Here is a 71,585-nt window from a genome sequence, read left to right as displayed (position 1 = left end):
TGGGACAGTACATTCTCCACATTGGAAGCAGACTCTTACCTTAACAAAGAGTTTAAAACTCAAGTAATTGGCCGGGATCATGAGTAAGCAGCACAAAAAGAGTCAGACTATATTATCTTACTTTGGTGACAGAGAAGATCAAAACATGCAACCAGAAGAAGACAACAAAGTCAAACCTCCTACATCCAAAGCCTCCAAGAAAAATATGCATCAGTCCCAGGCCTTAGAAGAGCTCAAAAGGGATTTTGAGAAGCAAGTAAGAGAAGTAGAGGAAAAACTGGGAAGAGAAATGAGAGTAATGCAAGAAAATCATGAAAAACAAGTTAACAGCTTGCTAAAGGAGACCCAAAAAAATTCTGAAGAAAATAACACCTTAAAAAATAGCCTAACCCAAATGGCAAAAGAGGTCCAAAAAGCCAATAAGGAGAAGAATGCCCTAAAAAGCAAAATTGGTCAAATGGAAAAGGAAGTCCAAAAGTTTACTGAAGAAAATACTTCCTTAAAAATTAGAAAGGAGCAATTGGAAGCTAGTGACTTTATGAGAAATCAAGATACTGTAAAACAAATCCAAAAGAATGAAAAAATAGAAGAGAATATGAAAAGTCTAATTGGAAAAACAACTGACCTGGAAAATAGATCCAGGAGAGAGAATTTAAACATTATTGGACTATCTGAAAGCCATAATCAAAAAAAGAGCCTAGACATTATTTTTCAAGAAATTATCAAGGAAAACTGCCCTGATATTTTAGAACCAGAGGGCAAAACAGAAATTGAAAGAATCCACCAATCACCTCCTGAAAGAGATCCCCAAAGGAAAACTCCTAGGAATATTGTAGCCAAATTCCAGAGTTCCCAGGTCAAGGAGAAAATATTGCAAGCAGCCAGAAAGAAACAATTCTCAAGAGAGAAAAGTGTTTTCTAAAAGCCTTAATATTGTTGTTGTTCAATCATTTCAGTTGTGTCCAGCTCTTCATGACCTCATTTGATGCTTTCTTGGCAAAGATACTGAAGTGGTTTGCCATTTCCTTCTCCAGCTCATTTTAAAGATGAGGAAACTAAGGCAAACAGGATGAAGTGACTTGCCCAGAATCACACCGCTAAGTAAGTATCTGAGGCTGGATCTGAACTCAGGTCTTTCTGACCAGAGGCCCAGAACTGTATCCACTGCACCACCTAGCTGCCCAATTGCATATAAGAAATGACAAATAGGAATTCAAAGAAATGTGGAACAATTTGTATAAACTGATATATAGTGAAGTAAGCAGAACCATGAAAACAGTATTATATACAATGACTACAGTAAATTAAAAGAACAATAAAACAAAGCCAAACACTATGTAACTACAGCTCTTGGATATCTTGAACTGGATGTCCAGTAGGCATGTTAAACTTAGGTCCAAAACTGAATTCATTATCTTTCTCCCAAATCCTCCCCATTCCTACCTTCCCTATTACTATAGAAGGAAATACTATTTTCCCAGTCCCTTAGGCTCACATCCTAGGAGTCATCCTGAACTCCTCTCTGTCTCTTATACCTCACACATCCAATATGGTGCCAAATCCTGTTGATTTCTTTTTCATCATCCCTTGAGTATGCCCCCCTTCTTTCCTCTGACATCGATACCATCTGGTGTAGACCCTCATCACCTCACACCTGGATTATTTTAATAGCTGCTGGTGGGTCTGCCTCCCTTACGTCTCTCCAACCCATCCTCCATTCAGCCACCAAACTGATTCTCCCACTCAATAAACTCCAGTGGTTCCCTATTATTTCCACTCCATTGTATTATTGGATCATAGTAGGCATTTAATAAATGCTCATTGAATAGAATGGAATAGAATTGGACTAGACGGTGACCTCATTGAGAGCAGGCAGACACAGCAGACTTCTTAGTCCCTCCATGCCTCGTGTGCCTAGCCTAGTTAGTGCTAAACATAAAAGTAATGTGCAATAAACAACTTGCTAATTGATTGCTAACTGCTGGGGAAACCTTGTCACCAGCCCATGGAGATGGACACATTATAAGTGTTTAATTCATTAGTTCAGTCAGCAAGTCAGAAGATCTGGGTTCAAATCCCATCTCTTTTATCTTACTACTTGTGTGACCTTGGATAATTTTATTTTACATTGAATTTTTTATTTAATTTAATTTTCTTGATTACATGGAAACAAAAAACTTTAACACTTTAAAAAAAAATTTTGAGATACATATCCTCTCCCTTCCTCCCCTAAGTATTGCTTTGGATGCATCTCATGAATTTTGCTATGTTGTCTCATTGTTGTCATTCTCTTTAAGGAAATTATTTATTGTTTCTATGATTTGTTCTTTGACCCACTCATTCTTTAGGATTAGATTATTTAGTTTCTAATTAATTTTTAATCTATATTTCCACTGACCTTTCTTGAATATAATTTTTATTGCATTATGGTCTGAAAAGGACACATCTAATATTTCTGCTTTTCTGCATTTGGTTGTAACATTTTTATACCCTACTACACGATCCATTTTTGTGAAGATGCCATTTACGGCTGAGAAAAAAATGTATATTCCTTTTTATTCCCATTTAATTTTCTCCAGAGGTCAGCCTTGGATAAATTGATTAACTTCTCTGGGCCCCAGGTTAGATAAGATGACTTCCAAAGTCCTCTAATTTTTTTTTCTTTTTTTTTGTGAATTTAGCAAACCTTAACAAACAAGAACATTTTAATATACAAAGAGCAAAAAATGATTGTATATAAAACAGAGAACTTCTATTGGGGATGGTTGATTTCTAAGGCCCTTCTTAGCTCTAAATCTATGATTCTAGGACTTTATAAGTTTTTATTAAGCACTCAATTAAGCAATGCCCTGTGCTAGATACAAAGACAAAACAACATAGTCCCTGCCTCTCAGGGAGCATATATTCTATTAGAATGTGCCTAAACAATAATAATAATTGACATTTATTTACATAGCATTTTAGACAGCATCTCATTTGGTCCTCACAATAACCTTTTAAAATAGGTAGAGTAAATATTATTATATTCATTTTATAGATGAGAAAACTAGGGCTCAGAGGACTTGTTTAGGGTCATGTAACTGAACTCTAATTCAAGACCTAAGTCCAAATGCAGTGTTCTTTCTGCTCCTTAATTTCCTCCGTGTCTTGTCCCAATCCACTATTGCATGCTGATTGTTTGGAGAAGCTTTATGTTCCCCAAGACATGGTTAGCTCCTCAACACCTTAGTCCCCCAGGGCAATATTTGTGAGAACTGATGCTCCAAGGAGAGTGGAGCACATATTCTGTGCTCCCCCTACCACTGTCCATATCTTTACTGAAAAATGCCCGGGGGACCAACCCACCCTAGACACAGGCCACAGTCAGAACATGGAAAAGGGCCAGGCTGGCCTTGGGGTGTGTTCTCTCTCTGCCTGCAACCACCGTCTGCATGGCGAGAACGTCTGTACTGAGAGAACTCTCCATGTGAGAACTTTGCTTTGGCTGTTTGGGGGATACTAAGTCACACTGCCCCCGTTTTACAGATGGGAAAGCAGGCCCTGAGGGGTGGCTCTCTCCCCACCTTGTCCTGCTTTTCCATCTAACTGTCTGATACTGACACCATTAATCTCTCAAACTCAACAGGCCCCAAACTGGACTTACCATCTTCCCTTCCAAACAATCCCTCTTCCCAAATCTACCATTTCTTTTCTTTAACTGTTTTTAACTTTGAACTTAAAAGCCAAAAAAGAGCACTTCTAAATACATAGCAGAACACAAAAAGAAGATTATGCACAAAACCATGAAATTCTATCTCATACTGTCTGTCTTCTTTTTCAAAAGTATATAGAGTACTCCCCTAAGCCTTCGAATGGTTTTAGGCTATTAAAGATGTGTACACCCGATATAATACATTTCACACACAATCTTTAAAACTATCTTGCTTTATTTGTTTTCACATTTTTTGCTTTTCTTTCTTTTTGGCTACATGGCTGATATGGAAACACGTTTGCATGACTTCACATATGTAATGAATATAATATTGCTTGCCTTCTCAATGGGTAGGAGAGGAGATGGAGGGAGGGAGAAAACTGGGAACTGAATATATTTTAAATGAATGTTAAAAAAATAAATAAACATAATTATCTAAACATTATCTTGACCCTTCAAAAAGATTTTTGTTGACTTTTTGGGTTTTTATATCACCTACCTTTCCCACTATATTGCTCCCCCCATAACCTTTCAAAGAGCTATTTCTTATGATAAAGAAGAAAAAGTTCAACAAAACTAACCAACATATTGAAAAAGACAGCTGTGATATGCAGTGCTTCATACCCACGGTCATCTGCCTCTGCCTTGGAGCAGAGTAGGTGTTTCCTCATATCTTTTCTTTGGATCCAAGCTTAGTTATTATAATTTTACAGTATTTAGCTTTGATCACTTTGTTATTGGTCTATTTTCCGTTTACACTGCTGTACTTATTGTATATGTTGTTCTCCTGGTTCTACTTAGCTTCCATTTGCATCAGTTTATATAAGTCTTCTGATTCTTCTCTGAATTTATCATATTCATCATTCCCTAAAGCACAGAACGTTTTAAAACTTTCCATTACATTTACATACCACAATTTGTTTAGCCATTCCCCAGTCAACGAACTACCCAGTTTCTAAGGATGGCACCACCTAAGTATCCCAGATTTGAAATATCAACAACATCTTTGAAACTTCCCTCTCCCTTGAGCCTTACATTCAACCAGTTGCCAAGACTTGGCTAGTCTACGTCTTACGTTTGTCCTTTTCTCTCCCCACACATTGCTAGGCTCTCATCCCCTTTTGTCTGGGCTATTGAGGCTAATTGGCCTCCTTGCCCCTAGACTTCCCCCCCTACAATCCATCCTTCATAGAGAATTATAAAGTCACCATAGGTTATATGTCTACAGCTGAAAGGGACCTCAGACTCCTTCTGATTCAAACCCTACCTCTCCCCAACTCCATAGCTATACTACTCCTTTACTCAAAAAAGAAAAAATCAGTGTCTGGGGCAGCTAGGTGGTACAGTAGTCAGGAGGACCTGAGTTCAAATCCGGCCTCAGATCAAAATACTTGACACTTACTAGCTGTGTGACCCTGGGCAAGTCACTTAACCCCAATTGCCTGAAAAAAACCATCAGTGGCTGCTGATTGACCAAAACATCAACTAAAAACTCCCTAAACTTGGCATTCTGAACCCAGCCTACCTTTCCTCTCTTTAGTCCAACCAGCTTTACTCACTGTTCCCTCCTTTCTTCCTGCCCTCTCTTTCGTTCTTGTCCTACAGGCTAGTCTCCCATGGCTGGATCAGTCTCTCCCATACCCCTACTAGCTGAAATCTTTCCCTTCCTTCAAGGCCCAGCTCAGGTACTTCAATTAATCAGTCAATCAATTACTCAACCAATAAGCATTTGCTGAGCACCTACTGTGTGCCAGGTACTGGGAATACAAAGGAAAAAAAATAAAAGTTCCTGCCCTTGAGGAGCAGGAGAGACTGTGCATAAATATTATTCATAAATACTATATGAACAATAAAAACAAGCATCAGGTAAATATTTATTTGGGCGGGGGCACTAGCAGCTGGGGAGATCAAAAGAGGATTTCATATGAGAAAGAGTCACGTGAGCACAATTTTGAAGAAAAACAAAGGATTATAAGAGACAGAAGTAAGGAGTGAGTGCATCCCAGGCATGTGGACTAGCCAACGCAAAGGAATGGATGGGAGATGGAGGGCGGTGCATGAGAAATCGTAATAACAGCTCCTTTATGACACTATCCTTGTCACGCATCTCTGTATCCATATTCCCCAGCACAAGTCTTGATACTTACGCTTTCATACTTAGTGGAGTAGTTAACTGCTTCATCAACGTGAGTATTCCTTCTCTTCGCAAAGGCCGTCACAATCCATCTGGGCCTCCTGGTTCTGCGTGATTCTTGTCCACATTCTCCCATGGACCCTCCAAAGACAGCTTTACCTGATGTACCAGAGGTCTTCCTCTAAACTGTTTGACATTTTGAAAGTCCTAGGGAAACAGCTGGGATGCCCATCTATTATTTTTAAAGATAGCTAGCATTTACACAGCTCTTTAAGGTTTGTAAAACACTTTACAAATATTATTTCTTTTGATCCTCACAACAACCCTGGGAGATAAATGCTATTATTATCCCCATTTTGCAGATAAGGAAACTGAGGAAAGTAGAGATTAAGTGACTCCTCTAGGGTCACACAGTTAGTAAATATCTGAGCCTGAATTTGAACTCAGGTCTTCTTGACTTCAGAGGCAGTGCTATATCTAATGGGCCACCAATGCTGCCTCATTTTTGAGGCGTGATTGGCTCACCTCCTTCTCCAGTCATCCACGTCCTGGGATGTGCCCTCTCCCCTCCCTCCTCTCTCCCCCTCACCCTTCCCTCTCTCTCTCTCTCTCTCCCTCCTTCCCTCTCCCTCTTCTTCTCCCTCTCTCCCTCTTTCTCTCTTTCTCTCTCTCTCTCTCTGTCTCTCCCCCCTCTCTCTCTTTCTCTGTGTGTCTCTCTGTCTGTCTCTCCCTCCCCCTGTGTCCCTCTGTCTCTCTCTCTGTTTCTCTTTCTCTGTCTCTCTCTCTGTCTCTGTGTGTGTGTCCCTCTTTCTCCCTCTCTGTCTGTCTCTCTGCCTGTCTCTTTCTGTCTGTCTGTCTCTCTTGTCTCTCTCCCTCTCTTTCTCCCTCCTCATTCCTGTAGGTCATTGCTGGCAATACACTGTAGCCTTACATCTACATCTTTGGTTGCCAAGAAGATAGTGGGTACTTAATAAGCATTTGTGAAGTTGAGCTGAATTTGATCCTGCTTGAAGGCTCCCTTATCTGACCTGTTCTCATCCCAAAGATCACTGGGAAGGGAGGACCAGCCTCCCCGTCCCAGGACTACTCGAACTTTGGGCCCCCGGGGGTCTCACTGGACAAAGAAAGTGCTTGATGTTATGGAAAGAGATCTGAGCTTGAAGTCAGGAGAGGTCTGCGTTCAGTTCGTGCCTCTGACATTCGCCATCTATGGGAGCACAGGAAAGTCATTGAACCCTCTCAGAACCTTGGTTTCCTCATCTATAAAATGGATAGAGTAAAACCTTCAGTACCTCTCTCTCAAGGTTATAGGAGAACTAAACAAGATGATGTTTGTAAAGTGCTTTGTCCACCATGAAGTGATATAGAAATTTCAAGCACTGTGCTAGAGAAAGACTTCACTTTTCTGGGAAAGGAATTTCTGGCATTGGGGGAAGTGTAGTATAGTGGGAAAAGACCTGGATTTGAACCTGAACTCTGCTCTTCTCTCACTCTCTGGGTGACCCCGAACAAGGTGCTTAACCTCCCTGGGTCTTGGTTTCCCCATCTATAAAATGAGACGTTTGGACCAAATGATCTCTAAGGTCCCTTCGAACTCTGAGTCCCAGGGTTTGTTAATGTTGTGGGGTGATGGGAGGGGAGTGCAGAGTGACTGATGAGCTCATCGTCCCCCATGCAGAGCTGCCTTGTCCTGGGGGACAAAGTCCTTCCAACCAATCAGCACAATTTAGTGCAGAAAGGGAGGAACAAAAAAAACCCTGAGTTTGGAGACAAGGCCTGAGTCCCAGCTTTGCCACTAATTAACCAATAGGATCTTGGTCAAATCTTTTTAACCTCTCTGGGACTCAGTTTCCCCAAGTAGAAAGAGTCTTGACCAATGATTTCTAAGACCCCCTGGTAACCTCTGATTCTTTCTCCTCATCCTTGAGCCACAACAGAGCAAGACAACCGCGCATTCTTCCTAGTGGAAAGAGCACTGGATTTGGTATCAGAAGACCTGGGTTCGACACTCACCTCTGCTGCTGGGTCATCTTGGTGACCATAGGCTCTCAGTTCTTTCTCTTTTAAGTTGAAAGAATTGGTTCTCAAATATCCTTTCCCGGGTCTAAATTCTATAGGTAAGGTCAGCTTTGCCCACCGGCCAGGGGAATGTTCTAGGATGGGCATCCAGCATCCTTGGAGCCTTAGAGCTGGTTGCTGAGTCTAGTGGGCCGGGAGGGTGTATCAGGCTCAGAGCCCCTAACGGCTAAGTTCTTGTGTGCTCTCCACCCTTGGCCCGCTGGCCTCTCCCCTATATCCCCTCCGGTGCTGGACAAGCCCCTGGGAGACCTCTAATGGAATGAATCATCCCTGTGCCCATCCTGCCCGGTGCCTCCCCCCTACACTGTCTCTCTGCTTCATTTCACACATCCCTGAGGCTCCCCTGGGCAGCTGAACCTCTCCTCCGCCCCATCTCTCTAAAAGAGGGAGGGGTCAGAGCTCTCCTGCCAGCTGGACTCTCTGCCGGCCAGCCCACTCAGCGGCGTCCTACCGCCCGCCGGCTTTGGGGGAGCTGCCGATCCTATCCCTCTGAGGCTCAGGGAGAGTCTGCACCCTGTGCCTGGGTAGCCACCCCAGCTCCAGCAGCCTGTCTCAGGGAGAAGCCTCTCCTCTCCTGCTCCCCCTGCCATGAGGAAGGCACCCACGCCCCTCCTCCTCCTCCTCCTCCTCACTGTGGTTTCCCTCTTCTGCAACGGTGAGTCGCCTTAGGGGGAACTGGTCTGACCTGAAGAGAGGGGAACCTCAGGGAGTGGGGTTCCAGCTAGTTGGTACTAACTTCCAAATTCCAGGTGCCAGCTCCCTCTGGGGGCTGTGGCTCTCTGGGAGCCAGGGTGGGCTGGAGACAAGGTGAATGACAGCTGGGAATCTTCCAGCGTTCATTGGGGCAGTTATCTAGAACCTGAAAGGGAGAGGGTGGGGAGCAGGGTAGGGAAAGGAGCAGAAGGTGGGGGGGACAGTAGGGGGAAGGAAGAGACACTGAATGGCCAGGAGTGAATCACCCAAGAAAGGGCATGCCCACTAGACCAGAAACAAAGCTTGGAAGAAATCCCAGGAGAGACTAGCTCCAGAGATTTGGGGGCACATGCTGTCTCCGAAGTGGTCTTTCAGCCTTGGATAATAGTAATAATTAAAATAACATTAATAATAACTATAATAATATAATATTATATAATATACCAATAAAATAATGTTAATAATAATAACAATAATAGTTCACATTTATATAGCACTTTAAGGTTTATAAAGCACTTTACAAACATTATCTTGTTTCATCTTCCCAGCAGTCCTTTGAGTTGGATGCTGTTATCATTCCTATTTTATAGATGAGAAAACTGAGGCTGAAACAGGTGAAGTAATTTGCTTAGAGTTTACATGCCTACTAAGTGCCTGAGGCAGAATTAGAATCCAGGTCTTCCTGATTTCAGGCTCAGCACTTTTTCCACTAAGTCACCTGATATTGTGGGTAATGACAACAGGAACTCATACTCCTACAACCTAGTGTTTATAAGTCACTTTTCTTACATTGACCCTATGAGATCATTATCTTATGTGGTGGGAGTGGTGGGGGGAGAAGAGAGAGTGAGACAGAGAGAGAGAGAGAGACAGAGAGAGAAGGAGTAAGAGAGGAGGGAGAGAGGGAGACAGGAAGAGAGAGGAGAGGGGAGGGAGAGGGAGGAAGGGAGAGAAGAGAAAAGGAACAGGAGAGAGACAGAGACAGAGAGAGATCTGATTTCTGATTTATTGGTTGCTTACTATATGCTAGGCATTGTGAAACTTGGAGGTGAGGGGACTTGCCCAGGGTCACACAACTAGTAAATCTTAGAGCTGGCTTTTGGAGGCTAATAACTTCTATTTCTAAAGTGTTTCAAGGTTTACAAAGGATTTTCTTCACAATAACTCTGTGAGGTAAATAGAAATTGTTATTTTCTCTATTGGACAGAAGAGGAAATGCAGGTGAAACGACTCTCTCACAGTCCTTCAGCTGTAAGTGTGAGATCCAGGAATTGCGCCCAGGTTTCATGATGCCCGGGGTGAGAGCCCTTGCCCCACTGTCTCTTCAGAATCTACACTAGTGAGCTGAACTGACAGCCTTCTGTAATGGGAGATTATCTCTTCCCACACCCACACTCCCTCTCTCCCTCCTTCCCTGTGAGTGAGAGTGTTTTAGATATTGGGGGAGGGTGTCCCTTGTCAAACCTTTCTGGTCAGAGCTTGATTCATTTAGTTTTCCTTTTTCAAGTACTGGGTCAAGCACAGACAGCATCCTGAAGCAGGCATTGGTCAAAGAAAAAAGGAAATTGACCCTTTATCCTAGAGTTGTAAAGCTCTGGTTTCCCATGAACCGTCCCTAGGCGAGATGACAAAACCACTTAATGAAAAACCTTTGGGGAAAGCCCCACCATTCCAAAGTTGAAACGTGGAGGTGATGGGCCCTCAGAACAGAGAATGTCAAAGCTGGGAGGGTGGTCCTCAGACAGGAGAGCTTCTCTTCTATCCTCCCTCAGGATCAGCTCAAAAGTCATGGAGAAATCTGCTAAATTGAGGATCGTTTGTCTGCATCTGCCTCTGTGGCCCTTGGGGAATGGAGGGATGCGAAGGGGTGGAGTGGAGAGGATTCAGAATTCTGTGAAGACCCGATCAGAACTTCCACAGCCTTGATCTGAACATGTAACTGGCTATGAGAACACAGCCCTGGGCATCTGCTTCCTTCTCCATCACACAAGGGGCACAGGCTAGGTAACCTCCAATGTCTCTCCAGTTCAGACATTTTCTATTCTATATTCTAATGCCCTTCTCCAATTTCTGATTCCCTGTTCTGTGTTCTAAGCTCCCTTCCAGCTCTGACACACTGTGTCCTGTGTTCTAATGTCCTCTCCAGCTCAGACATTCTGCCCTGTGTTCTAAGCTCCCTTCTGCCTTGTGTTCTAAGCTCCCTTCCAGCTCTGACACACTGTATCAGTGCTCCCATGTCCTTTCCAGCTCAGACATTCTGCCCTGTGTTCTAAGGTTGCTTCTGGTCCTGACATTCTCTCTTCTAGACAGTTTAATGGCCTTCCTATCTCTGTGGGATTTGGGGGAGTTCCCTTCACCTTTCTCTCTGACTCAGTTTCCTTTCCCTGTAAAAGGGGGATGATAACGTCAACACTTCCTACCTCACCCCGTCAGCCTTAAAGTACTGTTATTATTACCTTCCAAAACAGGTTATCACTTCTTTTTGCAGAGAGGAATTTATGCAGTGCTAAATCCAAGCTCTGGAATGAGACAAGTGGGGGGGGGGGGTAGAGAAAGTTGGTCTGCATTTAAAGGCCCCCACCTGAATGCACAGGTGGAGGACGGGAGGAAAAGGGGTACAGAGGGCTCTGGACCTGTGGCCTCCAGGACCAGAGAGAGTCAAGCAGGTCCAGAAAGAAGAGTACTGATACTGGAGTCACAGGCCTGGGTTCAAATCCTGCCTCTCTGTTGACCTGGGAAAAATGACTTAGCCTCCTTGGGCCTCAGTTTTCTCATCTGTAAAATGGTGTGGGGCCTCTGAGCTCTCTTTTATCTCTAAAGGCAGGATGGCCTTGGATCCAATATCTTCTGACCTGAGTGAAGAAAGACAGCTGGCTCTCTGAGGGCCTCTGAGGAGGCCTCCTGATCAGTCGTGGGAGGGTATGATGAGGCCACGGTCATTTAGAGCGGCCACAAAATGAAAGGGGAAACCGAGATTAATCAATGATTAACATCAAAGATGTCCTTCCAGGTACTTTAAACCACAACTCCCAAGTTCTTTTTAGTTACTACTGACATCTAGTGGTGTCCTTTGTATGGATCAGACCAGCAAGGGGCAGACTATTCCTTTTGGGGTTCAGGGGTCCCCTCCATCCCTCTCAGAAGACTCAGTCTGGCTGGTTCTGCCAACAGTCCCCTAAACCTAGCAACGAAATTGTTGTGAGGATCAAAGGAGATGATGTATGTAAAACCTGGAAGTGTTATATAAATGTTAGTCATTATGATCATAATAATTATAATTGTTTTTATTATCCAAGCCCAGAATACCTAGAAGACAGCACTGGGCTTACAGTCAGAGAACCTGGGCTCAGATTCCAGCTCTGTTACTGTATATAGCCTTGGATAAATCACTTCCTCTCTTTGAGGCTCAGTTTCCTCACCTGAAAAATGAGGGAGCTGGAGGTGATAGCGTCTTCCAGCTCCATGTCTTTGAGAGTGTGTTTCTTCACCTCAAAGACTTAGGGTGCCACCCAACAGTAAGCATTCATTCCAATTCAATTCAACAAACCTTCCTTAAGCACCTACTATGTGCCAAGCTCTGCTCTAGGTGCTATAGGAACCTATGAGCTCTTCCTCCCCCTATTCAGAGGCTCTCATTTTCCAAATTTCCCTCTAGGAAACCTGGGGAGAAGAGAACTGCCTACCTCCCTTAAAGTGCTGTCCCTACAGGATTCTGCTAAGGTATTGCAAAGACCATGGGGCTGCCACACATGGAAAGGTGCCTTCAGATTAGAAATTAGACCTACATGAGCTTGGAGTGTAGACAATAATAATCTCTGGCATTTACATAGAGCTTTGAGGTCTACAAAGCACTTTACACACATTAATAAGAGCTGACATTTATACAGAGATTTAACATTGACAAAATGCTTTATTACGCCTTTTCTCATTTGAATTTCATGACAACCCAGCAAAGGAGGCATTTTATGGTTATTATTGGCCCCATTTTACAGATGAGGAAACTGAGGCTCCAAGAGGTTCCATGAGTCATAGTCACAGAGCAGAGCCAGGACTCCAACCTACATCTCTTTTGACCCCAAGGACAGCAGTGATGCAGCAGAGTTGGCTGCTCACCCCTATTTGGGCAATGCTCCTTCTGAGTCTTCTGGTGGGCTCTACCACCTGGGTTAGAGCCACAGAACCAATAGGAACATTACACAAGTCACAACAACCAAAAGAGAGATCAGTCAGAGGAGTGAAAGGCTATTGGAGAGGAGACCAACTCTTCTCTACGGCTGGTACGGAGAGGACCAAGCTGTGTTCTTAGGGAGGATCCTTTGTGGCAAAGCTACCTGTTCTAGTTAGGTCAGCCCAAGTGGAGTCTCTGCCATAGTCCTAGGCAATGGGGGAGCCTGCCTCTGTGTCCTGGAGAGGGAAGAAAAGGTGAGGCCGGGTGATGGTCACTGTGGCTAAGTGCTGGTCAAAGGGAGCCCAGGAAGGCCAGAGAGAGGTCAGAAAGCAGACAGTGATGAGGCATCCACAGCACAGGACCCTGAGGAACATCCTTTCACTCTATCCCCCTTTGGTCACAGGATCACAGAATTTTGGAGTTAGAAGGGACCACAACGGCCATCCAGTCCAACTCATCACTTTTGGGCTGCCAACAGTTACATGCAAGACCCTGTTCAGGGGACTAGGGGATCCCTGCCCTCTAGGAGTTTATGGTGCCACCCTGTGGCCCTCTCCTCTGAGGTGAGTCCTTGGCTGGGACTACCATTTCATGAAGAACTCCTGAGATGCTCACTTCTTCCCTGGCCCCACTCCTCACTCTCCTGGCTTTTCCACCTCCTCCCAGCAGCCTTACTCGCATATGGGGACTCTCCCCATACCTTTCCAATTTCCTTGTAGATGCTGTCTTCCCCAATTAAAATGTAAGCTCCCTTAAGGATAGGCTCCTTTTTCAGCTTGTATTGTATTTGCCAGCACTTGGCATAGTGCCTGGCACAAAGGAATAACTTAATAAATTGTCCATCTATCCATCTATCATCTATCTATCTATCCATTTATCTATCATCTTTCTATCATCTATCTATCCATCTATCATCTATCTATCTATCCATCTATCTATCCATCTATCATCTATCAATTATCTATCCATCTATTCATAGATTTATCATCTATCTATCTTCTGATGAATACAAAAGCATTTTTAAGTGCTTATTGTGTGCCAAGCACTTTGAGAAGCACTGAGGATACAAATAGTAAAAACAAGCCAGTCCCTGCTCTTATAGAGCTCAAATGGGAGCATAATAAGATGTAGGAGAGTCCACATGCAGGGCAAATGGAAAGGCTCAGAGATCTGAGTGGTTCAGTAGATGACAAGACTCAGGGGCCATCAGGATGCCTCAATAGATCAGATGGCAGTGCTCGAGGGTCTGAAGGGCACATCAGCAGGGCAAATGGTAAGTAAGGTTTGGAGGTCTGGAGAACCTTCAAGGCCTGTGGTAGAGTTCATGGCAAGCCTTGGTAGTCCTCCATCTTACCAGAAGAATTGCAGTTGAATATCTTTCCTAGCTAGTGACCTCTGAATGGTGGGAAAGGTGGCCTCCAAGAATCTCAGAAAGGATTTTTAGCATCAAAAGTCCTAGAGCTGAAAAAGCTCTTAAAGATCTTCTAGTCCAAACTCCTGCATTTTATAGATGAGAAAATTGAGTTTCAGAGAGGTAGAGTGATTTACCCAAGGTCACACAGGTAGGATGGGGTAGACTCATGATGGGACAGGCCTACTTATTCCAAATCCGTTGTTTTTCCTACTTTGTGTTGTCTGTCCACCCAAGGGGAAGTCCCACCCACTTCATCCCCAACAGAGCCTTGGCCTTCCCAAGGCAAACTGGGCCTGGTACTCTGCACAAAGTCAGTAGAACCTCCAGGCAGTCTGGCTGCCTCAAGGACTCCTCTATTCAGGTCAGTTGATCAGGGATGGAGACATCAAGTGTAAGGAAATACTTGGAAGATTTCTTCAAGAGTTGATAAATATTATATCTGTTCTAAATAAGCAGTGAGTTGGAAAACGGATGGGAAAGGATGAGAATTCTCCCTGAGCCAGCTTGTTTTGGTCACCCATCCAGCCCTACTAATCTAGTGCCCATTTTTAAGGGTGCCCACCAAGGGACAGGGCCATAACTAGGGCAAGCCAACTGGGGCTTTACCCTAGGGCACTGAAATTTAGAATGTGCAGCAGATGAAAACTACTGAGCTTAGCAAGAATAATTAGTCAAAATAGGAAACTAATGGATGGCAGCTTCCTTCCTATTTCTACTCATTCCCTGTGGGTAGATTTCCTCAGAAGTGGTGTCTCAAATCCATGATCTTTCCTTCCATAAGGCCAGAGGTCTCTCCTCAAGGTCTGTTCTCCCAGCCCTCACCATTGCCATAACGAATAAATTTGATTTGAGGAAGCCCTTCTTGGTGTTTGCCCCGAGGGATGGAATTGTCAGTTAACAGTCCTGAAGGTGACTCTGCCTCAGCCTCTCCACTCAGCCTGATTCATCTCCTATTGATTGTGAGCACCTCTTGGGGACTGGGGGATGCAGTTCAAAAGTAGATCATGCCTTCCAGAAGCTTGCTGAGTATAGGGGAAATCCTGGACTTCACAGAAAAGGAGAACACTTGGAGTTATGGCTCTACCATTGACCAGGACTTTCTGAGACTCTGTTTTCTCTTCTATAAAATGGGAGTTAGAGTTGTACCTACTTCACAGGAGCACCATGAGAATGACCTGAGAGTATAAATTTTGCAATCTTTAAAGCTCTCTAGAAATGTAAGCTATTTTGATTGCATGCCCAATCGACCGTGCTTTTGGATTTGGAATATGTACACCTGTAACTGTGTACCATTTTCCAGGGAACTGCAAAATGGCTAATGCGGAAGAGAAATTAATGGACTTTCTTCTGAACAAGACTAGGTACAATAACTTAATTCGCCCGGCTGCCAACTTTTCCCAGTTGGTGTCTATCAAGCTGCAGGTGACCTTGGCCCAGCTCATAAGTGTGGTAAGTCTCTGGAGGACACTCAGATCATTGGGTCTCTTGTCTGTATTTAAGGCTAGCAGGCATTTGGTAGCCAGGGACGAAGGTTGGCAGAGGCGAGTTTTGATAGCCTTCTAAAACACGTCATGAATCCAACTGAAGGAGGTTCTTCTTAGGAGTTTCCCTAAAGCTTCTATGCCTGGGAAATGTTGAGTAGGGAGCATGTACTGGGGATTCTAGTCCAAGATCTGGTACTAATTAGCTGTGTGACCTTGGGAAAAATCATTCCAACTGTCTGGACTTTGGCTTCCTTTTCTATCTGCAAAATGAGAAATGAGCAGTCACTGGGTGTACCCTGGGGTTAAAGTAATGATCTCAGAAATGTTAACTCAGACGTGAAGCAAATGGAACCTGGGGTACTGGGTTCTCAAAGACCAGAGTCTCCTTCCTGGGACCCTTGGCAACTCTCCTACCTAGAGAAGGCATCACAAGATATACCCAGGGGATACACACAAGACATGACTTACTGGTTGCTCTGGCTAAAGAGGAGGTTTTCCCAACCAACTCAAAAGGGAAGATCCCTGAGAATCCAGATGCCGCCATATGCACCAAGTGGCCTTTACTTGCCTTATCTCACATGAACATTCTTGTTCTCTGTTTAGCACTTAGCACAGTGCCTGGCACATAATAGGTACTTTATAAATGCTCATTGACTATCTGGCTGACAATGAGGTTATGGTTGATCTAATAATAACATTCACTTGTGTAGTTCTTTTCCCCTTTTTAAAATTTTCAATAGATTTTACTGATATCTTACATTTTTACGTTGCCTACATTTCCCCAGGTATCTATTCTCTTCCCCTCTCCCAGAAAGCCATCTCTTGTAACAAATTTTTTGCTTAAAAAGAGAAAGAAGGAAAAATAAATTCTGCAAAACCAATCAACCCATAGAAAAAAGCTGACATTATAAACAATTTCCACACCTGCTGACCCCCTCCCTTTTACAAAGGAATAAAGGAGGAGAGATGTCTTCTTTTAAAAAAAATTATTTCATTTAAAATTTTTATTTTCAGTTTCAAATTCTTTCCCTCCTTCCACCCACTCCCCCACCATAAGAAATCCAATACTCATTCTATATATGAAGTTGTGCAAAACATTTTCACGGTTAGCAATGTTGCCAAAAAAAAAAAAGGCAAGAAAAATAAAGTGAAAAAACATGCTTTGATGTTCAGTCAGAGTTCACCAGTTCTCTCTCTGGAAGTGGAGAGTATTTTTCATCATGAGTCCTTTGTAATTGTCAGGGATCATTGAATTGATCAGAGTAGTCAAGTCGTTTGCAGCTGATTCTCATTACGGTATTGCTGTTTCTCGTCCAATGTTCTCTTACAGAGGCGTCCTCTCCTATCTCTTCGTTCAAGTCTCGTTTATCTTCATAATTCCATTACATTCACTTTTAATTTTGTATGTGTGTTTGTTCTTTCCATTTCCATTGTGTATATTGTTTTCTTGGTTCTGCCTTCTTCACTCTGCATCAGTTCATATAGATCTTTCCATGCTTCTCTGTAGCTATCACATACATCATTTGTTATAGTGCAGTAATATTCCATTACATCTGTGGCCACAATTTGTTTAGCCATTCCCCAACTGATGGACATCTACTTTGCTCCCAGTTCTTTGCTACCTCAAAAAATAGCGCTATAAATATTTTGGTGTCTATGATACATTTCTCGTCAATGACCTCCTTGAGTATATGTCTAGTGGTGGAATCTCTGGGTTAAAGGGGATGGACATTTTAGTCACTTTCTTTGCATCATCTCAAATTGCTTTCTGGAATAATTGTACCAATTTACACAGCACTACCAGCAATACAGCAATGTCCTTGTCTTTCCCCAACTCTTTCAATATTGACTTTTTAACTGTATTCCATTTTCCATTGTCAAAAAGTCCATTGACTTTTTCCAATGTAAAGTATTGCTTTAAGATTTGCTAAATATTTCCTTCATAAAAAACCTTGTAAAGAAAGTATGTTATTATTATTTCCATTTTATAGATGAGGAAACAGGCTCTTAAAGGTTAATGGGTTTGCTCATGATCACAGAGATAATTAAATTTTTGAAGGGGAATGTGGGCCTAGGTCTCCAGACTTCCAGACCAGTGTTTTATCCATTATGCCAAACTGCTTCTATTCCAAAGTTCCTTCACCTTTCTTATGTCCTGGACCCTTTGGGCAATCTGGTGAAACCTCTGGACTCCAACTCTGATACTTCGCTGTATGACAAGGTGTGACCCTAGTCAAGTTACTTAATGCAAATATATATAAGGTGCCAACTTTGTGCCAGGTACCTGGTAGGTGCTACAGATACATAACCAAAATGAAAGATGGTCTTTGGCTTTGAGGAAATAGAGAGATTAGGAAGAGTTTCTGCTTCACTTGAGGCAGTTAGGTGGTATGTGTAGTGGATAGAATGATGGACTTGCAGTCAGGATGACCTGAGTTCAAAATGGTGCCTCTGCCAAACTCAGTTGTGTGGTCTCAGCCTCAGTTTCCTCCTCTGTAAAATGGGAATAATCATAGCACCTATGCTGTTGTAAGGACCAAATGAGATAATTACGTAAAATACTTTGCAAAACTTAAAGCCCTGTGCATATGGTAGCTCTTATTGTTATTGTTGAAAGGATCGAGTGAGATAATAGAGAGAAAGGTGTTTTCTAAAAGCCTTAATATTGTTGTTGTTAAATCATTTCAGTTGTGTCCCACTCTTTCTGACCCCTTTTGGGGCTTTGTTGGCAAAGATACTGGAGTGGTTTGCCATTTCCTTCTCTAACTCATTTTACACATGAGGAAACTGAGGCAAACAGGGGGAAGTGATTCCCCAGGGTCACACAGCTAGTAAGTACCTGAGGCTGGATTTGAAACCAGGTCTTCCTGACTTTAAGCCCAGGACTCTGTCTGTTTCACCACCTAGCTGCTCTGCAAGCCTTAAAGGGCTTTTTAAAATGTTAGATAGTATTACTGAATGCTGATTTTATGCTCCTTTTGTATTTCCCCATCAGAAAATAAAAGGGATGAGCTAGATGAAGGCTAAAATCCTTGCCAGCATGCTCCTTGCTCCAGTTTGGGGCAGCCCCACACACAGGGTCTGGAGCAGGCTGCCACAGCCTGGGGCCAGCCGTGGGCAGGTAGCTGGTTGACGACAGATCATGTCTCCTGCCTCTGCTTCTGCCAGTGAATCCCAGAAAGCTCAGGGACACATCACAGATCACCAAAGAGGCAGTGAATTGATTGAATCCTGGAGAAAAACAGCAAGCATTTGACTTCCCTCTCAGTCAATTCCTAGTTTGTCGAACCAATTAAATCTTATCAGGGATGAGGCGAGGGTTTGACCAGTCAGGGCTGGTGCTTGGGCTCCCTGCATCTCTACTAGGGGCTTCAGCTTAAGGCTTGTTTGGCTCAGGGGCAGAAGGCTGCAGAGCTGCCCTGACATGATCTGATTGGCTAAGGGAGGCAGCCACAGCAGGAGCAAAGCAGCGCCCGAGGCCTTTGGCCATCATCTCGGGTAAGCTGCAGTCAGCTGGGTTTCTAGAAGAGTTCAAGGGCAGAAAAAGCTGCCTCCAAATTCATTTTCTCCGGCTGGACCTCAGCATGTTGCTGAATCCTTGTGTGTGAAGTGAATAGCTAGAGATTGAGTCACACTTTCTCTTTGAGTTCCATTATAGTTTTGGAGATGTGTTCCCAAAGAAATCACTTTGATGCAAGGAAGGGAGGTTGCATGGAAGAGGCAGAGGACATGAGTTCAAATCCCATCTTACTCCCTGGGTGAACTCAGACAAGTCACTTACTAACACTCAGCCTCACTTTCCTTATCTGGGAAGTGAGGATGTTGTACTAGATAGCTTTTAAGGTCCTAAGTAATAAAGATCATGCTTAAGAATGGAAACATTTAGAGTACAGAGGAAATGAACCCTGGCCTTGGGACCATGAATCCTGGTTCTGCCTCTGGCTCTGCCCCTGGTTGTTGGTGTGACCCTGGGCAAGTCACTGATACATTCGTATTTATACACCAGCTATTCATAACACTATCCGTTTTAGACTTTAAACATGACCATTGATACTTAACAACAAAGCAAAAGAAATAATAACAATAATTAATAATAATGATAATATAACAAGTACTCATCTATTAAAGCAAATCATGGATAATAAACACATTACACTCCACACATAAACCTCAGTTATACTCGCACTGATTCACTCAGGAATTGTTTTGGAGAGTAGGTGCTAGGAGACACGTGTACTCAGGGCAGTTCACAATTTGGTTTCCTTCTTTCTCAGGAACTGTCAATAAAAAAAATAAAAACTGTAATTCTTTAATGATGTAGCTTCTGTGGTAAATTGAGTATTCCATGGCTAAGCTGAATTCATCCAAGTTTTGCTTGACTAATACTTTACTAGGCATGATATCTCAGCCAAACTAATTTATCCACGGAGTGGCTTCCCTCATTCTCTGCTTCTAATCTGTTCCCCTACTCAACTACACTATTCTTTAATAGCAACTGTAATGTCTATCACTTCCAGCTTCAAACTTACAGGATTTACTTCTGAAATCAGTCTTTTCCCTTCTCTCTACTTTCATCTTTCTAGGCTCAGACTTTTGATCCTCTCTTCAAATGACTCCACCTTAGTTTATGGTTATTAATCAAATTCTCATCTTCTATCTATGCTCAGATAAATTATATTTGTCTTAAAATTCTACAATAGTTCTGGTATGGATACCAGATATGGATACTCACTAGTTCATAATGGTTTGTCACATTCAAAATTCAGCAAGAGGAATTGTCTCAGAGAAGCAAAGTGGCTTAAATGACGTTATCAGGATTAAAAAAATCCAGCCAGCCCTCTTCCTTCTGTGTCATATTGAAGGGCATCCTACCCTGGCAGTTGACTTGAAGCCAACTTTTTTAAAAAATAATTTATTTGTTTTTAGTTTTCAATATTCACTTCCATAAGATTTTGAGTTTTAAATCTTCTCCCCTTCCCTCTTCTCTTCTCTCCCCCTAAGATGGCATGCAATCTGATATAAGCTCTACTTATACATTCATATTAAATATATTTTCCCATTAGTCATGATGTAAAGAACAATCAGAACTAATGGGAGGGACCATGAGAATGAAGCAATAAAACAAAACAACAGAGGAAAAGGAGAGCAAATAGTCTGCTTCCATCTGCGTTCAAACTCCATAGTTCTTTCTCTGTATGTAAATAGCATTTTTCAAGAAGAGCCAAGTCTATCAAAGTCAGTTATCTCACAGTGTGGCTGTTACTGTGTACAATGTTCTCCTGGTTCTGCTCACTTCATTCAGTATCAGTTCATATAAGTTTTTCCAGGTTTTTCTGAAGTCTGCCTGTTCATCATTTCTTATAGCACAATAGTATTCCATTACATTCATATACCACAACTTCTTCAGTCATTCCCCAATTGATGGGCATGCCCTCAATTTCCAATTATTTGCCACCACAATAAGAGCTTCTATAAATATTTTTGTACATGTGGGTCCTTTTCCCACTTTTATGCTCTTTTTGGGATACCTACTTAGAAGTGGTATTGTTGGATCAAAGGGTATGCACAATTTTATAGCCCTTTGGGCATAGTTCCAAATTGCTCTCCAGAATCATTGGATCAGTTCACAACTCTACCAACAATGCATTAGTGTTCCAATTTTCCCACATCTTCTCCAAAATTTATCATTGTCCTGTTTTATCACTTAACCAATCTGGTGTGATGTGGTACCTCAGAGTCGTTTTGATTTGAATTTCTCCAGTCAATAGTGATTTAGAACATTTTTTCATATGTCTATAGATAGCTTTAATTTCCTCCTCTGAAAACTGCCTGTTAATATCCTTTGACCATTTATCAATTGGGGAATGACTTGTATTCTTACAAATTCAACTCATTTCTCTATATATTTTAGAAATGAGGCTTTTATCAGAGACACTGGTTGTAAAAATTCTTTCCCAGTTTTCTGCGAGCCAACTTCTTTCCCTGTAACCACAAAGAAGGAATCCTTGATGTTCCCAAGAAAAATAGGATCATATAATCATAGACAGAACTAGAAAGAATCTTAGAGAGACCATCTAGTCCAATAGCTCCATTTTACATATGAGGAAACAAAGTGAGCAAGGTCAAGTGATTTATCCAAGGTCACCCAAAGTGTTAAAGTGAAGCCAAGATTTTGCCACAGGTCCTTTGACTCCAAACCCAGAGTTCTTAGTAGTATGCCCTGCTAAATCCTAGCCAATGCATCCAATTCAAGTCAATTTAATTCAACAAACACTTATTAAAAGCATTGTATATGCCAGCCCCTGTCTTCTGTGCTTGGGCCACAAAGATGGAAAAATGAAAGTTCATGGAGTTTATGCCCTTAAGAGGGAAGACGTCACATGTACACAAACTTGATACAGGGCAGAATATAATGCACAAAGCATAGATCCAGATAAAGCAACTAAGGCAGTTTGAGGAAGGAGTGTTCACTTTGAGCCAAGGAGATCATAACTGCTCTATTCCTTCTTTAGAATGAACGGGAACAGATCATGACCACCAATGTCTGGCTGAAACAGGTAAGTAGAGCCAGGGCTTTTGGATACCAAAGTGTCCTCGAGCAAGCAGAAGCTATGGCCAGTGGGCTGCCAGGAGGATTGAAGCCTAAAAGATTCCATTTGCACCTTCCCCCAACTTTGAACCTTTTTGCTCCTGACTCAGTGCCTGACTCCCTAGGGACCTAAGTCTCTAAGCCCAGTTTTGAACTTGGGCCCAACCATCTGTTTAGTTCTTTGGACCATGACCTTTCTCCTTTATCCCATTGCCCAGGCTTGCTTTCTCTCCCAAGTCTGTTAATTACTGCTGTCTCTAGCATAACTCAATTTCCATTGTTCTGCTTCTCCACCTAGGGAGCAAAGACTGGACAGGTGGGTGTTCCACAGCTTTCTCTCTCTGAGCCTTAGGTTCCTGTCCTGTAATCCAACCAGGACATTGATTGACCATGTTTTCCTCCGAGTCTAAAAGAGTTTGTTTATTTGTAAAAGAGATGAGGATGGGGCTAGTGTTGGTTAAGCTGGGGTCCATAAACTTATTTTTCCAAAAAATTTATTCTAGTAACTGTATTTCACTAATCCTCAGTATTTCATTTGATGCATTTAAAAACATGATTCTGAGAAGGGGTCCATAGGCTTCACCAGACTGCCCCAGAACACCACAAAACCAAAGAATCCCTAGACTAGCTGACACTAAGGTCCCTTTCAGCTCTGCCATTTTGTAATTCTGGTACCCACTGTAAACGTTCATTTCATATCTCTCCCCACCCCACCCCATCCCCCAGGAGTGGACAGACTACCGCTTGGCTTGGAACTCCTCCCAATATGAAGGCGTGAAGATTCTCAGGATCCCTTCAAAGCGCATCTGGCTCCCAGACATTGTGCTTTATAACAAGTGAGTGAGAGAGCCAGAGCAGGGACCCAAGGCAAGAGTAGGAAGGGGAGTCACTGTTTGGCCAGAGCCCATGAGAGCAGTTCTGTGCCAAGGGTCTCATCTGTGCTAAAGCCGACTGGCATCACTACCTCCCAGACTGCCCAAGTCCCTGCCAGCTCAGAGAATTCTCAATTCTAAGACCCCACACATCTCTGACTTCAATGGCCTAAGGTCTCTCTTAGCTGTGGCATTTTATGGCTCCAATCTCACTTTCTAATCCCTGACATTCCCATTAAGTGCCAGTTTGCCAGATATTGTTGGTAAAGTGGCCCTTATAAAGGCATCTTGGGGGTCATTAAATCCATCTCCTTAATTTGAGAAAACAGGCCAGGAGGGGAATGGGTTGGAGAGGGAAGAGTCTGGATGAAGTGCAACTAATTTGGAGACCATTCCAATAGTCCAGGCAAGAGGTGATGGGGGTCTGAATTAGGGTGGCAGCTGTGTGGGCATAAGAAGGGGAGAGAATCAAGAGAAGTGGTGGAATTGGCAGGAGCTGGCAACTGATTGGATGTGGGCAGTGGGGACTTGAAGCATGGGCATGAGTGGACTGCTAGCTCATCTTTTATGCATACCAATGACTTTAAGTTTACAAAATCGGATAACCTGAATGGGGGCTACCTAGACAGAAGTGTTGAGATTATTAGTGCATTTCTATTACATCACACAAATTAACACACTAATTAGTGGCAGATAGAGAGAGAAGACTGGAACCCAGACCTCCTGGTTCTAGATCTCCTACTTAAGTTCTCCTTCCTGAAAACCCTCCTTGGTCATTAAACAAATAGCAATCAATCAACTGGCAGGTATCAGTGTCTGCTGCATGCCAGGTGTTGTAAAGAAGGGGTGGGAGATTGAATGAGTTGGGTTTGGGACAGGTTGAGCTCCTTCCTCCTGCTCACCCATCCTTCCTTCTCTTGCTGCTCCCCTGTCTTCTTCTCAGTGCTGATGGCACCTACGAAGTTTCTGTGTACACCAACGCTGTGGTGTCCTCGAATGGCAGCATTTTCTGGTTGCCCCCAGCCATCTACAAGAGTGCCTGCAAGATTGAAGTGAAGCACTTTCCCTTTGACCAACAGAACTGCACCCTCAAATTCCGATCCTGGACCTATGACCACACCGAAATCGACATGGTCCTCAAGACGCCCACAGCCACCATGGACGACTTCACCCCCAGTGGAGAATGGGACATTATCGAACTCCCCGGACGGAGGACGGTCAACCCCTTGGACCCCAGCTATGTGGATGTGACTTATGATTTTATCATCAAGAGGAAGCCCCTTTTTTATACTATCAATCTCATCATTCCTTGCGTGCTGATCACTTCCCTGGCTATTCTGGTATTCTACCTGCCCTCAGACTGTGGTGAGAAGATGACACTGTGCATCTCAGTCCTGCTAGCCCTAACTGTCTTTCTCTTACTGATTTCCAAAATCGTCCCCCCGACCTCTCTGGATGTCCCCCTCATTGGCAAGTACCTCATGTTCACTATGGTGTTAGTGACATTCTCCATCGTCACCAGCGTATGTGTCCTCAACGTGCACCACCGCTCCCCCAGCACCCACACGATGGCCCCCTGGGTCAAGCTACTTTTCCTTGAGAGGTTGCCCACTTTCTTGTTCATGAAACGCCCAGAGAATAACCCCAACAGACCCCAGCTTGACCAGCGCCAGAGGAACAGGTCCGAATCCCCCCACCATGCCAGCACAGGCAACCTCTACAAGAATTCCATGTACTTTGTGAATCCCACGTCAGCACGAAGGACAGCAGCAGCTGCCGACAGCTCTGGGGGCCAGAAGGATTTCCGTTTCAGGTCCTCCAAGAGGTATCAGCCGGAGGTGCAGGAAGCCATCGATGGTGTGAGCTTCATAGCAGACCACATGAAAAGTGACGATAGTGACCAATGTGTAAGTCAGTTCACCCCAGGGGAAGAAATGGAGGGCGAAGGGGGTTGTTGCTTCCCTTTCCCGGACCTTCCCAAAGTCACTGCTGGACTCAGGTGTTCACACTAGCTTATCTAACACATAGACCTTAGAGCTAGAAGGGGCCTCAGAGGACATCCAGTCCAACCCTGTCATTTTACAGATGAGGAAACTGAGGCACAGAGAAGAAGAGTGACCTGCACAAGGGCACAGCAGAGCAGAGATTTGAACCCAGACCCTTCGACTCTAAATTCAGCATGCTTTTCACTGTGCCAGCCTGCCTCCCTGAGTTACTATAGCTTGTGTCTCTTTCCTTCAATATCATCTTCTCTGTGATCTCTGCTGTATATAAATAGTGTGAGCTCACTCACACACACACACATACACACACACAACCCACTTTGAATTCAGTGCTGTCAAACAGAAACTCATGAGAACCAAAAATAGCTTAGTGTGGAGAAAGATGTGGCAGCCCCACCAAGTCTTATGAACAGGAACTTGTTCCAGATGTCCACAATCTAATTTGAAACCTAATTAGCCTGCGCGCACACAGCAGGCTCTAATTTGCTGCCTCCTGAAAACAGGTCCACGGCATAGTAGGGTCCATTGTTCTCCACATTATAGATGCTAAGACTATCTCTGCCAATGATCAGTCAGGTCTGTTCACATAATACCAGGCAGAGTTGTAAATAGGGATGCTCATAACCAGGCCAAATTCAGTTGGGCATGGGGAGGATGGAGGGAAGGATGGGAGGTTATCAAATGGGCCCCAGAAGAGTGATACCTTGACAGTGGGATGCTGGAGGGAGCATCCTGGGGGAGATCATTTTAGGGAGGAAGTATCTCCCTTTGCCCCCTTCAAATTGGGCACCTTGAAGGGAAATCCCAGTCGCTCAATCCTAGGGACAACTCTGACAGCGAGGGCAGTTACTGGCCAGCAGACCTGGTTTCATATATAGCTTAGTCTGGCCAAGACTAGGAAACATAAAGTTATAAGGAGAAGGGAAAGCCAAAAGTCACTAAGACAAACATTTTATTTTGGGGTAAATAAAGGAGCAACAATTGAGGATGGGAACCACAGAATGCGTGTGTCATTTTTAAAACTCCAGATAACTGAACCGGAGGGACAGAAGATATAGGTCCCAGTCCCTTTCTGTCACTAACTCACTCAGTTAACCTGGGGCAAATCATTTCTAGTCTTTGAACCTCAGTCTTTCCATCTATAAAGTGAGGAGATTCATAGGTTCATATTATTTAGAGCTGGATGGGACCTTCTTATATAGTTCAATCTTTTTATTTTATCAAGGAAACTGAGGCTCTGACATTCTCTATTCTAAGGACCTTCCCAGCTCTGACATTCTCTGTTCTAAGGACCCTCCCAGCTCTGACATTGCATGTTCTAAGGACCCTCCTAGATCTGACATTCCATGTGGTAACATCTTTCTCAGCTCTGACTTTTCTATGTTCTGTGTTCTAACTTTCCGTTTACATCTAATATTCTACATTCAAAGCCCCCCTCCCCCACCTTGGCTCTGACATTCTGAGTTTAAGGGCCTTTTCAGACCTATGTTTTAAGGTCTTTTCCGTGTTTTAAGGTCTTTTCTATGTTTTAAGGTCTTTTCTATTTCTAATATTCAGTGATTAGGAGAGGGGAGGGAATTACGATGGAAAAAGTACTGGCTCTGAAGTCAAGAGACCTGGGTTCAAATCCTAACAACCTGGGTGTTCTTGGGCAGATCACTAGAAGTAGCTAAGCTAGGTGGTACAGTGGATAGAACTCTAAGCCTGAAGTCAGAAAGATCTGAGTTCAAATCTAGCCTCAGATACTTACTAGTTGTGTAAGCTTCAGTTACCTTACTTCATTTAACTTGTTACCTTAATTTTCTCATCTGTAAAATGGGGATAATAATAGCAATCTACTTTCCAAAATTGCTGTGAGGATAAAATGACATAATATTTGTAAACTTCTACAAGTACTAAGCCACTATTATTATTATTTAACCCTTCCAGGCCTCAGTTTCCTTACCTGTAAAATTAGGGGATTGGGCTACATGACCTCTGAGGTCTTTTCCAGCTCAGATCTATGATTGTTATTCTAAGCTAACTTTTCCCCAAAGTATGGGGGGAAAAGGGTTCTCAGGGAGTCAAGAAATGTTCAGACTATAATTCCATCCTTAACCCCAGGTATAACTCCATATGGGGAGGTATTTAAGAAGAGGATTCAGAGAGGATGTTGCATGTGTATGCATTTGGGCATGTGTGTGCAGGTTCACGTATGTGTGTGTGCACACATGCATGTATGTTTGGTTGTCTAAGTATGAGAAACAGCAGCTCTTTCTGTTTGCGGTGTTGACCTAGAAAGTAAACCGAGCATTAGAATTTCTAGGTGCCTATGGAAGGAATGCAGGGTTGCATGATCCCTGTGGACACCTTTAGCTGGTCAGGTTTGAAATCTTCCTTCTGGACTTGGCCAATTCTGGGATTTCAGATGAATGGAAGTGGGAGCCCATACAAAGGGCAAAGGGTCCAGAGAACGAGGGGCTCCCTGGATACCAGCATGACTCATTTTTTTAAACTCAGAATATTTTTATTTTACATGGACTGACCTTTCTATCTGATAGTAACATTTTCTATTCACTGATCGATTCCTCCATTCATTCAATAGAGATTTATTAAGCATTTGCTATAATAACAATTCCAGAGGCCTCATGTCACAGTGGACTGAGAACCAGCATAGGAGTCCAGAGGACCTGTGGATCAGCTGAATCCTTGCACATAAGGAGAAGAAATTATTTATATATAGAAATAAGAACAGATTATTTGACTCTAGACTTCTTAAACTAGAAGGGATGTTGGAGATCACCTAATGCAAACCTCTCATTTTACAGATGAGGAAACTGAGACTCAGAGAATGGAAGTAGATTACCCAAGGTTACACAGGTAGGAATAGAACCAGAATTCAAACCCAGGACCCCAGCCTCTAGACTAATGCCTTCCTTATTATATCACAACGCTAACTTACCCAAATCTGCACAATAGACTAGAACCCAGACCTCCTGGTTCCAAACTTAACATTGAGGTGCTCTTTCCAAAAACTCTTCATGGTCATTAAATAAATAGCAATCGATCAAACGGTAAGTATTGATTAAGTAAGTGCCTACTATGTGCCAGGGACTGATACAAGTACAAAGGAGGAAATCATTCCTACCTGTAAGGAGATTACGTTCTAAAAATCAGCTCTGGGAAGATTTATACTGTGGCTGCTGCTAATAATTAGTCATCATCATCATCATCTCATCATAACTAACATTTCCATAGTATTTTACTGTATGCAAAGCACTTTATATACATTAACTAGTAATACACATTTGAGAATTTGAGTAAGAAAACCCCTACTGTGATCATTATCAAACTGTTAAATGGCTCTAACCAGCCTTTTTTCTTTCCCCTTTCTCCCTTCTCATTTGATGTTTCCTTCTCCAGGTCATTGAAGACTGGAAATATGTGGCCATGGTAGTGGACAGGCTCTTTCTGTGGATATTCATCTTTGTCTGTGTCCTGGGGACTGCCGGCTTATTCCTGCCTCCTCTCTTTCAAAACTACTCTCCACTCTAGGGTCCTCGGCCACCCCTCTACACCCACTTCGCCCTGCAGACTACGTCCACCGAAAGGATCTTTGTCTTGTAAGGGCTGGGGTCTCTTAGAAGGTGATGTCATTTCTGTGTCTTCAAAAAGAGAGGGGGGAATGAGAGAGAGAGAGAGAGAGAGAGAGAGAGAGAGAGAGAGAGAGAGAACTTCGTTTTATCTGTTGAAACAAAGTCTGCACCTTACAGAGTGCGCTGAGAATCTCTCTGTCTGCCACATACCCAGTGGGTCCAACATTTGCAACAGAATCCAGAAAGACAGGAAGTTGAGGATACTTCCCCCACTTCCCACTATGTCTTCTAACCCTCCCTTTGCCCCCTAGATCTGCACTCCTACTGTTTTATAAGAAATAATTACTAAAGATGTTTCTTTCCTCTGGTTTTTACCCATATGCTGTTCAAAATTTGCTTTGAGTAGTGACAGAAACAATAGTGTATGAAATATCTGGTCTTGAGAATTTTGTTGAGAGTCTTATTAGTGGAAACCAAATAAAGATGTGAATGTGGTGAATGTTTCTTTCATCTGTTATTAGATTCAATAAGATCTGATTGCTTGGGTTGAGGAGATCTTGGGAGTTGAGCTATGGGATTAGGACAGTAGGATTGTGGGGCCAAAATGCATCTTTGAGGTCAGCTGATCCACATTCCTTCCTTTGATCCTGGGGAATTGCCCCTACAGCCTCCCTACAAGCAAGTCATGCATGAAAACCTCCAACCACAGGAGCTCATTACTTCACAAGGCATCCCTTTCCTATTGTCAACCAGCTCTTGTTATCAGAAATGTCATTGTACTTTACTATAGAAAGAACTTTCTAAAAGGGAGAGACATTGAAAACTAAAAATCGATGCCTTGTAAGGTAGTGAATTTGCCATCACTGAAGGCCTCCCAGAAGAGGTTAAATACCACTGCTTAGAGATTCTGCACAAAGGATTCCAGAAGCACTGGCTGGCTCAGAAGAAGAAGGATGACTCTATGATACTATCTATGACAACTCCCTGGGGAAAGAAGCCACAGACTCGTACCCCACCCCAACACACATTCATACACCCACCTCACATGCCACACAGCAGTGAAACTGGTTCCTTGTGTTCCTAGCTTATTTCTTCACTTAATATTTATTAAGCATCTACCAGGTACAAGGCTCAGTACTAATCGCTGGAGATACAAGTAGGTCAATTTGGCTGGAACAAAGGATGCATGATGGGAGTAATGTGAAATAAATCTGGAAAGACAGACTGGGGGCAGACTGTGAGGGACTTAAAGGGAAATAGAGTACAATATAAGACTCACCTATTAAATGCCTACTAAGCGCTGAGGATTCAAATAAGAAAAAGAAAGGCAGTCCCTGCCCTCAAGGAGCTTGCAGTCTAATGGGGAAAGGGGACACACAAAAGGAAGCTTAGGGAGGGAGAAGCTAGGTGGAGAGGCCACCAGGGGGACAGGGGGAGCATGATGTTCTGTGGCCTCCAAACCAAGCAGAGCCGCTGATGGAAAGTGGAGAGTTAGCTGGAAAGGTCAGACCCCAGCCCTCTGTAAAAGAAAGCTCAGGGAGGGTCAGTGCTCTGGCCAAGGCCTCCACTCAGAGGGGAGAAGAAGCTGAGGGGGTTGAGACAGAGAGACTTCGCACTTTATTGGAGAGGCAGTAGGGAGCCACGGAAAATCCTTGGCTAGGAAACTGATGTGGTCAGATCTAAACTTTAGGAAGATTACTTTGTCAGCTGTGTAGAGGATTAATCAGGGAGGGGTGAGATTGGTAGTCAGGAGAATAGTCTGGATGCTACTACAATGGTAAGGGAGATCAATTATTCAATAAGCATCTATTAAGTGCCAATTATGGTCAAGGTAGTATAAGGCAAAAATCAAAACAGTCTCTCCCCTCAAGGAGCTTATGGTCTAGTGGGAGTAACAACATTATCCATACAAACACAGGCATAAATATATATATATGTGTATATATATATGTATATATATGTGTGTGTGTACATAGATATAGATAGATATATATATAGATATATACATATATGTATATATAAAATAAAAGCAACCAGGGTGGTGGTCACAGGAGTGAGAGATGCTTTGGATGAGGATAAAAGGATCCAATGGGGCAACTGACTGAATGCAGAACAAAGAGTCAAAGACGAGTCCAACTCGGGGGGACTGGCAGGATGGTGGTACCTCAGCAGCCAAGGAGGGGAAGAGAGGCTTAGGAGGTCAAAGGCCCAGACGTCCTGCCCCCAGGTCTGCCCCTCTTGTTCCCAGCTGCCTCTTCCCTGTGATGCTGAGGCTGACAGCATCATTTTTGATCTGTACCACCCTAAAAACTCAGGGCCAGGATGGAGAAAATCCTGAGTGAGAAGCTGCAGGCGACAGATGAAATAAACCAGATGAAGCTTCTCGGAGTCTCCTCCCTTCAGAGGTCCTAGCCATAAATTACCAAGGCCAGAGAAGGCTGTATGTCAGGAGGGAAACATACTGAAGGTTGTAGAATAGCCTCAAGCTGAAATCTACCTTGTAAACACCGGGAATCTGGACCAGAAACCTGATATGGGGGAAGAGCCCTGGGCTGGAATGATGATTATTATGATAATAATATACTATTTATAGGTTTACAAAGCACTTTACAAATATTATCTCATTTGAGCATCACAATAGCTCCAGGAGATAGGTGTTGTTATCATACCCATTTCACAGATGAGGAAACTGAGGCTGAGAGAGGTTATAAGACTTGCCCAAGGTCACACAACTGTACAGTGTCTGAGGCTAGATCTGAACTCAGATCTTCCTAAATCCAAGTCCAGTGGTCCATTCATTGCACTGCTTAGTTGCCTTTAAAAGTTAGGAGAGCCTGACTGACTTAGCTTTGGGGCCTTCTGTAAGTCCCTTCCCTTCTCTGGACTCCAGTCTTATCCTTTGTAAAATGATGGGGTCGATAAGATGCTCTGTCCCCGAGTTCCCTTCTAGCTCTGACATTCCAGGGGTGTCTGGCTCTATGCACATGGTGGGGGTGGAGGACCTGCCTTTCAGAAGAGCTCTTAGCCATCTTGGTTGTAGGTAACTGTCACCCCTGGCCATCTGACAATGGGGCTCCCCAACGATGTTCCTGCTGGGGGTCTTCGGATCATGAGCAGCCTTGCCCCCAGGAGGAAAATGATGCGGCGGGGAGGGGAGAAGGTGTATGTGTAGTCAGAGGGCAGGGGCTCCAAGCCTCACTCTACCACCAACTTGGTGTAGGACCATGGGCAAGTCCTTCCACTCTCTCAGCCTCCTCTTCTCATCTGTAAAATGTTAGGACTGGATTCGAGGACCTCTAAAGGTCCTTCCAATGCAGATGTGTGAGCCTGTAAGGAATAAGGAGCTGGTGCTGGGTAATGTGTGAATGCTTCAAAAGGCATTCTCACACTAGTCCTCTAAAGTGAATAGGACAGGCATCATTAGGCCCCTTTTACATATACATGTAAGTGTGTATACATGTAAGTATGCATGTGTGGTATACTACAGTTATCCCTTCCACATTTCGGGGGTGAAGGACACAGTGCCCCCTATAATCTGGAAAAAAATTTTTGGCCCTCCCTTCGAACCAGAGAATTAGTCTGAATTTTTTCTTTTTCTTTTATGGGGTTTTTACAGGACCTTATTGTAAAATTTGGACTAAGTATTCGGTCATAGTATTATCTGCTGGCCTCTTCATGTCATCTGCAGTTTCCACAAACTCCTCAAAAATTCCCATTTAATTTCTTATGCCAATCGGCAATATATCTGAAACCACAATGGGGAAAGTCATGATGTGGAAGGGATAACTATGTGTTGTGTGTCTATGTATGTACTGTGTATAAGTGCATGCATGTGTTGTGTATATGTGCATGTATACACATATGCTACATTTTGTAGGTATGTATATGTGTGTACATACAGTATTTGCATGTATAAGAATCTATGTGTATTATGTATACATGTATGTGTATGTATTATATGTGCAAGTATATGCATATCTGCATTGTGTGTATATATAGGTACTTATGTGTGTGTGCACAATGCATGTGTATGTTATATATATGTTTGTGTGTGTATATCTATCTATCTATATATATCTATAGTGTGTGTGCGTGCGTGTGTGTGTGTGTATGTATGTACTTGGAGGGAAACTGAGAGCCATGCAGAACATTCTGGAAGTGGGGGAAGGCCCACCAAGTTGGAAAAAAAGTCCAAGGATCTGAGTTCCAGTGCCATCACAGCTGTTACCAACCAGGTGACTTCACCTCCCCTACCCTCCATCTTCTTGCTCTCTTTCTGAAGTCTTTTCCAGCTTCGGCTCTTGTGACCCTCGGGCAAAGCCAGGCAGCTCTTTACTTGAGGACAGAAGTCATCCCAAATGCCCCCTTAGGTTGATAGAATAGCTTCCCTTCAGCATACTCTGCCACCCTTCTGAGCGACCTCTCTTTTATCTCCACACTATTGGCATGGAGATTTCCTGGCACTCATCAGATACCCAGTGAACCCTAGAAGCCAATGGGTAGGATGACAGTGCCTCACATCAGTAATGACAGACATTATTTCTGTCATTTCCTACTGAAAGCAGGATGCTCTTCAAGGGGTCTTCTTGATCTTGTGTGTGCCCTGGCACAGTGTCTGGCAGTCTGGTAAAATCTAGGCACCCCTCCTCAGAATGATGTCTATTTCATAATTGGAGGAAATGTTAAAATTCAGTTACAGATGAGTGAAATTAAAGATATAATTTCTTTCTCATCCAAGTTCAGAGACCCCCCCCCGAAATCTAGCTATAGCCCCCTTTGGGGTTGGACTCCAGGTTTCGAGCTCCCAGGAGCTCTTAAAGCTCCATGTCTAAACTTTTAGGGAGAAATCAATCTACCAACAAGCATTTATTAATCCCCTACTATCTGTCAGGCACTGTGCTACATCCTAGGGTTACTGAGACAAAAAAAAAAGAAACAGTCCCTGCTCTCAAAAAGCTTAAATTTTATTGTACCTAAATAAATCCATACAGAATGAACACACACAAATAAGGTAGTTAGGGAGGGAGGGCAGTAGCAGCTGAGGGAGGGAGGGGGAGGGTCAGGAAAGGCTTCATGTAGAAGGTAGCACCAAGCCAGAGTTTGAGGGAAATGAGATTCTAAGAGGCCCAGGTGAGCAGGGAGGGCAGAGAGATTGATTTTGATCTCAGAGACCATAAGGAGTCATTAGAGGGTTTGGGTATGACGAAGCCCTGAGTTTTTTTCCTACCCTTTCAGCCTCTTCCCCTCCTTCAGATACTTTGTAAATTAACCTCTCCACAAACTCAGCATGTCCAGCATGGATCTCCTCCATGTGTACTTCATCCAATTTGGGGGTTTTTATCTTCATTCTCTTTAGCATCATGTAAATGAAAAGAGAGTACTGAATAATAGAAAAACCAATAGTGGTGCCAGGGAACAGATTATAGAACACTGCCCTCTGCTCTGATGAGGGGGAGGAGGGCTTCGAGGCCAGAGTGTTGCATACATTGTCATCCCTGGTCACCTTCAGGGCAGGAACTGCCCTTTGCTTCTTTTTATATCCTACTGTGTGACAGGCATATAGTAGGCACTTAATAAATGTTTGCTTACTGTCTTTATTTGGCATTTTTGCTTAACTTTATCTTTCTTATGAGAGAGGGTTCACTAGGAAGGTGAGAGAATGGGAGAAGAGATGGTGATATTTCCCAGATAGCTGTGATGTAAAAACAAAAAGCATTAGTAAAACTTATTTTAATAAATAATCATTGGGGCTGAACTAGGGAGCAAAATCACCCTGAGGGTCTGGTGGGGAGTGGAAGTGAAGACAACGTCAGGGTTATGGGCAAATTAAAGATTGTGCTTTGGTCAGGGAAGGAGGGCAAGGAATGAGGAGAGGTCCTGCTCCCACACAGTCAAGTTGGTGTTGTGAATTTACTGATGAAAAAGGAAGGAAGGAAAGAAGGAAGGAAGGAAGAAAGGAAGGAAGGAGGGAGGGAAGGAAGGAAGGAAGGAAGGGAAGAAGGGAGGGAGGAAGGGAGGAAGGAAGAGGGCGGGGGAAAATTTCTTAAATGTTTACTGTATGTCAGGCACTATGCTAAGTGCTAGGGATGCAAATAGAAAAGTTAGCCCGTCCCTGCCCTCAGGAAGCTCATCTTCCAGGGAGTCCACACATAAAGAAAGTTACAACTGCCGGTCAGATGGGAAGGTCCCATGGTCCTTTGGGTACAGCAGAAAAGCACACGACCTTGGCTCTTCTTTATTCACTTCCACCAATAATATCCTATCAGTTTCTGAGGTGGAGCCACTTGACAGGGCCAAGGACTTCGGTAGCGAGAACTCTCTTCGGGGTCTTCAGTAGCTGTATAGCCAGGCTATGCAGGGATTGCTTCCCGGGATGATGGTTGAGGGGGTGGGGAATAATAAGCATTTATATAGTACCTACTATGTGCCAGGCACTGTGCTAAGCACTTTACAAATATCCCATTTGATCCTCACAACAACCCTGAGAGGTAGGTGCTGTCATTATCTTCATTTTACAGTTGAGGAAACTGAGGCAGACAGAAATTAAGTGGCTTAGCAAGAGTCATACAGTTCGAGGACAGCCAGATTTTAATTCTGGTCCTTCTGACTCTAGCCCCAGCCCTTTCTCTATTCACTGCACCATCTAGCTGCCTCTGGGTTAGAATCGTGGCTATTTTCAAGGCTTTTGGGCTCAGGGTTCTGGGCTGTCTTCATTGGGGTCTGGAGGGAGATGGTGGTCAAGGTGGTGGTAAAGGTCTGACTTGCCCAGTACATGCTCCTTCCTGTCTCTCCACCAGGGTGCCTTGCTGCTTCTGCTAGGCTGTCTTGCCTGCCTGGTGAGTGGTGGTAGGTAGGGACGGCTAGCCCTTTCTCCACAGGAAGTGCTTTCTAAGGGATGATGACTGTTAGGACTGCCCTGCGTGTGTATGACTGGAGTCAGATCTTGGGAGAAAGGGCCTCCTTCTCTTTACGCTGCAAAGCTGAAGTCAGGCCCCAAATCAGCACAAGACCAGAGGTGTGAGGGTGAAGCGAGGTTGCTCAGCTCTGCGTTTTTGAGCCCAGTGAGTGAATGGCAGCCAGACCTGGAGCCAGACCCTGCCTCTGTATCTGCCTTCCTTTCCCTCCAGTACTCCATGAGATTTCCTAGGTACCTGGAGGATGGATGCGCCTGTACCAGGTTGGGAGGTGGGGCAGGGCGCGGCATCCAAAGGATGGCCTGGTCCTAGATCTTCCTGGGGCTGCCTCCGTCCTCCTCCTCTGGCGAGAGGCTGAGAGTGTTAGAACTGGCAGACACCTTTCCTCCCCACGCTGCCTTCTCCGGTTCCTCCCCTCTCCCTTAGCTTCTCATCTCCCCATCTGCTTCGCTCACCCCTCTCTTTTCCCCTCCGTCCCCTCCCCTTTCCCCTCCTTCCTCTCCCCTTCTCTTTCCTGGCCACTACTCCCATCCCTTTTCCCCTCGCCTCCTCCTGTTCTCTCCTCCTTTTTTCTCCCCCTCCCCTCCTTTCCTCCCCCCTTCTCTCTCATCTTTCCTCCCTTCCTCTCTCTCTATTTTCCTTTTCCTCCTCCTCCTTCTCCTCCCCTCCTCCTCTTGCCTTGGCCCCTTTCTATCCGGACACTATCCAGCTTTAACCCTTGCTGCGCTGCGTGCGGGGGGGGGGGGGGGGGCGTGGGCTGCCGGGTCCTCTAGAGACCGGGCTGGGGAGGGCCAGGCTGGGGCGGGGCTGGGCGGGGCTCGCAGAGCTGCAGGCTCTGAGGGAGGGCTGCGGGAGCTAGCGCTGCCCGGGAGGACAGCAGGTGCAGACAAACGGACGGTCAGACGGACGGGGCCATGGACACGGGCGGCGCTGGGTTCGGTTGCCTCCTGGTCGGCCTGGCTTTCCTGCTCACAGGTGGGTGAGTCTCGAACCCCGGGGAGGTTCCCCTGCCTCCCCCGCCCAGTCTCTCCAACCCAGGGCTTAAGAGGCAGGAGTGGGACGGGAAGTGGGGCGGGAGAGGAAACTAGAGGTAAAACTGGGGCACTGGATAGGGAAAGGTCCAGAAGAACCTAATCCCGGCCGCCTGAAGAGAAGGCAGGACTTTTAGTTAGGTTAAGGGGACCTGGGCTGCTTCGATCCATCAGAGCCTCAGCCGGCTGCGGGTGTTGGTTTTCGTGATAGGCGTCGAGCATTAGTGGGAAGCCCAGAAGCCCAAGGCGGCTAGGGACTTCCAAGACCACCCCTCTGCTACCTACCTGCCCACTTCAGCCTCCAAGTAACGGGACAACCCCGATCTTCCCCAGACAGCCCGTTCTACTGCGGGAGGGTGCTGAATCGCTAGGAAGTTTCCCCCTTACCAGAAGCTACATCCGCCCCTCCGCTGCTTCTTCCCCATCTTGTTCCCAGTTCGGTCCTTAGGGGACCACTCTTTATTGGGATATTTCTTCCAATACTTGAGGATCAGTCAAAACTGATCCGTGCCTGGAAGACTCCGCTGCCTCCCATCCACCAGTCAGGCGGAGCCTCCTCTTGTAGAAGGCTTGTCTTGGTCCGCTCCCTCCTCTCCCAGCAGCCAGAGCCTTTCTCTCCGAGATTACCTTCAATTTACCCTGTATGTGGCTTGTATATATATAGTTATTTGCATGTTGTTTCCCCCATTAAAATACGAGATGCTCGAAAATAGGCACGTGGTTTTGCCTTTCTTTATACTCCCGGTGCTCAGCACAGAGCCTAGGACAGAGTAGATGCTTAATAGTGCTTGTTGACTGACTTTGTATTCGGACAGTCCCCAAAAGGACCTGATTTGCTCAATTGAAATGTTGGTAGATACTAGGTCTACACAAGGGGGCGGAGGAGGGGAGGCTGGGCAGAGAGTAAGAGAGAAAGACACAGGGAAAAACAGAGACAGAGAGAGCGACAGGGACAGAGAGAGATGACCAAATTCCTCTTGTCCTTCCTTCCTCCTTGGTGACTGGTGGAGGAGACAGCCTTCTCTTGGCCAACCTGTTTGCATCTTCTTCTGCAGACCCTGACCTTTTGTAGGATCAGGACCAGGGACAGATCTCCAGCAAACTGAGGGAATCCTTTGGAAAATAGATGCCCCCCCAAGGGTCTATCTTGGGCCGTCTTCTTTTTTGTTGTTCCCTCCCTAAGTGATGTCATTCACTCCCTTGGTCACAGTTGCCACTTCTGTATAGATACCACCCAAATCATCATCCTCACCCCAGAGTCCTGGCCTGTATTTCCAGCTGCCTACCAGACATTTCTGCTTGAATGCCTGGCTGATAGCTTAAATTCAATATACAGTGTGTGCACCTGAACTCATCTTCTCTCCAAAACTTTATGCTCCTCTCTATTTTCTCTTTTCTATTTCCATTTCTCCATCTTTTCTGTAACCTAGCCTCAAAATATTGAGTCCTTTCTTGATTCTTTGCCATCCTCACCCCTCACATCCAATCTGGGCTCATTTCTGTTGACTCTGTTATTTCCACTTCCATACACTACCACCTTAGCTCGGGCCCCATTCCCACTTGCCTGGACTACTTCAGCCTCCTCACTGGTCTTTCTGCCTCCAATTTCTTCCCCCTCTAATCATATGGCTTCATATGGCTGCCAAAGTAATCTTCCTAATGTATAAATCTGACCAAATCATTCCTCTGCTCAAAAGCCTATCATGCCTTCTCACTGTCTGATGAATAAACATAAACTCATGGTCCTGGTGCTGAAAGCCCCCTACAACCTGGTTCCCACCTTCTTTCCCGGGCCCATCTCAGAACTTAATATTGCCTAGCTTGACTATTCTCTGTTCTCTTGCTGGCCTCTCCCTATCTCTGTGCCTTTTCTCATACAGTTCCCCAGGCCTGGAATGGACTTCCTTCCCATGATCCTGCATCTCCACTTATCAAAGCCTTCCCCTTCCTTCAGAGACAGCCCAGACTGCCTTCCTCCAGCCTTGAAACTTACCCTGTCCTGACATCTTAAAGCTCTATGGAAACCGGAGTTGATGCTAGATTATTATCACCATTCTCAGTCCCCAAACCCAATCCTATCCCCAGTGAAACTATATTCCCAGTTCCAAACCCATGGCTGTGCATCAATATATCAAGACTCTGTGGTCCATGAATGTGGCAACTCCCTTCAGCACCGTACAGTAAAAAGCATGTGGACTCTGTAATCAGAAGCACTGGGTTCAAATCCTGGCTCCACCTCTTCTTTCTGTATGACTTTAGGCAAATTGCTTAACTTCTCTGGCCCTCAGTTTCCTCCTCTGTAAAATGAGAGGGTTAAACCAGGACCTCTAAGGTCCAATAAATGATCCCTCCACCAAGACAGATTGCAACTCATCTATAACATAGTCTTCCAGAATTGCCTGTGGCTTCAGAAGAGGTAAATGGTTTATTCATGCTCACATACCTAAGAAGTCCAGATGGAGGATTGGAACCCAGATCTTTTTGACTCAAACTCCAGCCCTCTATCTACTATCCACACTGCCTCTCTTACTCACAGCTCACATTTAATAAATTTTTGTTCAGTTGAATGCAACATTATTGATAAAGATCCTAAAGTATTTGGAGACACAGAATTAAAATTTTTAGAGCTGGAAGGGACACTAAGAGACTATCTAACCCAACCTCCTCATTTTACAGATAGGGAAATTGAGGCTTAGAGAGATTAAAGGATTTTTCTGGGTCACACAGAAAATTGGTGGCAGAATTAACGTTGGAACCAGATCTCTTGAATCCTAGCCTTATATCCTTTACCTTTAACCACTAGAATAGTTTATGAATAACAATTACTATTATCATTTGTATTAGGAAATCACTTTATACATTTCCAAGAACACTTGTCTCCCTTCCAGCTCTGACTATCTGTGCTTTTTATGTGATTCATAAAAAAGACCATGAATCTCAGTCTTTTGGCTACCTGAAGAGAAGATAAATGGGTAAGTGGTCAATAACTGTATTGCAAATGAACAAAATACAAGTATATCTTCATGGAACTTCAGAGCCTGCAGAAGGAATAGTAGAGGTCAGCTGATCCAACCTTTGACTGAATAGGAAGTCTGTTTCTCATTTCCCTGAAAAGTGGCCATCTAGAATCTACTGGAAGACCTCCAATGACATGAGACCTTGCTCCCTTCCAAGGTAGTCAATTCCACTTTGGGATAACTCTTGTTAGTAAGAAGTTTTTCCTTACAACAAATTCATATGAAATAGTCTTTGTAATAACATCCTTTGCTCCTTGATCTATCCTCAGGGGCCAAGAAAAAGAAAGTGAATTCTTCTTCTGTCTGGCAATCCTTCAAATACATGAAGAGAGTATCACTCCCCTACTAACTAAGTCCTTTCCAGTTCTTTATATGCCATGGTTCCCAGTGCCTTTACCACCCCAGCTTAGTCCTCTTCAAGAAGGAAGGACAAACAACAATCATTCCAGTTGTCCTCCTTTCAGGACATCTTACAGCCTTTCTAAAAAGTGATATCCAGAACTGAACATGGGTATTTCAGGTGTTGTCTAACTATGGTGGAGCACCTCCTCCATTATGGACACTAATACCCATTAGTCTGCACATATCTGTATATGTTGTGCTGTTGACTCATACTGAATTTTGGTTGCTACTGTTTGGTCATTTTCAGTCATGTCTGATTCTTCATGACCCCATTTAGTGTTTTCTTGGCAAAGATACTGGAATGGCTTCTCATTTCCTTCTCCAGCTCATTTTACAGATGAGGAAACTGAGGCAAACAAGGTTAAGTGACTTGTCTAGGGTCACCCAGCTTTTAAGTGTCTGAGGCTGGATTTGAACTCAGAAAGATGAGACATCTTCACTGCAGGCTGGGCGCTCTATGCTCTAAGGTGCCTCCTAGCTGCCCCGTATTGAGCTTGCGGTTCACTAAAAACTCCCAGATTCTTTTTACGTAAACTGCTGGTTAGTTCTGTCTCTCCTCTTCAGTACTTGAGGAGCTGAAAATGGAAAAATGTCATGCCTAGAATGTTCTTCTCCACAGGGGCTGGCAGCTCTGATGCAGAGCATCGCCTATTTGACCGGCTGTTTGAGGGCTATAATGAGATCATCCGGCCAGTGGCCAATGTGTCTGACCCAGTCATCATCCATTTTGAGGTGTCCATGTCCCAACTGGTAAAAGTGGTGAGTCCTGGGGAGTGACTTAATTTCTAAAAGGGAGGGATGAGGGCAAGAGTTTCTCATCGTCAGTACAAATCCAGGATTTTTTCTTCCTCTTTTTTTTTTTTAATCACTTGATTAGGATGAAGTTAACCAGATTATGGAGACCAACCTCTGGCTAAAACATGTGAGTTACCAATCAGTCAGTGCATGAACTTTACCGGGCACCTTCTATATGTCCAGTCCTGTCCTAGGCAGAGAAAAAAGAGAGCCACCTTTAAGGGTCCCATCTTATATAAGGGAAAAGGATAAGACACACAGTGAAATAAGGTGCTAAATAAACTCTGGGCAATTGAATCAAAACAGTCCCTAATTTCAAGGAGCTCACAGTCTAGTGGGGAAATGACACACAGACAACTTAACACAAACCATATCTATAGACGATAAATTGGAGATCATCCATTGAGAGAAGGCACTTGCGTTAAGGGGGATGGGTTCCGCTTGAATACTTCCAGTGAGGGGGGAGAACTGACCATTCTACTTGGGGTCTGCTGTCATGGTTAGACTCAGTCAAAATCCACTTTTTGGAATGTCTGGTTGGAAAAGGGAGGGATAGGTGTGGGCTAAAGCAATTAAGGAGGGCTTGCAGGAGAAGTAGAAACTGGAGTAGGTTCATAAAGAAGGAGAAAAGGAGATAACCTTCCAGGGAATGTGACCAGAATTAACAAAGCTATGTGAAAACAGGAAATGAATGTAGAAATTAAGGGGGCAAACCACAGGGGGTAGGGGAAAATAAGTATAATGAGGGGTAAGTGTTTCTTTGTGGTTTGTGAATCAAAAGCAGTTAATCAAGAAGCATTTTTAAAGCACCGACTGTGTGCTAGGCACTTAGAGGGCTTTTGGCTTGTGAATCAAGATCAATCAATCAACATGCATATATTAAAACCTCCACCATGTGCATGTAGCTAGGTCCAGGTCAGTGCTTACTGGAGTGTGCATATTGGTCTCTGGGGCACTCCATCATCTCTTGCCTCTGTAATCCACCAGAGGTTACCTGCCTTCAACTTACTTCAGCGATGGTAGAGGAAAGGACAGGAAATGATGTAATCTAAATGACCAGGATAGTCCATAGACAATAGTTCAACTTCGTGTGTATTCAAAAAACATTTAATAAATATCTAGTGCATTGACAATCTTGTGGAGATGATACCAGAAGAAAGACACAGTTCCCACCTTCTTGGAACTTGTAGTGGGGTGGAAGTGGGGAGATTCTATAGTTTGTGTTGCTGCCTAAATTTGTCTAAGACAATTTATGAACAGAAAAGATTCTTGCATGAAGAGAAGTCCAGAAGGACAGTTTCCCTAGCTAACTGGAATTCTCTCTGACTCTAGCAATGTCCACTTACATTTTATAGTCACCCACTACTTTGCACAGTGCCTGGTCAACAGTAGGTATTTAATAAAACCTTGTTGGTTTGACTTGATTAATCCTAAATCAAAAGACAAAATTCTCCAGCAAACTAGGACAAAGGTGTGTAGTTTAAGCTCAGGAGTTTCTGAGTTATGTTGATATTAGTGCACCCTGAAAGAAAATAGCTCCTTCTTGACTGCGTTTTCAACAGGGTCCAAGTTGCACAAAAAGAGATTTCTCTTAATTGAATTAAATGAAAACACTTCCATTCTCAGTCACCATGACCAAGAATAAGTCTCTTAGTTTCCAGATCAGACTCCATCCCTGTAATTGATTAAAGGTCTTCTATTCAAGGAAGAGAGGTTGGGTCTTTGATTCGAGCCCAAGGACTTCAGACTAGGGCATCATCATAATTTTATCTCAATGTTTTACAACCAGATGAGGTCTCAGTGCTCTGTGCATCCATACAGCCTGGCCAGGGTGATTAGACATGACAAAAATAGGTATAAGATAATACACGATGTGATAGATGTCCTAAGAGAGGTGCCAGTTGGCATTCCATAAATGAAGAAAACATTTCCAAATGAGCAGATCAGAGAAGTCTTCCTGGAGAAAGAGGTATTTGAGCTAAGCCTTTGAGAGGGGGTAGGTATTCAAATTAGAGAGAGGGGGTGCAGAAGGCCATTCCATATGGAGGGAATAACAAAAGATGGGAACTATGACTATAGGTAAGAAGATCCAAAGGAGAACATTTGGATTTAAATGCCTTGTTCTTTCCTACCTCGGTGCTTTTGTCCATGCAGTTACTGGACTTGGCCCTACCTTTCTTTGCTTATTAAAAATTACTTACCCCCTTCCCCCATCCTTTAAAGCCAAGCACAAAAGTCACCTCCTCCAGGAAGCTTTCCCTGATCCTTTCCACTTTCACCTCCAGCCATAAGTAGCAGTCTATACTGCCCTTCTCAAATGTATATATATCTTACTCATCTCCTAGAATGTAGGCTCCCTGAGGGCAGGGATTTTGCCTTATATAAATGTCATATCTCCCTCAGCACTGAATGCAGTGTACTACACACAGTAGGGATAGGGAGAGGAACTATACCTCTGGTTTCAATGGTCTAGGGAACCCCTAGGGAACTCCCTTTTGCCATTGTAGGTCAGCACCTTCAGTTTTAGGCTGTTATCTAGAGTACTGAGAGGTTGAGAGACCTTACCCACAGTCAGGACTCATCAGAGGCAGGTGTTCTTAGCTCTATCCCCTGTCCGCACTATCTCTCAAGGCACAATGTACACAGTGAGCATTTATTAAATCAATCAGCCAAACAAAATTCATTAAGTGTTTACTGCGTGCCAGGCAGGCATTGGGCTAAGGAAGTTCTGGGGATACAAAGAAAGAGGAAAACCCAATCCCTGGCCTCAAGGGGCTTCCATTCTAAAGAATGTCAACTTTGAACTTCCTTTGTCTGGGAGAGAAGGGGAAGTGATGGCATTTTACACTAGGGAGCTTCATATACTCCAGCTGCACAGATGTTCAAAAACACTTGTTTTTGCCCAGAAACAAGACATTTAGGAAGAATGTTTTGATGGCATGGCCTAGGCATTCATCTTTCCTTGGTCAATGCTGACATCTAGTGGTGACATCTTGATTTGCTTCAGGGGTACAGATTCTACAACTCTTATGTTTACTGGTTCAGGGATGCCCTGATTTACACCATTGATGTGATCCTATGAAAGTTCATAGGGGCATGGGCTTCAATCGTTAGGAAACCGAGTCATCGCCTCTTAATTTCTGATTTTTAAAAGGTTTAATTGATGCTTTTAAAAATTTTCACTCTCTTCTCTCCTCCTCCCTTTCTCTTCTAATCATCAATAGAATTCATTTCTTTTATTTAAAAAAAAAAAAGTGCAGCGTTGTATGTATCAGCTCACAGTGCAAGTCAGCCCCGTTGGCTCTGTCTGACGATGTACATCTCATTCAGCACCACTAGTCCACCGCCATGCTGAGATGTGGGAGGTGTGTTTCACAGGGGGTTCTCTGAATTCTTGGTCACTACACTGATCAGAGTTCTGAGTTCTTTCCAGGTTGTTTTCCTTTACATTTACATTCCTTTACATTTCCATTATATGTGCAAATTGTGTCATCCAGCAAATTCCTCGAGCTGGAAGAGAACTCTGAGGCCACTAGGTCCAACCCCATTATTTTACTGATGAGGAAACTGAGTTCCAGAGAAAGATCATGACTTGTTTCAGGTGGCACAGGTCATAACCATCACAGGAAGGGTCTGAACCTGGTTTTCCAACTTCTTCCTGCTTACTTAATTCTGCATCAGTTCAGAGAAATCTTCCCAAGTCCGTTTGAAGTCTTCATTTCAACTCTCCTTTCCCATTGACTCGTATCATGCTACATGGGGTTGCATCCTCACCCAGGTAGAGGAAGATCAGGAGATCATGCTCCACCCCGACTCAGCCTCTCATCAACTCCATGACCTTGGGCAAGTCACTTCCTTCTTTTCGACTTCAGTTTCCTCTTCTGGAAAATGAGTAGATTGTACCAAATGACCCAAGGAGTTCCTTCCAGCTCTGAGATCCTATGGCTGAATGTCTATGTATCCGTTCGTCCTGATGTTTCTGGTTTATAAGCCAACACAGCAGTATACCAGGAAGGCCTGATGTTTTACAGACAGGCTAAACAAATCTTTTTATAATGTGACTTCATGCCCCAACCTCTCTTTTCTGTAAATTCAGCTTTCATACAGTGGGGAGGGTTATAGCAAGGCTGGAAGGGACTTGAAGGCTTCTAGGCTAAATCCCTCACTTTAAAATGATAGGGCTAGGGCAGCTAGGTGGCACAATGGATAGAACACCAGCCCTGGATTCAGGAGGACCTGAGTTCAAATCTAACCTCAGACACATAACACTTACTAGCTGTGTGACCTTGGGCAAGTCACTTAACACCATTACCTAACCAAAAAATAAATAAATAAAAATAAACTGATGGGGGAAGTGACCTGACCAAAGTCACATAGGGTAGTAAGCATTAGGAGAAGGTTTTGAACCCAGGGCCTCAAGCTCCAGAGCTAATGCTTTTTCCACACCACCACCCTGAAGCTTGGAAAGGAGGCCCCAGAGGCGTCACCTCCTGCCTGGACTCTTTCAGTAGCCAGCCTCACGTCTCTCTCTCCACTCTAGTTGAAAACATCATCTTCCTAAAGTGCTGGTTGGACCATATCCAGCCCACTCCCTCCTCATTACGATAAACTCCAAGGGCTCCCTATCACCTCTTGGTGTCCAATACCATTCAGAACCTGCCCTCCCCCTTTCTAGTCTTCTTATACTGTCCCCCAGGCCTGGAATTCCCTCCCTCATCTCTGCCTCCTAACTTCTCTGGCTGCCTTCAGGTCCCAGCTAAAATCCCATCTTCTCCAGGAAGCCTTTGCCACCCCCCCCATTATTTCCTATTTATCCTGTACAGAGTTTGGACACATTTGCTTACAAGTTGTCTCTCCCATTAGATTGTGGGCAGGGACTATCTTTTGCTACTTTTTGTATCCTCAGCAATTAGAATAGTGCCAGGCACATAGTAGGTGCTTAATAAATGCTTGTTGACTGATAGATGGCTCAACATTGGCTATTTTATCAAAAGCTGTTCAGGAGAGGAGGCAACAGTGGTGTGGTATGAAGGAGAGAACATTTGGTGAGATGGAGGTGAGGAGGGAATGAAGTCCGGGCATGGCAGCACCCAATATATAGGTATCAGGTTAGGAAACCCAAGTTCTAGTGCTGGTTCTGTCACTAACTCAGTGTGCAGTGAATTATGGGAGGCTCCCTCCCCTTTTCAGGGCCTCTGCTTCCTCATCTGTCATTTAGAGGAATTAGATCTGATCATCTCAAAGGTTCCTTCTACCTGTATCCTTCTGGGTTCCACATCGGAAGGCCTCTTCCACCTCTGACCTTCTCAGCCTTTCCACTACCGTCTTTCTGCTTACATTATTCTCAAGGCCCTTCCAACTTGGACATTCTGTGTTCTACAGTCTAAAAGTCCTTCTAGACAGGACATTCTATGTTCTGAGAGTGCCTTCTACATTCTATGATCAGGATTAGGGCTCCCACCTTCAGGCTTCTTACTCATGAACCATGAAAGGGACAGGTCTAGAATGGATCATTATAGAAATGCCTGGACGTCATCTAGCAAAGGAAATAGTGATTACCAAGAATCAGCAGGGCTTCATCAAGAACGAGATTTGTCAATCAAACCTTATTTCCTTTTTCGATAGGGTTCCCAGTTTGGTAGATGATGCAAAGATTGCAGATAAAGTTAACTCAAATTTTAGAGAACAAAAAAACAAAACCAAAAACCTTTGATAAAGCATGACCTGTTGTAGAGAAGGTAGCCATGTTGTAGAGAAGGTAGAGAGATAAGGACTAGACAGCAATATTTTGATCAAATAACCAGATACAAAAGAAAAGTGGTTAATGGTTCAATGTAAACACGGCAGAAGGTCTCCAGTGGAGTGCCCCAGGGATCTGTGCTTGGCCTATTTTTTGTTTGTTTGTTTTGTTTTGTTTCGTTTTCATCAACGACTTGGACAAAGACCTAGGTGGCATGCTGATCAGATGGTCAGGTGACCCAAAGCTGGGAGGGATAACTAGCCAGCAGAATCAAGATGCCGAAAGGTCTTGCCAGTCTAGAGCATTGGACTAAAACCAATAAGATGAAATTCAATAGGGATAAATGTCATCTTACATTTGGGTATGAAAACATCAACCACACAAGTGAAAGACGAGGGAAGCAGACTTAGACAAAGTTGTCGCAAAAAAGATTTAGGAGTTTTGGTAGACTGCAGGCTTGATGGCAGTCAGCAGTGTGGTGGGGCAGCCCCCCAAAAAGCTCACGCAATCTTGGACTTCATTCAAAGGGCAGAGCTTCCAGGATGAGGAAAATGTTGACACCCTCATCCTCTACCCTCATTACTCCTCATCTAGAGTATTGTGTTCGCTTCTGGGCGCCATGGTTTAAGAGGATGTTGATAAACTGATGAGCTTCCGGAAGAGGCCAGCAGGCATGGTGAAGGAGCTCAGGCGGTGAAAGTAGGTTCTGATCCTGGGATCTATGGATTTTTTGGAAAAAATATTTTTTTAACTATTTCACTGTAATAGGCTTCCTTCCTCTATGTTGCATTTTATGAACTTAAGGATGTTATTCTGAGAAGGATCCGTAGATTCAAGCAGACGGCCAACGAACGGGGTCTGTGACACATTAAGAGTCCTTGGGTCAGAGGAGGCTTTATTGGGATAATTAGCCCAGGGAAAAAGGGAAGTACAGCGGCTCCACCACGTCTGTGTCACATGGAGGAGGGGCCAGACTAATTTATTTGGCTGCCCGGGCAGAACCTGGCTGGACCAATGGGTGAAGATTGTAGATTCAGCCCTGATGCGAGGAAGCACTCCGAGGAGAGCTGTTAGGAAGGAGAGTGGGCCCCTGGGGAGGGGGGATTTCGAGCAAAGGCTGGGTGACCGCTCCTCAGGGATATTATGGGTGAGATTTTTTTTCATGTATGGGTTTAGCTAAAGGGCGACTGCGGCCCCTCCCATCTCACAAATTCCGTGGTTCCATGAAAGGCACCCAGTAGGGCTCTTAATCCAGGAATTTTCTCCCATTAGGTGTCGGTAAGTGAAAAGTCTCAGCCTGAAGCCTCTGTCTGTTTTCAGGGAGCAGGGCTTGGTCTCCTTCCTGTTGCCACAAAGAGATCTTTTAAAATAATAGCCGCCCAGCGAGGAGACAGGGCGATTTATCCTTGTTAGATTAAGGTCAGTGACATCAGAGCCCATATATACTCCCTCTGGGAAGGATACTGCCCAGAGCTGCTGTCAGACAAGAAATACTGGCCTGACCTGCCAGTGACCCCTCTGTGCCAGGCCAGGGCCCAGCTGTCACTGCAGCCTCCTAGGCTTTCTACATCGCAAGGATTTCTCTGCCCTCAGAAGCTTGGAGAACCACAGGGCAGGTGTGCCCTTTATCAACCTGACCCGAAGACACTCACTCAGAGCCCAGGGTCCCATGGAGGCTGCTTTGGGCAGCTGTTTTCTGGAGGTGTCCTAGGCTCAGGGGGGCAATCATAGCCCTCTTTTCCTAAATAAGAAGACTCGATCAACAAGCATTTATTAAGCACCTACTGTTTGCCAGACACTCTGCTAGGTGCTATACAAATACAAAGAATGAAACAGTCCCTGTTCTCAAGGAACTGACATTTTAATGGGGGAACAAGAAACAAATATGTAAGTGCATACAAAACAAGTGTAATGAGTATACAAATATATGCGAATTAGCCAAATACCAGACCATTTGGGGGAGGGGCACTAGTAGCAGGGACCAGGAAAGGATGGTGCCTGAGCTGAGTCTTGAAGGGAAAGATGGAAGCGAGGAGAGAATGAATTCCAGGTGTGCAAAGTCTTGGAGGTGGGAGATGGGATAGAATCTAACCAAAGACAGTCACATGGGGATAGTAGCAGCAATATGAAAGGGAAAGGGGAGGGAAGGTAGTGCACATGTAATATTGGGTGGGAGGGGAAGGGCCAGGATTACAGATGAGCTCAAGGCCAGGAAAGCCCCGTGGTGTGGGAAGACCCTGAAAGAGCACACTTATTTGCATTACCATCTCTCTGCCTTGCCTCAGATCTGGAATGACTACAAGCTGAAGTGGAATCCAGCTGACTACGATGGGGCCGAGTTCATGCGTGTGCCCTCTCAGAAAATATGGAAGCCTGACATCGTGCTATATAATAAGTAAGGGTGCTGGGGTCAGGGAGCATAGATTTAGGATTGGGGGGTGGGCCTCAGAGGTCGTCTAGGACCACCCCCATTTTACAGATGAGGAAACTGAGGCTCGGGTGACTTGGCAAAGGCAGGTTTTGAATCCAGGCCCTCTGACTCCAAATTCATCCTTGTTTCCACTGAGCATCATCAGAAATTTGGGGGGAAGCCAATGACCCAACCCATTGCAGTCTTTGAATCAATCAGGCAGCATGTCTTTATGCAGTGCCTTCTGCAAGGTCTGGCCTAATGTGGGTAATGAGCAGACAGGTCCCTGCCACCCCACCCAGGGGTCTTGGGCATCACAGTTACCCTGACTCCGCTAGGAGGCCATCCTACAGCTGAGAACACGGCTCCATGGAGCAGTAAAACCTGGGTATAAGGAAGGGGCTCGGGACCCCTTGAAGCCAGGAGGCCTAGAATTCAGTTCACAGTGCTGGGGCTTCCACACATGCCTGGCCAAGTCATGCAGCCATCCACTGACCAGAGCCTTGGTTTTGAATCCCAACTCTCTCTCAACTCCCAGGCCAATGTTCTCAACACCACCCTAAACTTAAAAGCTGTGTGACCCCAGGTAGATCACTTAGACCCTCTGAGCCTTAGTGGGCTCACCTGTAAAATGGGGTTGAATAATACCAGCAGTGCCTACCTCACAGGCTTGTAGCAAGGTTTAAATGATATGTACGTAAAAGAACTCTGCAGACTGTAAAGCTATGTTGGGCACATAGTAGGTGCTATACATATGCCCATATTTGTAGAGGCATGTGCGTATGTGGTTGGATATATCTACATATCTTTACCTATGTGTGTGTGTATGTGTGTATTATGTATACTTGTGTACATGCACATACTACCTATATACATACCTATATCTATAGCTACATCTAGCCCCTCAGGTGCCAGGTGCCAACCTGCACTGTTGGAGGAGAGTGTGTGTGTACACACATACATGTATGTATATAGTATATGTATACATGTGTGTCTATACACACGTGTGTACATAATCATATATACACACATAGCTATAGATGTCACATACACAGGATGGCCCAAAAGCCTCAGTGCAGTTTTAAACTTGAGTTTAACCACACTGGATGTCTATGTGTCTGTGTGTAACTAGCTTCAAAGTCAATCTCATTGAAAAGTCACAACAACCCCAGGGTGGAGCTAACTGGTTGGATTACTGACCTCTGAAGTCCTTACCAGTTCTATACATGCGTGGATGAGTGTGTGCATGTATCTATGTTAGTATATGTATACATACATACATACATATATGTGATGTGTTTGCACATGTATTTTACCCCAGATTCGTGATTGCATGTGCACACACACCTAATTTTAATTGGGCCTGGGATTTCCCTGGTTTAGGGAATGGCAGATGAGGTCGGCACCTGCTCTCCATTTCATCGTCTAGGGCATTGAGAGGCTCTGTAGCTTGCCAGAGTCACACAGCCAGTGTGTGTCAGAGACTTGAACCCATCTTCCTGATTGCAAAGCCAGCTCTACCCACTATACCACACTGTCTCTCTTGAACCTTAAACCACCATGTAAATGTCACTTAATGGTATATATTAAATGACCACCACACATCTACCATTCCCCCCTCCCCTCCTTGAATTCCTTCTAACATGCAACGGGTGAACAAACTCCTTCACAGTCCCTGGCAGCTTAGAGAGAATTGTGGGTTCCAAGAGGTAATGAAATTTAGTTGGAGAGTCTTCTGAGAATCGGAGAACCCGGGTTCCAGATCAGGGTCTGCACTGACTGCATTGCCTTGGGTAAGTCATATTCCTTCCCTTCTCAGAGCCTATTTCCTCATCTGTAAAATGGAGAGGCTGGATAACCAGCCCCAACACGGACAATCCTGAGATGGGGAAGGGAAATCCCGAGCAGGTCCCTGCTCTATCTCAGAAGACATAGAGGTCCAATGGGGAACTGGACTCTGGTTTACCAAGGCCTCCCTGACTCTGAGTCATAAGGTCTTATCCTGCATTTAAAGGGACCGTAGAGATCATTTCACACAACCCCTCACTTTGCAGAGGAGGAAACTGAGGCTAGAGAGGTTGCCGATGGCCACACAGCAAGTGTTAGAAGCAATATTTGAACCTGGGTCTTTCTGGAGGCCTGACATTTACTAGCCGTGTGACCCTGAGACAATCACTTAACCTTTCTGAGACTGAAGATTCTGAGCAATCGACCCTATTTCTATTTATGAGAATCAGCATCATGGCCCAGATTGATCACAGAAGAATGGCTCTCAAGTGACAATTGTTCTTTGGCCAGAACAAGCTGTGAAGTCACCTACTAGGGCCTAGAAGTGTCTGGTGTAAGATCAGAGGAGGAAACACCTTTGCCCAGGAAACCCCAGACCATGTGGTGAAGCCAAGTCAATAGGGCCTGCCCAACCAGCCTCTGTCCATGCTTCCCAGCAGAAATCTTGGTCTGGGATGGTCTGGATTATTTTCTCGCAGAAAGAAGTCCTGATTGTGCATCCTGAGCATTTTGAGATCTTACCAGAGGCTCCAATCTGCCTCTTTGTCACCAGAAGAAGGTCGGGCCCTGGTGCATAAAGGACGGATTTCTCTAGGACTGGTATTGCCTTCCAACCGGGCCAGAACAGCCTAAGAGGGCCAGCCACAGGCCAAATAGACCTGACCCAGGGTGAGTCTGGGAATGTGGGTCATAGGATCCTAGACCGGCAGGAGGAATGAATGTCACAGACTCTGTAGTCTAACCCCTCATTTTACATAGGAGGAAACTGAGGCATAGAGAGTTTAGGTGACTTACCCAAAGTCACATAAGCAGTAATCATCAGATATTGGATTTGAATTCAAGTCCTATGACCCCAGACTTTCCCAGACCACTCCTGGGTTTAAAGGAAAATTTAGGGACAGAATCATTAAGCCTGTTTTCACCAAAAAATTGCTGCCTGTGACATGTATTTTAAGAACAGGGTTGATTTCATGCTTCATATTTTAGAGGAGGAAATAGTACAGTCTCTTACAGAATGCCCAGTCAGATCACTTGGAAGACCAGGGACCCAGAGAACATGTTTTTGGGAGGGCTGCTCTAATCTAACCCCCTCCTTTTTCAAAAGAAGAAACTGAGGCCCAGAGAGGAGCCAGGGAGTCAGTGGCAAAGTGAAAACATAGAACCTGGGTGTCCTGACTCCCAGTGGGTGGCAAATACTGCAAAGAACTCCCCAGACGTCCAGCTAGCAGTAACAACAACCACAACTCCCTCGCTATCAGATACCCTCTCACATTTCTACAATCATATTAAGGTTTGCAAAGCACTTTATGTACATTTTCTTATTTCAGCCTCAGAACAATCCGAGGACACTTGACACTTGACTCTTGACACTTGATCTACAAGTATCATTCCCATTTTACAGATAGGAAAGCTGAGGCCTAAAGAGGTTAAGTGACTTGGCCAAGGTCACATAGTCAGGAAGTGTCAGAGGTAGAATTCGAACTCAGGTCTCTTTCAACACCAAGCCCAGATAGCTTTCCATTCACTATAGAATACTATCCCTTTGCAAAAAAAAAAACAAAACAAAAAAAAAAACAAAACTTCTTTTGTGATTGCACACTTGAGACAGTTAAACCTGAACTTAATCTTAATAAAGTATTGTTATCAGGACCATTGTTATCTTGGAGGGATGTAGGGGCCCAAAGTCATGCCTAGGTGGCAGAGAGGTCAACCCTAGGACAAATCACATTGTGTGTGTGTGTATGTGTGTGTGTGTGAGTGCACACACGCATTCCCCCCACCCCATACAGTCCCTGTCCTTTCTTCCATGAAGGACCCCATAAGAAGCCCACTTTAATGGAGTCAAATAGTCCAAAAACCAAATATTGATCTGACTGAATTAATTTAATAATAATTTCCATTATTAGATTATATTAATATATTATAATACTATATAATAATTTCTCATTTGAGAACTTTATGCCACTTTAAGATTTGCAAAACACTCACCTCACACAACAAGCGTCAGAGATAGGCAGCATTTAGGAACTCTCACGGATGATGGCAACCTGTGTTTGGACCAATCAATAATCATTCTATTTACACTCCTGTTCTCTGACTCACAGAACCTCACAAAAGGAAGCAGGGAGTGCTGGTGTATGTTTAACAACTGTCTCTCGGCAGGGTAACGGGGGAAGCAGCGCAAGGAGAGTAATGTACTCGGGTCACACTTTTTTATTATTAACATTTTTCCATCACTTTCCTAAGTCTAGACAATCAACAGAACAACAGACCAAGCCCTGATTTGTGGTGTTGGACAATTTCTGAGACATAAGTGCTCAGACGGAAAATTTAACAAGCGATTCCAGTAAACCAGAAGGAGCTGGTTCCAGCACGCTCTTGGGTCCCGATGGTCTTCACCAGTCACCTAGTTTAACAAATGACCCCCAAAGAATTGCCGCTCTACCACATCCCACAAGTGACAATCTAGCCTCTGCTCAATGACCTTCCATGTTTCAGGCATTTCCAATGAAACACAATGTCCTCTAGAAATCCTTACCATTATTACCATTACATTAGCATACACCTATTCAGAACCCTTGGGGAAAATATTGTTCTGGATAATGGGGTTTCCCAAAAGCTATGAGTTTACTTCTTTGATCAACAAAACATGACTTTACTTAAGTTTCTATTATGTGACAGGCCCTGGGTTGGGCCCCGAGGACACAAAGAGAAATAGTTCTTACCCTCAGGGAGCTCACATTCTATTTGGGGGAAGCAATATATAAGTAAAAACAAAATGTGTCCTAAGTAAATATAATTCCCTGAATTCTTAAGAAGACACTGAACACAGTTTAACATTTCTCCCCCAATGATATAGGGTATCGTTATGGGTGTCAACTTGTTGTTGCATCATTTCAGTCGTGTCTGACTCTTTGTGACCATTTGCGGTTTTCTTGGCAAAGATACTAGAGTGGTTCACCATTCCTTCTCCAGCTCATTTTACAGATGAGGAAACTGAGGCAGAGTTAAGTGACTCACGCAGGGGCACACAGCTGTAAGTGTCTGAGGCCAGATTTGAACTCAGGAAGATGAATCTTCTTGACTCCAGGCTGGGCACTCAATCCACTGTACCACCTGGCTTCCCCCATTTTTTCTAAAAGTATTCAATAAGATATTTGTTCAAAATTAAAAGAGAGGCTGAGCCACATCGTGACTCCTTCCCATACCCCTTTTGTCCTTACAGTGCAGTTGGGGATTTTCAGGTTGATGACAAGACCAAGGCCCTGTTGAAATACACAGGAGAAGTCACCTGGATGCCTCCTGCCATCTTTAAGAGTTCATGCAAAATAGATGTGACTTACTTCCCATTTGACTACCAAAACTGCACCATGAAGTTTGGTTCCTGGTCCTACGATAAAGCTAAAATTGACTTGGTGCTGATTGGCTCCTCTATGAACCTCAAAGACTACTGGGAAAGTGGCGAATGGGCCATCATCAATGCCCCTGGGTACAAGCATGACATCAAGTACAACTGCTGTGAAGAGATTTATCCTGACATCACTTACTCTCTCTACATCCGGCGTCTGCCTTTGTTTTACACCATCAACATGATCATTCCCTGCCTGCTGATTTCTTTTCTGACAGTGCTGGTGTTCTATCTGCCTTCCGACTGTGGGGAGAAAGTGACCCTCTGCATCTCGGTCCTCTTGTCCTTGACCGTGTTCCTCTTGGTGATCACTGAAACCATCCCTTCCACGTCTCTGGTCATTCCTCTGATCGGAGAGTACCTCCTGTTCACCATGATTTTTGTCACCCTCTCCATCGTCATCACCGTCTTCGTTCTCAATGTTCACTACCGCACGCCCAAGACTCATACGATGCCCCAATGGGTGAAGACCATATTCCTGAACTGGCTGCCCAAAATCATGTTCATGGCCAGACCCTCAAGCAGTGAGGAGGCTTCCCAGAAGTCCAGGCCTTTCTCCAGTGCCGAGCTCTCCAACCTCAACTGCTTCAGGGGCACCGAGGCAAAATGCTGCAAGGGGGGTTCATCTTGTCAAGATGGGACGTGTGGCGTCTGCCGCCACCAGAGGGTCAAGCTCTCCAACCTGAGCTCCAACCTTCCAAGGAGCTCCAGCTCAGAATCTGTGGATGCCATGGTCTCCTTCTCCATTCTGTCCCCAGAAATGAAAGACGCGATTGAGAGCGTCAAATACATTGCTGAAAATATGAAGGCGCAGAATGAGGCCAAGGAGGTAAGAGTGGCTTTTGGGGCTTCTTCCCCAATGGCAAGGTCTATTAGAGTTTTGTAGAGTGTAAGCACCATGAGGGCAGGGGGTGCTCTTATATAAACTTTCACTGCTTTCCCCTGCCCCACCCCACCCCAGCTTCGAGAATATGCTATACATACATGTTAGACATTTAATGTGTGAATGAGTGGAAAAAAAACATTTATTAAACGCTTACTGTATACCAAGTAGTGCTAAGTGCTGAGCAGACAAAAAGGAAAAGAAAATGGCTCCTGATCTCAACAAACTCACACTTTAATTGGGGAAGACAACACAGGTAAGTGAATTGAGCCTTGGAGTAGATGACAAGTCCCAAGAATCCTAAGGATGTATCAAGGTGTCAGCCCTGAAGGAGAAAGGAAGAGGGAGGACTGGCATTGATAAAGCACTTTGAGGTAGTAAGAGGTACAAAGTCCTTTACAAGCATTATCTCATTTGATCCTCACAACAACCCTATGAGGGAAGTGCTATTATGCCCATTTTACAGAGGAGGAAACTGAGGCTCAGAACAGTAAAGCAACTTGCCCAGGGACACTCAGCTGGCAAGTGATGGAGGTGGGACAGAACCCAAAACCACTGTTCTAGGCCACACTGCCTGAGGACAAATGACCCTGAACTTCCCAAGAGAAACTGACAATAAAACTCTGAAAACAAGGAGAAGGCCGAACAACTCAGATTTTATTTTGCTTCTCTTTGCTCAACCAGGAAGAATGATCTTCCTACTGGGAAGGAGAGAGCAACAATGTTTAACAGGGAATTGCAACCTCAGATAAGTGAGGACGTGGTAAGGGAGATGATAGTGAAATAGTCCACAAAGCTCTTGACGAATGTTATTTCATGTGATCCTCACAGCACCGGGAAGTAAGCCTACCTTCCCAAGCAGGAGAATATACAACTGGCCACTCAATTCTCATTCTGTGGATGATCACACAATCGTAGAGACAGAAGCCATCAAGAGATGAGATGGTGAGACTCCGAGTTGGTCTCTGACAAAATCCAGTCATGAACTGGTTGTCCTTCTCCCACAAGTGACAAATGGAAGGAGGGTCGGATTTGTTTGAGACCCCTATAAGCTACTTATTACCTGTGTGACCTTGGGGAAAAATCAGCTCATCTCTCTGATTCAAAGTTTTTTCACCTATATTATGAGCTCCATTATACAGTCAGTCAATTAGCATTTATTAGTTGCTTACTATGTGGCAGGTGCTGTGATGGGCGCCAAGCACACAAAGAAAGGCAAAAACACAGTCATTTCCCTCAAAGAGCTTCCATTCTAATGGCAAAGCCAACGTGCAAACAATTGTGTTCTTATAAGATACATACGAGTAGATGGAAGACATTAGCAGCCTGTGGAGGACTAGGAAAAGTCTTCTAGAATAGGTGATGATGGAGATAAGTCTTGAAAGAAGCCCCAGGGAAGCCAAGAGGCAAAGGGAAAGGGGGAGAGAATTGCAGATGTGGACGAGATGAAGATGGAGCATTGGGTACAAAGAACAGCAAACTGGACAGGGCTGAGCAGGGATAAGTGTAAGAAGACCGTCAAGGTGGGAAGGGGTTAGCTTTGAAAGTCAAACAGAGCCTGGAGCTAGGAAAGAGCCATTTGAGCTCACAGGAAAGAGAGAGGGGCAGGAATAGGGGGGAGACTTTCAAACTAACTGATTTAACATCTGACTACCCCCAGGTTACCCAAGTCATTTCTGGTCATCTTGTGAGATGTTTTTGCCTTTAAAATTAATTAGTTCAGCCTTAGGATGCTTAATAACAAAGAGCTGATTACTAGGAATCCCTCTTCTTAGCACAATGTTCAAAATGGATGTTTGTTTAAAAAAAATGTCTCTTGCATGTTCTTTGGTTTGTGTGTGAAAGTCAAAGAAAAATCTATTAGAATCGAGGAGATGAGAAACTAATTAGGACTCTCGGTTTTTCTGAAGTATTAGCCACTAGCACCACTAAATTAGGGGGTGCTTCATCCCACCAAACCAACCCCAGATGATTGAGCCCCTTTGTAGAGTCATGGGCATTAGGGCAACTCCCTTGACCAACGCAGGGGCTCCTTGTCTGCAACTTCTGACAGATCAGTATCAAGGATCACACGATCACTATTGTCATAGGTGACTCTTGAGCCCAGAATTTCCTGGCTTCGAGGTCAATTGTCTAACCATTACCCCACACTGTCTTTCATAAAACACAGCTAAAAAGTGCTTTTGGAAAGTGGAATTTAATTGAAGCTGCAGCTAGTGACAGTGCTTCGTGTTTTGTCTTTTCAAACCTGAATCAAAAGGAATTATATTCAGTATTAGTAGAAGAGATCTCCAGTCCTCTTCAGAGGAGGGACAGATCTTTGTCAGGAGAGCTTTGAAGACCAGCAACAGAGCTCCCCAGCTCACAAGTAGCTCAAATTTGTCATGGTTTCTGGTCACAGAGAGTCACCACCACCCTATGGGAAAGGAAAGGCAATATGTTGTCCCCATTTTACAGATGAGGAAACATTTAAAGATGGTGGTGATGACCATTGTATTTGAGATAGTGTAGTGTGACAGAGCTAGGTAGCTACCTCACAGGGTCATTGAGAGGCTCAAATATGGTAATGAACGTGAAGAGCTTTGCAAACTTCCAGTGTTAAGTGGTTATCAGTCATTACCTTACTCCGTGGTCTAGGACATCTACACACAAGTCGATGCCTTTTCCTATAGAACCTTGGCCCTCCTCCCCACCCACCAGAGCTAGAAGTTGCCTTATAAATAAAGTCCAGCACCACTCACTTTATTAACTAAGTCCCAGGCTGGTCAGCGGGTTTGCCCAAGATCACACTGCTCACCAGTGGTACAGTTAGGATTCAAATCCAGGCTTCCTAACTCTACATCCAAGGTTCTTTCTACACTACCAGCTGGTTTCCAGAGTTTTCTGTAACTGGTTATTTGCCAGGTTTGGGTCTTAAAAAGTTACTTCCAAATTTATGGGTAGAATTCCTTTGCAACTATCTCATCAGCAGTCCTACTTGTATCCATGCGTTAGAAACAATTTTCTTTTTGATCAAATTATCTAATGGTTCATCTGTTTTATTAGTTTTTATTAGAGACAGCTGGGAGAATAATGGATAGCATGCTGGGTCTGGAGTCAGGAAGACCCCGATTCAAATATGACCTCAGATACTTATCAGCTGTGTGACCCTACGCAAGTCACTTAGCCTCTGTTTGCCTCAGTTTCCTCAACTGTAAAATGGGGATAATAATAGCACCTACCTCCCAAGGTTGTTGTGAGGAACAAATGAAATAATATTTATAAAAAGCACTCATCAGAGTACGTGGTACATAGTAGGCTCTATATAAATAACTATTCCCTCTCTCCCCTCCCTTTTCAAAAAAAAATCAATTCATAATTTTTTTAATTTAGGGTTTTTGCTTTTTCATTTTGGTTATCTCTCTTTTGATTGTCAGAATGTCTTTTTTTGTGTATGTCTGTGGGTTGTTTTTTTTTTTATTTGTTGCTTTTCTAGGTATTTTTTCTTTTCAGTGCCACATCCAATTCATTGATCTCGTTTCTCTCTTTTTTTATTTAAAGATATTTTTGACATTTATTTAAAGATATAACATTTCCCCTAATATCTGTCTTTCCTCACATTTCTTAAACCAGATTATCTGAGTGGAGTATTCCTGTTGACTTTAGTGGGAGTTCTCTGTGTGTTACAATTTGGTGGGGTTTGGGAAGAGATGAGAAACAGACAGGCCAATTGTTCATTTGAAGGATAATGAGAAATAATGCCATTCAACAAGCATTTATGAAAGCACCTACTATGTGTCAGGCCCTGGAGAAAGCAAAGACAAAAAACTAAATAGTCCCTGCCCTCAGCAAGCTTGCTTCCTATTGGCATAATGCAGTATGTATATAGGTACCCGATATGGTTTAGAGCCGTGGTATTAAATTCAAATCGAAATTTAGAAAACTACAAATTAATGTTACCTATGTTGCATCGTATATTTATTTATTTTAAAGGTTTTCCAATTGCATTTTTAAATGGTTCTGACAACATACATGAGTTTGATACCTCTGATTTGGAGAATTCTGGACCAGGAAATTCCTACCCATGCAGATCAGCAATTCCTCTGAAATTTAGTCTTAGAGTAGTCTGGGTCAATGAGAGGTTAAGTGACTTGCCCAGAGTCACACAGCCAAGATGTGTCAGGGGTAAAATTTGAACCCATCTCTCTATCCACAATAGCTTATCGCCTCACCAAAATACAAGATTCAGTTTCAGTTGTTCTTCAGTCGTGTCCAACTCTTCATGACCCCATTTGGGGTTTTCTTGGCAGAGATACTAGAGTGGTTTGCTATTTCCTTCTCCAGCTCATTTTACAAATGAGCAAACTGAGGCAAACAGGGTGAAGCGACTTGTCTAGGGTCACACAGCTAGTAAGCGTCTAAGGCCAGATTTGAACTCAGGAAGATGAGCCAGGCATTCTATCTATGGTGCCGCCTAGCTGCCCCAAATACAAGCTACATACAAAATAATGGAGGAAGAGCAGGGCTAGACTGGGAGAGTCAGGATTTGAACTCAGGGTCTTTGACTGCAAATCCTCCACCGCTTAGGATCATAGTATCACAAACAACTTTCAGACACAAAACTTTGGCCCTTTCTGTAAATTGTCTTGCGGTCAGTAAAGCAGATAATTAGCCCTTTACCTCTATTGAGCCTGTGGCCCAGAGAGAGAAAAAGAAATCATTTTCGGGCTGAACCAGAAGGCTCTTTTCATCATACAACTAATTGAATCCCTCAGCGACATGTTCCTGCTGCTGTGAGTTGTTTCCCAAGTTTCAGCCTCCTCCATTCCATGCCTTTTCCTTCTGGCTTGTCTAGGAAGGTAATTAAAGTACCATTGACTTCCTCCCTAATTTCAAGGGTTGAATCGATGCTGGATCAGGCCCAACTAGCCGAGCTCTCTCCAGGCTTCCATCTGACTCATTAATTACTATTTGTGTCTCTGTATGGGAGCAGCACGGCCCTGACTTTTCACATACCTGCTGTCCCTTTGAGTGTGAAGGTGACACTCCTGATAGGAAGGCCATGGGGGGAAGAGGGCACAACCCGGCCTTTAGAATGGCAGTGAACCTGCCATGGTCTGGTCCTACCATTTAGGGATGAAGCCGACAGACTCAGTTTCCAGTTTTTGTTTATTGGGACCCGTTATTTCACTGGTGATCCCTATGAGGAAACTCTCTCTAAACCAGGGGATCTTAACCTGGGCTCCACAGACCTCTTAAGGGATCCATGTGTAGATTTTAGGAGAGTCTCTAAATTTGCTTTTAAAAGATATTTTGATGACTGTTATTATTTCAATCTAATTGGCTTCCTTTGTGATATTTTACTTTTGTTTTTATTTACTTTATATGTTTTATATTTTACTTTACGCATTTAAAAACATGATTCTGAGAAGGGGTGCAGAAGTGTCCCAGACTAACAAAGAAGACCATGACATCAAAAAAGGTTAAGAACCCCAGTTCTGACCAATGGACATCAGTACATGTTCTGAAACTTAGAGACTTCAAGACCCTGAGAGGCTAAAGACTTGTTCCAGTGATGCAGCCCTGTGTCAGAGGTGGTACGTGAACCCAGGAGTCTTAACTCTGAGACGGACCCTCTATCCCTTGTGGCCTCTGGCGGCTTCCTGTTAGCATCTAAAAATGGAAGGGAACAAAAAACCCCACCCTCCTGCCTTTTTAGTCTCCTTAAACCTCCCTACCCACGTGATCTGGGACCAGGGTCCCGCCTCCCCACTCCTTCCCCCGGGCGCTTCCTTTGGCCATCAGGGGTCTGGAAAGCTCGAAAATCCCCCCTTCCTCAGGAAGCCTTTCCCAATCCCCCTTAATTAATGCTCCTGCCTTTCCTCTGCTAGTGATCTCCAATTTATCCCATCTGCATCTACTTCTTTGTACGTTGTATCTTCCCATTAGACTGAGAGCTCCTTGAGGGCAGGGACCGACTCTTGCCTTTCTTTTTATCCTCAACCCTTAGCACAGTGTCCAGCACATAGTAGGTGCTTGATAAATGCTAATTGAAAAAAATTGGTAAACGCTACAAGATTTCAACTGAATGACAGAGAAGAGTTCCAGAGTCCCCATTCACGATGCAATAGAAGAAAGAGCCAGATTTGGAGTCAGGCGATGTGGGTTCAAATCCTGCTGCCTCTGTGTGACCACAGGCAAGTTGATTCACCACCCAGAGCTTTGGTTTCCTCATCTGAAAAAGGAGGGGGCTAGACGAGGTGACTTCTGAGGTCCCTTCCAGCTCCAAACCAATTATCCTGAGGTCACTGAACTAGCATCACCCCTTTTCTTTCCTTGATTATTGAATCTTGAGCTTCACTAGTAGTTGCGGGGGTGGGGAGTAGAAATGCCCCTGGACTGAAGTCACAAGACCCAGATTTCCTCCCCAGCTCTGCCAATTCCCAATTCTCTGAGCCTCAGTATTCTCACCTGAGATATGGGGTTGATAATGACGCTTATGTCCCTACCTCGTTGAGTCATTTCAAGGAAAGCACTTTGTATGGTGGACTTGTGGTCAGAGAACCTGGGTTTCAGGTTTTCTTTTATTTTTTTACTCTAGAAAATGAACCATAAAGCCACGAGTATCTGACACTTAGAATTAAAAGAAAGTCTTTACAGGTTTGGTTTTTTTTTTTTTAGTATTTCTGGCATTCAATTGAGAGGAAAATAATTCCAAGTTTACGTAACCCATTCTTGTTTCTGACTGAGTTGAAATGTCCAATCTAGCCAAGTCCAGACCCTTTTTTACCTGCCTGATGAAGGCTCCACGTGAGAAGCTTCAGAGACCAGTTAGATCCTACAGGACAGATGAGAGGGAGAGGGAGAGGCTGTCCACATATGGGAGAACTAGTTAACATTCCTGTTAGATCTCCAAGATAGACTGCTGACAGCAGAAAAATGTAATTCAGCTTGACAAACATGTATATATACATACATACACACATATGTATGTATACATACATATACATATACATACATATTATGTAATATATTTTAAAGAACATGTTTGTTTATACTTTTTACCTTCACATTATGGTCATTTCTGGAGGAGGGGAGGGAAAAAAAAACTACTTTTCCTCCCCACTCCAGATTTAACCTTCCCTTTGGGAAAAAGAAAAAAATGGTTAAGCTAAATTATCCCGTATAGGATAGGCATTTGATTCCCACCTGTCTTCCCTGAGCATAGAGGCATCCTTCATTTCTGGCCCTCTAGAACGATCATGGCTTTTTTTAATTACTCAACACACATAACAAATTATCATCTCTACTTAGAGGATTCCCAGGTCTATACATTCAGGCCTAGTCTCTCTCCTGAGCTTCAGTTTCACATCACCACATCACTGCCTTTTGGACATCCTGAATACAATGCCCTGTAGGCGTCTCAAACTCAGCACTTTCAAAACAGAACTCATTGTCTTCTTTAAAGAGGCAGCTAGATGGTGCAGTGGTTGGAGTTCTGGGCCTGGTGTCAGGAAGACCTGAGTTCAAATCTGGCCTCAGACACCTACTGGCTGTGTGACCCCGAGCAAGTCACTTAGCCTCTGTTTGCCTCAGTTTCCTCAACTGTAAAATAGGGTTAATAATAGCTCCCACTTTCCAGGGTTGTGGTGAGCGTCAAATGAGATAATGTCTGTTAAGGGCTTAGCTGGAACATAGTAGGAGCTATATAAATGCTAACTGCTTTCATCATCATCATCATCATCATTATTATTATTATTCTTTCCCATGAACCCTTCTCAGTTCCCAGCTCCCCTCTTATTCCCTAGGCCCGCCATCTTCCCGGTCACCCAGGCCCACAACGGAGCTATCACCCTCAGGTCCTCACTCTCACTCACCCTATGTATCCTCTCTATAGCCTAGTTTCATTGGTTCCACCTTCCTGACATGCCTTAGATGCTGGTTCAGACCCTCAGCACCGCTCATTTGGACTGTTGCAATTCCCTGACGGATCTCCTTGCCTCAAGGCCCTCCTCTGCTCCAGCTCACCCCATTCAGCTGCCAAAATACCTTACTCTCCTCCCCACACACCATGATCCATCTATAATGGCCCACTCACTGCTGCTCACACAAGTGCCCCATCTCCCGCCTTTGTCCTGGCTGCCCCCCATGGCTGGAATGCTCTCCTGCCTCACCTCCTCCTCCTCAAGGCTAAGCTCCAATGTCACCTCCTCCAGGCCTTTTCTGGTCCCTCCCCCTGCTAGGGCCTCTCCTCTGAGATTGGTTTTGATTCTATCTGTCTCTTCTAGTCATTTACATGTTGCCTCCCCCATCGGAATGTAGGGGTAGGGCTTGCTTAGCACATTGCCTTAGCACGGGCACACAGTAAGTGTTTAATAAATACTTGTTGGCTAAGTGAAAATGTTACTAAAAGGAAACATTTCTTACTAAAAATATCTTATTGTTGATAACTTTCAGGGTTCTTCTATCACCTTCATTTCTGAATGGACGCCAGACCTCCCCTACCCAGCAAGCCATTCCATGTAACAAGCTTTAAAAAGAAAAAGAAAAGCAATTTTACCAACCCAACAAACACATTAACCATGTCTGGCAATAGATGCAGTATTCTCCACCTATAGTCTCTCATCTCTGAAAACATGGAAGGGAGGTTGATTTTCTCAACTCTTCTCCAGGACCAAACTCGGTCATTATTATTATCCAACTTTCTGTTTCCAAACATTTCTTCTTAACAAATCTGCAACTATAGATAACCTATGCTCACCATTGGGGGATACAAGTTCTTGCCTTCATGAAGCTTACAGTCTAGTGAGGGATATGACAAATACCTAAATGTCACAATACAAAATGATTGATGCATGACAACTGCCATAGGGGTGTGTGTGTGGCCAGAGCAATGTCCTAACCCCTACCCCCAGGCAAGTCAGGCTAGTTTTTTCCTTAAAAGGCATTGAGACTAGGTTGAGATTTGGTTGGCTCAGGTAACTAAAAGCTTAGACTGTTGGCATCACCTCCTTATCCTTTGAGGACAAAGCAACCAGGAGGGAACTCTGGTGCTTGGCTGGTGGATCAGGATGGGTACCTCAGGCAAGAGAACTGCTTGGCTGAATCAGCTTGAGGTATCTTTAATGCCTTTCCTTGTTCCTCCTATAGTTAAGTAAATCTCTTTCTTTCTTGACTGCTCAATGATCTATGAGTGTCACATTTTGTAGTAGATAGCTGGATTTGGAATCAGTAAGACCTGAGTTCAAATCCATCCTCAGACATTTACTATGACCCTGGGCAAATCACCTTACCCTTGTCTGCCTCAGTTTCCTCATCTGCAAAATGGGGATAATAATAGCATCTACCACCCAGGATTGTTTTGAGGACTGAATGAGATAACATCTGTAAAGCACTTTGCAAAGCTTAAATTGCTATATAAATGCCAATTATTATTATGTTGAACTTACATGACCAGGACCTGGCCTGAGTCAGGTTCAGAACAGAACAGCGCACAAAGTGCCCTAGGGATAAATTCATGACTAGTTGGGGAAAGAGAGAAGAGATCAGGGAAGGTTCACAGGAGGAGGGGGATATTTTGTGTTTTAAATTTTGAGGCTAAACTGAGTTTCTTTTGGTCTTCATGTTTGTACTTGTATTTTTCAGATTCAAGATGATTGGAAATATGTTGCCATGGTCATCGACCGCATTTTCCTGTGGGTTTTCATTCTGGTTTGTATTTTAGGAACAGCAGGGCTGTTCTTGCAACCCCTGATGACTGGAGATGAAGCGTAGGTGACATCGATCAGAAAAGCCATTCTGACTCCCAGCCGAAGCTTGACCCGCTGTTGTTCATTGTCCAAGAGCTCATTCTGTCCTCCATCTTTCTTTAAGGAAATAGATGTCTCTCTGGGTGCCATTGGAATCCACTCACTTTCTTTGCTTTCAACTAGTAAATTTTCCCTTTTTAACTTACCCACTTACACTTTAACTGTCTTCACTTCACTAACCTCTAATACCTTAACACCACTTACACCCAGGTAAGCACCAAGCAAGAAGACAGTGTATTAATGAGTTTATCCCTTATAACAGTGTGGATAACCACATTTTATAAATAATGCAACATGGGGAAAGTAACAAATAAAAATTGGAAAGCCTAATTCTTCTATGTGGAAATTATGCATATTCAGCATAATTTGAAGTTCAGCAAAATTTTATTAAGCGCAAGGCACTGGGGATATAAGGATGAAAAAACAGTTTCCATCTTCAAAGAGTTTGCCTTTTAGTAGGGGCCAAGTTATATGCACAAATAAGCAAAGGATCAGCTATAGAGACCAGAAAGGATCCTAGGCAATCATCCAATCACAGATTTCAAGCTGGAAGGGACCCTTTTGTTTTACAGATGAGGAAACTGAGGCCCAAAAAGATTAAGCAACTCACCCAAGGTGACATAGTAGAGTCAGGATTTGAACCCAGATCTTTTGACTCCAAATCCATTGTGATCAGAACAGAAGGAAGAGAAATCTAGAGAGTGCTAGGAGAAATTTGTGAAAGAGTAGTTCACTGTCTACTGGCAGGAGGAGGCCAGGAAAGCCTTCCTGGAGGAGGTAAAGGAGCCTCTTCAAAATACTTTAATGGTTAAGAGAGGATTCCTAGAGAGGAAACCCAGATAGCGTTCGAAGGCATTTGGAGGAGACCAGACTTGTGATTTCATTGATACAGCTAGGCAGCAGGGTAGCACAGTGTAAGAAGGCTTGATTTGGAATCAGGAAGACCTGGGTTCAAATCTGACCTCAGACACATACCAGCTAGCCACTTAACCTCTGCCTCAGTTTCCTCATTTATAAAATGGGGATAAGAAAGCACCTACTTTCAAGATTGTTGTGGGGATCAAATGAGATAACCCGTGCAGTGCTTTGCAAAACCTAAAACCCTGAATAATTAAATGATAATAATATGATTATTATTATTATTATTATGCACTTCTGGTGAGGAAACTTCTCTCCCTAAAGAGATAAATCCTGCTCACTGGTATTTATCACAAGTAACTTACAGTCTTATAAAAATGCATTTATTTCTTTTCACAAACTTTTGTTATCTCCCCCACCCCCATTGAACAACAAACAAGCAAACAAAAACCCTCAGAGTAAATGTTATTTTGGTTTTACAAATCTGCTGGGGCACAAAGCTTGAGTGACTTGCCCAGGGTCACCCAGGTGGCATCCAAGGTTGCCTGGGGCCCTGGAAGTCACCTGGAAAGAGGCTTAGATCTAAGTGGCAGAGCTCACCACTTACTGCATCAGTTTCCTTCTCTGTAAAATGAGGGATTTGGACAAGACACCTCTCTGGTCCTTTCAGTTCTAAGTCTATGATTGTCTGATTTAAACCAAGGAACAAAGGGGAACACCTGGTGGGAGGAGAATTGAATACAGAGCCTCCTCCTACCCCCCTTGCTAATTTCAATCAATCAATCAATCTACCAACTCAACAGAAATCTATTAAACTCCTCTCATGTGCCAGTCCTTAAGTCTGTTTGGGAATACAGAGACCGAGAATGGATGGTCCCTGCCCTCAGGGAGCTTGTATTTTATGTGTGGGCCTTCATAAGGGAGAACTATTATATATGGAAATTCACATCCATGAAACAGATTAAACTGGGGGCAATGATTCACTTCCCCAAAAGGTCCAATTTGATTCAACAAGCATTTACTGAGCGCCTCATGTATACATTTAGAAAAGGCTTCATCTTAGGATTCCTTCTTTTCTGTAAATGAATTGTAGGCTTATTTAGAAAAAAGACTTGCTTCATAAACACTAAATTTCCAGAATTTCCCTTTTTTCCCCAAGTAGGCTCAGCTGCGCTTTTCTGACACAACTCCTTTCTTGCCAAAAAATTCAAATGGTTCTTAACTGCCTTTGGGCTAAGCTTTCCTCAGAGGACAGGGGTTCTTAACCTGGGCCAGGCAGACTTCAGAGGATCCTCAAGCTGGGATGGAAAAAAAATGATATCTTTATTTTCCCTAACCTCTATTTGAAATTGGGCAGTTCCTTCGATTCTGAGAAGGGGCCCATTGGGGTCCATGAAAAACAAAAAAAGTCAAAAAACCCTGGGGTAGGGAGAGCTTATGCCTCCCATTGTACCTAGGATTGCCAAATCTATTAGAGTTCATTGACCTTTAGAAAAGGTGCTTAATATGAGGAGGAGAAAATGGCATCTAGTACTATTATCAGAGGGTACATCTAGTCCCGCTGTAAACTCTCCTAGATCGCTATCTTGACTGTGAAAAGAAAGCTAATGATCCAGAGAGACCATGTTGATCTTCTCTTTCCCTTCAGAATTAAAGTCTGTTTTTCTGTGCACAAATAAAACATGCAAAACGACAGAAAATAAGCGACTCACTTCTCCATTTTTCAAGAGGCACATTTTTATGAATTTTATTTGTACTTGAAATGTTTTAAAGCCACAGAGGGTGGGGAAGCCATTAAGAGTTCCAGGCACGTCTGTGCTAAACTGTTCCAATATGCCCATGGTCCGTCATCTCATAGATTTCAATATTCCCTCCAGCAGGGCAGATGGAGACCCATCTGTGCCTGCCCATCCCATGCTATTCTGCTCCAAGTCTTGTCTCCAATATTTACTAATTGTGGATGTTCCTTACTGTCTCCAGGCCTCAGTTTCCTTTTCCGTAAATGGAGGCAGTTGGACTGTTAGACGTCCTCTGAGGTCTAGTCCTTCCAGCTCTAGGTCTGTGATTCTATGCGAATGGAGACATGAGCTATTCTAAAATATTAGAGTCAGCTAAGCAATGGAGACCTGTTAAGCCGACCCATCATCATGACATCACGTGGGATTTCCCAAAGTCTCTACTGACTGTAAAATGCAAGTTAACTAGATGAGGGACCTGCCCTCCAAAGGTAACAGTTACCTTGCAGGTGAAATGGCTCAACCCAAGTTGGGCCTCCCAAGAGTCATCTAAATTCAAGTGACTCCTCAGGAGTTTAAAATGGAAGGAAAGATCGCCAACCTTCCTGCCTGTTCCTTTAACCATGAATGTGTGTTTAGAACCATTATGGACCATAAGTTTGTAATCATGTGAATCACACCAAGAGATGAGACTGCTTTTGCTTATCTCCTCTTGCCTAAGTTCAGTTGGGAATTTGGAGAACGAGAAACCAAAGCGGGCTTGGCATTGCTGCACTTAAATGTTGTTGTTCACTCAACTCTTCCTGACCCCATTTGGGGTTTTCTTGGTAGAGATACTGCGGTGGTTTGCCATTTCCTTCTCTGGGTCATTTTACAGATATGGAAACTGAGACAAACAGGATAAAGTGACTTGTCCAGGGTCACACAGCTGGTGTCTGAGGCCAGATTTGAACTCAGGAAGTTGAGTCTTCCTGACTCCAGGCCCGGCACAGTATCCACTGTGCCATATGAGCTTTTGGCAAATTGGAGGCAGGCTGAATGTTGTCTTCAAGTCCAGGAGGCTCTTTACATGGAAAAGGGATTCCACTAAGAATATCTGAAAAATCCAGTATGGAAGGTCCAGCCAGAATTGTCTTTGTAATTGTGGAGAATACAGTCTGTGCACAAAACACACACACACACATGTATATATGTATGTATGTATATATATATGTATGTATATGTATGTACACACACATATACATATACATGTATATATACACACACACACATATATATATACACATATATATTAAGTAGGTAGAGATCGGGTGATCCAAAATTGTAACATTTTGGATAATGTTTTATAAAGTAAATACAAGGATGAAGGGATAATACTGGAAAGGATCTGAGATTTCAGACAGTGTGGGAAACTCCCAGTGAGGGAATACCCTTCTCCAGAGCACTATGGGACTGAGATTCAGCAGCTAAGTCCTAGGGTGCTCCTGGTGCAGAAAAAGTTTAGATGCCTGGCCCAAGGTTACACAGGTTGTAAGCATCTGGAGCTGGAATCTGAACCTCACTATTCCCGAGATGATATAGCAATTTAATTTAGTTTAAACCAAAGGGAATTGCTTTGATTGATGGACCAGGGTTGGTGGGGAGGGGAAATGATGGGAAAACTAAAGCTAAGTGCCCTGAAAAAAATGCTTTGGGACAAGGAAGGAGGTTGCATCCAAGCACTTTAACATTTATATGATTTTACTGTGGAGGAATGGGATCCTATTTATGGTGAAATGAGATATGTAGAAATAACACAAAATGAATGGTTGGTTGAAACATCTAAAAAGGAAAACTCTAAGGGAACTTCCAATCATATACACAGAAAAGAAATCTTGATTTTTAAAGACAAGAAAAGCAGCATGGTGTTCACTTGTAATTTTACATCAAATAAAAACATTATCTATTTAATGTAGTATAACACAAAATAAAAAAAAAAATAAAGATTGTTTACAAGTTGAAGACAAGATAAAAAGAACCAGGATTTTAAAATTTGGATTGTATAACTCAGGGCAGAGCATTTCAAATTAATGTTAAACTTTAAATCTCCCGTGCAAATGTGAGTTGTTTGTTATAAATAAAATTGGAGTTCTTCAATAATGTCAAGAGGAGAGCTTCTTTTAAAAGCCCCACGCATTATGGCTCATAAATTAGCATAACTAAGGAAGATGTGTGGACAGCTAGGGGCAAAATGGATAGAACACTCATCTTGGTGAGTTCACTTACTGGCTGTATGACCCTGGGCAAGTCACTTAACCCTGTTTGCCCTAGTTCCTCCTCTGTAAGATGGGCTGGAGAAGGAAATGGCCAACCACTCCAGTATCTTTGCCAAGGAAACCCCAAATGGGGTCAGGAAGAGTCAGACACGACTGAAAAACAACTCAACAACAACAAAGGAAGATGCATTGGGTCAATGATAGAGTTTGGAAAGCAGTTTCTAATTCTGTTTAGCATCTCAAAATGCCATTATTCAAACAACATACTTTGGGAGCTACATTATTTTTGCAGGTTGGTCCTATTAGAGACAATCTCCGAGAAAGCTAGTATCCACAGATTACACTATAGTGGGTATGAGGATGCCAACCTCATTTTAAAATTTAAACATGATTTGCTCTGTTTTATTTCTTCATAATTGCCAAAGAAGACTTTGAGAGATCCCAGGTACCTTTTTTTGGATAAGCCTGTCTAGACCATCCTCGAGACAGCATCACTTATTTGTACTCCCAATATAATTCGGTATGGGGATATTGGCCCATTTATAAATAACAGGAACGAAAAGTCCAAGTGATCCAATTATTGAAACCAGAAGAAAAGTCCACAAAAACATCCGATCAAGTACTTGGGCTATGAATTTCCAGTCTTCAACAACCTAATATGACAAAAAAAAAAACAGAAAACAGAAAAACTCAAACACACATGAAACACCTATTTCCTCCATATTGATCAGATTTTATAACTTATCGAATATTTTATCATTTGCATTTTGTGAACATTTTATAATAGGATACAAAAGTGCCCTATGTCACATATGTCTTATATGTCATAAGAGATACTGGACAGTGGCTCCAGTATGTTAGGCCTCGGGCCACCTCCCATCACTATATCCCCCAAGCTCTGGCTTCAGCTACCACACTGGAAGATTGGGATCCCAGAATTTTAGAGACGGAGGAGACGCTTAGGGATCAGCTAATTCAAGACCCTCACAGGAAATGATAGCAATTGGCATTTATATAGCACTTTCAGGTTTGTGAAGCACTTGATGTATGTTCTCTCATTTATCTTCACTTTACAGAGGGTTTGTGAAGCACTTTATGTATGTTTTCTCATTTATCTTCACTTTATAGAGGCTAAGAGGTGAATAATAACTTTCTTAGTCACACAGACACTTGTCCAGAGTCTAGAACCCTGGGCTCCTGACTGTGAACCAATTGCTGTCTTTGATCTGCCATGCTGCTGCCCCCTGTCTTTGCCTTTGCACAGGCTTCCTCCCCTTCAGCCCCCACCCCTTGCTTGGGCGAGAATCCCTCCTAACCTCCAACAAACCTCTTGCTCTTCATTTCTTTCAAAGCACACCTCGAGCACCACCTTCCTAAAGGAGGCTTTTCCTGACGTCCACCATGGCCACAGCTTTCCCACCACACAAAATTCCCTTGAGTTGATTTTACATTTCCTTGTAACCCTTCTTTTCACTATCTAATAGGGAGACTTACTATCTCTTTAAGACTTAAATGAATGTTGGAAATGAAACTTCTATAGTCTCTGGAAGACAGAAATGTGAAATGGGTTAGTTACGTTTCCTCAATGTGGGTTGGAGTAGGGGGTCTCTAAACTTCCCTCCAGCTCTAAATCCACGA

General features: G+C 43.8%; 3 protein-coding genes across 4 annotated transcripts in view; 2 read left to right on the top strand and 1 right to left on the bottom strand.

Moving 5' to 3' along the window:
* Window positions 1-8,492: 8,492 nt before the first annotated feature.
* Window positions 8,493-28,661, top strand: CHRNB4 (cholinergic receptor nicotinic beta 4 subunit). Its single transcript, XM_027840602.1, has 6 exons — window positions 8,493-8,559; window positions 15,480-15,628; window positions 22,176-22,220; window positions 22,979-23,088; window positions 24,068-25,031; window positions 28,530-28,661. Exons 1-6 carry the CDS (start codon window positions 8,493-8,495, stop codon window positions 28,659-28,661), a joined length of 1,467 nt encoding a protein of 488 aa, XP_027696403.1.
* A 7,571-nt stretch (window positions 28,662-36,232) lies between these two features.
* CHRNA3 (cholinergic receptor nicotinic alpha 3 subunit) lies at window positions 36,233-65,063 on the top strand. 2 transcript variants are annotated; one of them, XM_027840691.1, is made up of 6 exons: window positions 36,233-36,248; window positions 40,692-40,825; window positions 40,944-40,988; window positions 48,887-48,996; window positions 54,245-55,256; window positions 64,935-65,063. In XM_027840691.1, exons 2-6 carry the CDS (start codon window positions 40,805-40,807, stop codon window positions 65,061-65,063), a joined length of 1,317 nt encoding a protein of 438 aa, XP_027696492.1. In that variant the 5' UTR covers window positions 36,233-36,248; window positions 40,692-40,804. The 2 variants fall into 2 exon arrangements, with proteins under 2 accessions (XP_027696492.1, XP_027696491.1); XM_027840690.1 differs by lacking the exon at window positions 36,233-36,248 and adding an exon at window positions 36,531-36,591 and having other exon boundaries at window positions 40,686-40,825.
* A 5,375-nt stretch (window positions 65,064-70,438) lies between these two features.
* The window catches only part of CHRNA5 (cholinergic receptor nicotinic alpha 5 subunit), a 13,907-nt gene continuing 12,760 nt past the window's right edge, over window positions 70,439-71,585 (bottom strand). The window contains exon 5 of the mRNA XM_027840692.1: window positions 70,439-70,600. Coding sequence (XP_027696493.1) covers window positions 70,439-70,600 — 162 coding nt within the window. The remainder of the gene's footprint in view (window positions 70,601-71,585) is intronic.

This window comes from Vombatus ursinus, unplaced genomic scaffold, assembly GCF_900497805.2.
Source record: "Vombatus ursinus unplaced genomic scaffold, bare-nosed wombat genome assembly UNPS02014847.1, whole genome shotgun sequence".
Taxonomy (NCBI): Eukaryota; Metazoa; Chordata; class Mammalia; order Diprotodontia; family Vombatidae; genus Vombatus; species Vombatus ursinus.
Note: the sequence above shows the minus strand (reverse complement) of the source record. Positions and strands in the feature narration are given on the sequence as shown.

Bases quoted from the DNA above. Each gene is read 5' to 3' on its own strand.
- CHRNB4 (XM_027840602.1), top strand. From the start codon at position 8,493: ATGAGGAAGGCACCCACGCCCCTCCTCCTCCTCCTCCTCCTCACTGTG. The intron at 15,629-22,175 runs GTAAGTCTCTGG...TTCCTTCTTTAG, and splicing joins TGGCCCAGCTCATAAGTGTG to AATGAACGGGAACAGATCAT. The intron at 23,089-24,067 runs GTGAGTGAGAGA...TCTTCTTCTCAG, and splicing joins GACATTGTGCTTTATAACAA to TGCTGATGGCACCTACGAAG.
- CHRNA3 (XM_027840690.1), top strand. From the start codon at position 36,531: ATGGACACGGGCGGCGCTGGGTTCGGTTGCCTCCTGGTCGGCCTGGCT. The intron at 36,592-40,685 runs GTGGGTGAGTCT...TCTTCTCCACAG, and splicing joins CCTGGCTTTCCTGCTCACAG to GGGCTGGCAGCTCTGATGCA. The intron at 40,826-40,943 runs GTGAGTCCTGGG...TCACTTGATTAG, and splicing joins TGTCCCAACTGGTAAAAGTG to GATGAAGTTAACCAGATTAT.